This window comes from Arachis ipaensis, chromosome B5 (assembly GCF_059453495.1).
Source record: "Arachis ipaensis isolate K30076 ecotype BB chromosome B5, ASM5945349v1, whole genome shotgun sequence".
NCBI classification, from domain to species: Eukaryota; Viridiplantae; Streptophyta; class Magnoliopsida; order Fabales; family Fabaceae; genus Arachis; species Arachis ipaensis.
The window spans coordinates 138,718,613-138,790,701 of NC_142440.1; the positions used below are offsets into that span (position 1 = coordinate 138,718,613).

The 72,089-nt window shown below is 36.4% G+C and overlaps 2 protein-coding genes, 1 non-coding gene and 3 pseudogenes across 3 annotated transcripts; 2 read left to right on the forward strand and 4 right to left on the reverse strand.

The window, feature by feature from the left end:
• Nucleotides 1–10,900: 10,900 nt before the first annotated feature.
• On the reverse strand, nt 10,901–11,008 carry LOC148565935 (small nucleolar RNA R71). The gene has a single exon (XR_015885537.1). It is a non-coding gene; the product is annotated as a small nucleolar RNA R71 (small nucleolar RNA).
• A 15,777-nt stretch (nt 11,009–26,785) lies between these two features.
• Nucleotides 26,786–32,983, reverse strand: LOC148565936 (uncharacterized; annotated as a pseudogene).
• On the forward strand, nt 27,128–29,673 carry LOC110263008 (serine/threonine-protein phosphatase 7 long form homolog; annotated as a pseudogene).
• Nucleotides 32,984–34,137: 1,154 nt separating the features above from the next.
• Nucleotides 34,138–36,765, reverse strand: LOC148565937 (uncharacterized; annotated as a pseudogene).
• A 1,528-nt stretch (nt 36,766–38,293) lies between these two features.
• On the reverse strand, nt 38,294–42,770 carry LOC107644093 (uncharacterized). Its single transcript, XM_016347887.3, has 7 exons — nt 41,858–42,770; nt 41,225–41,263; nt 41,059–41,129; nt 40,202–40,266; nt 39,721–39,810; nt 39,515–39,607; nt 38,294–39,027 (listed from the first exon to the last, which is right to left on the reverse strand). Exons 1-7 carry the CDS (start codon nt 42,334–42,336, stop codon nt 38,626–38,628), a joined length of 1,239 nt encoding a protein of 412 aa, XP_016203373.1. The 5' UTR covers nt 42,337–42,770; the 3' UTR covers nt 38,294–38,625.
• Nucleotides 42,771–61,915: 19,145 nt separating this feature from the next.
• Nucleotides 61,916–69,178, forward strand: LOC107642072 (annexin D5-like). Its single transcript, XM_016345392.3, has 6 exons — nt 61,916–61,991; nt 62,065–62,210; nt 62,290–62,505; nt 63,153–63,368; nt 68,806–68,895; nt 68,975–69,178. The coding sequence occupies exons 1-6, from the start codon at nt 61,916–61,918 to the stop codon at nt 69,176–69,178; spliced, it is 948 nt and encodes a 315-aa protein (XP_016200878.1).
• The last annotated feature ends 2,911 nt before the right edge of the window (nt 69,179–72,089 follow it).

Sequence of the window (72,089 nt, forward strand, 5' to 3'; positions counted from 1 at the left end):
TAACATCGAATTCGATGACATTGAATCATCCTCAGATTCAGATGTCAAGCAAATTGGTGTTTTATCCAAAGATCAAGATAACATCGAATTCGATGACATTGAATCATCCTCAGATTCAGATGTCAAGCAAATTGGTGTTTTATCCAAAGATCAAGATCTCCTATTTGATGCTATTGAGGCTATTGACAATCCTGAACAAAAGAAAGACTTTCTTTTGAAACTAAAAAAATCTCTACAAAAGGAGAAAAAACCCAAAAATCTGGTCCTTAGCAATAAATATGATGTTAAACCTATTTTCAAAAAATTAGAAAAATAAGTTATTCGTCCCATAACCATTCAGGACCTCCAGTCTGAGGTCAACAATCTCAAAAGAGAAATCCAGGAAATTAGGAGACATCAAGACAATCATCAACTTATTCTCTCCCAATTAATGCAAGTGGGAGAATCTGGTGATGAACTTGATCAAACAGAGTGTTCTAAGGAACAAGAAAATAAAATCTCTGACGACAACGAGGGAAAAGAAATTCTGAGAATAATCAATGTATTCTCTTTTATGAAGCATCGTGTTCATATCCGAATTGTCGTTAAAGATTTTGTTTTTGACACCATTGCACTCTTTGACTCAGGTGCAGATTCAAACTGTATTAAGGAAGGTTTGGTCCCCACAAAATATTTCGAAAAAACTACTGAACGCCTTAGCTCAATAACAGGAGAAAGGCTAAGTGTCAATTTCAAACTAACAGATGTTTTTATTGAAAAGGGTAATATCAGGATTCCCACTGAATTTATTATTGCAAAAGATATCAAAAATGATGTGGTCTTGGGGACACCTTTCATAATCCTTTTGTTTCCTTATCTGGCAGACTTTCCAGGACTTACCTCTTTTGTTCAGGGACAAGTAACCTTCTTTGAGTTCCTGGATTCACCAAAACAAAAATCTTTAAATCTAATTGAATCCAAGACTAGACAGATTTGTTTCTTAAAAGAAGAAATCTCTTTTAAAACCCTTGAATCTCAACTCTCCCAACCAAAGATTCAGGACAAAATTAAAAATCTTTTGAACCAAATTGAGAAGTCTATTTGTTCAGATTTGCCTCATGCTTTCTGGAATAGGAAAGAACACGTCGTTGATCTTCCTTATGAAAAGAATTTCAAAGAATCAAAAATCCCTACAAAAGCCCGCCCAATTCAAATGAATGAGCAGCTTTTGCAGCATTGTCAAAAGGAAATAAAAGATCTTTTGGATAAAGGATTAATTCATCCTAGCAAAAGTCCTTGGTCTTGCTCTGCTTTTTATGTTAATAAGCAAGCTGAAATAGAACGAGGAACCCCTAGGCTTGTCATCAATTACAAACCTCTGAATGAAGCCTTGCAATGGATTCGTTATCCTATCCCAAACAAAAAAGATTTGCTTAGTAGGTTAAATTCTGCAAACATTTTCTCAAAATTTGATATGAAATCCGGTTTTTGGCAGATTCAAATCACCGAATCAGACCGATACAAAACAGCATTTACAGTTCCATTTGGACAATATGAATGGAATGTAATGCCTTTTGGTCTGAAAAATGCCCCTTCTGAATTTCAAAAAATTATGAATGATATTTTCAACCCATATTCAGATTTTGCAATCGTTTACATTGATGATGTTCTAATTTTTTCCCAAACTTTACATGAACATTTCAAGCATGTTAAAACTTTCATGTACATCATCCAAAAAAACGGTCTTGCTGTCTCCAAGTCAAAAATTGTTCTCTTTCAAACAAAAATCCGTTTTCTTGGTCATATAATCTTCCAAGGCACTATAACTCCAATTGAAAGATCAATTTTGTTTGCAGAAAAGTTTCCAGATTATATCCTTAATAAACCTCAGCTCCAGAGGTTCCTAGGTTGTCTCAATTATGTTTCGGATTTCATCCCAAATCTTAACAACCTCATTAAGCCTCTCCATGATAGGCTTAAGAAAAATCCTCCACCTTGGACAGAAAAACATTCTGATATTATCAGGTTCCTTAAAACCAAAGTCCGCAATCTTCCTTGTCTTTACTTACCGGTTCCTCATGCTTTCAAAATAATGGAAACAGATGCATCAGATTTAGGATATGGCGGTATCCTAAAACAAAAACTGCATGATAAAGATTGTATCATTGCATTTACATCCAAACATTGGAATAGTACTCAACAAAAATATTCCACTATCAAAAAAGAAATTTTAGCTATTGTTTTATGCATCACAAAATTTCAATCTGACTTACTCAACCAAAAATTTTTAGTCCGAGTTGATTGTAAATCAGCCAAAGATGTTTTACAAAATGATGTTAAAAATCTTGCTTCAAAACAAGTTTTTGCCAGATGGCAAGCTATTTTAAGCGTCTTTGATTTTGATATTGAGCATATCAAGGGCAACTCAAACTCTCTCCCTGACTTTCTCACACGTGAATATTTGCAGGGAGATAAACAGAAAGAAGATGCCTAAAAAGGCAACCTTAGCCTCAGCAAGAGGCAGAGGCATTCGCCTAGCCCTACCAGGGCCAATCAGAAGATCTGGGTCTAGTACCCCAACAGAGTCATCTACCCAACAACCTACTCAACAATCTGGGTCATTTACCCAACAACTCACCCAAACCCAACAAGCTGGGCCATCTACACAACAAACCACCCAAAAATCTTTTGAACCACAAAACAACCAAGCCAAACAATCCAAAGCAGACTATGCCATCCCAATCGAAACCCTCCTAGCCTTACAGGACCAGGGTCTCACTAAACTCAACAAAAAATCTTGGGCCGACCTTTGCAGTGAGTCCGATGAAGAAATTGACCTATCTCAATTAATATCTCAGGTAGCCAATCGAAGAACAGTCATCCAAATAGGAAAACAAAAGTCTGTCGTCTCGACACCCCAAACATCCTCAACCACTACCAAAACTCAAAAAACCAAAACCAATTACATATCTACAAACAAAACCGCAAATATTATCCACATAGAGCCTGAATTCTGGGATAATTCTCCAAACAAAGTCATCCCAAAGATTTTCCCTACTGGATTCCACTTCAGACCCTTAGCACCTAATAAAACTCGCCATTTCTACGAATTCATCTTAATAGATACTGACTCAGTATCTATTAAACATTACAAGGATAAAACCAATCCCGAATTTATAACCCATTCAACCATTCAAATTCTCAAAATTTTATCCCCAAAGCAATTTGGGAATAACCTAAACAAAATTCAAAAATTTTCTCAAAATTATGACCCAATAGGTTTTAATTATTGGGATTACATGGAAGCCTGGACTAAAGTATTTTGGTTTCAAAATACTCAGTTCAGACATTCATGGTTAATTTATTTTAAAAGAAAAATCAATTATGTTTTTCCAAATTGGTTCTACCAATGGTGGGACTTCTTTGGACCAATCCAAGAAATTTTACCCTCACCAACAGATGAAGGGTATAAACTTTTTCAATCAAACTTTAACAATCAGGAAACATGTGTTCCTGTAATGTTAAAATTTTTCTCAACATTTTCATTGGCATGGGTATTCTCATGGCAATACAAGTATGCAAAACCAAACCACCCCAAATCATTTCCAATCCTTCAAAGGCATGGTTATGTCAAATGGTGGTCTCAATTTGATGCCTCAATGGCCTACCCAGAGAAGGTCAGAGAATGGTTCAAATCCAATCCTGAAAATCAAAAGATTTCAGATCCAGAAACTGCCCTGTTCCTCAATCAAAAAGCCCAAATTGCTGCAGCCCTTGCAGGAGCTCAATCGAAAGAAACTCTAGCAAAACATCTCCAGCAAATCATGCAGATGATTGAAGAAGACAAAAATCACAAAGATGATCCCACTTCCTCAGCAGAATCCTCAAGTAGTTATAATCAGAATGAAGATGACTTCTTTGGAATCGATCTAGGAGAGGATTAGTCTTTAATCTTCAATATCCATGTAATCAAAAAAATCCATTGTTAACCTGTACTGTAGAAATAGTACCGGTAATATGCACCTGTACTGTAGATACAGTAGAATATCCAATTATAAAAGGAAGCCTTGCATTCATTGAGGGGCACCCTTCAGTTTAGATATCATAGAGAGAAGTTAGAGAGAGAGACTCTGAGAGTTCCCTTGTAAGCTCTCCAGCTCTTCTTCTTCCCTCTTCTTTATTTCAATCATTCAATAAAATTTTCAATCAGTTCTTTATTTTCGAGTCTTCATATTTTTACATTTCTGCAGCTGCATATGTGTGCGGACTACCGCCACATCTAACTTCATATATATTTTTCTGCTCTTTGCATCTATCATAAGCATATGCGTGCGGACTACCGCCGCATCTAACTTCATATTTACTCCCCTGTTCTTGCATCTATCATACTGCATCCATACTAACCTTGTCTACTCCCTCTTCCCCTTTCCCTCCTTGATCCACTTCGGGACATCTGGTATATATATATATATATATACTGTCCTTCTCTTACTCTCCTTCATACCTTTATCTGTATATCATTTTCGACTTCACGCTTTATCTTTTAGTTGTCGATGTGTGAGTGATACGACTTCGCGATTTTATTTTTACTCTTTTTAGGCTTCTCGATTAATATTCCTTTTAATTATACTTATAATTATGTATTAAAAATCCCCCTTGAGAGTCGTACCACCTTATTATCATTGACTTATGACTCGAGTATAAGGATTTGAATATTAGGGTGTTACAAGATGGTAGTGGCTGGAACAACCTTCTTCATGTCCGCAATTGTGATAGTGTATCCAACTAATAAGGGGGAGGAAGGGAGTGAGGGAGGGATAGAGACCTTGTTTTTGGAGGATGAAGGTGAACAGTAACAAAGATGAAGAAAAAGAGAAAAGGGAGTTTTTGTTCTTGGAGGAGGAAGGTGTGTGGAGAAAAAAAGAGAAAGATGAGGCTAATGGCATTTGGAAGATTTTAAAAAATATCAAGGATAAAATAGTCTAAAAATATAATTTTATTTGTGTTCTAAGTCTAAATTTTGTGTCTTGATCTTTTGAAGAGACACAAATTACATATATTTTATGGGTATTCATGTGTAATCGTGTCTCTCTTAATTTTATGTTTTAACAACCAAACAGTAAACATGTATACTCGTGTTTATATCTTTGTGTCTTGTTTTCAGAAACAAATACTACCTAAAATACTAGTTAATTACTATAAGTAAAAAATCCTGATAAAAATATAAATTAAATACTATTTCTTTAAACTAAAAAATTATGGGTTGAATGCATTAGAAAAATTAAATTTTTTGTTTAGTACAATTTCTTAAGCAAGATTCTTATTAGAGCACGTTTTAAGTTTTAAAAAAAATTCTAAAAAGATATAATAAATTTGTCTACTACTACTTATCGATAAAAAATTTTCACAATAAAACAAAATCTAATTAACTTTTTAATGTGTGACTTTTAAAATTAGGTTACAAAGATGTGATAAATTTTGAAATAACTTGCAAATAAAACGGCATACATGTCGTGTTCTCTCAACAAGAAAATACATCATAGCTTGTGTTGCGTTCTTCACAACCCGTGTAATGGCCTAGTTTTCAGCGAAACATAATTTTTTGGAGATTCTGCAAAATGGGCATCTCTACCACATAGGCATTTTGCCATCAAGTATCTCGCCATGTCAGTAATAACTAAACTAGCAAAAAATTGTGTTTTGAGCCACTACGGTTAGGTTAGATTTCGTTTAACGAACCGATTTCTAATATGCAGAAAAATAAATAATAATATTTTAATTATAATAATATTTTCAGACAATAATATTTTGTTATCTTGATATAGTATTATATTGATATTTTATTATAATAATATTTTATTAATTAATTTTGATTAATCGCATCTTATAACTTCCACAGCCTTCCCCTGGCAGTCACTTCCTGCTTATTTTCCTTTCCTCGAGTATGATCTTGAGAGCCATCTTCTGTTTCCTTTCTTTTTCTTCGTACGTAACATTGAGAAGAAGAACAAGAGAGAAAAGTTGAAAAATTCATAGTCGGCAAGTTTCTGAGGTTCAACCCTTTGGTTCTAAAACTCCCACAAAAATTGTAAATTGACTAAAGTGTTCGTCTCTTCTTCCTCTTCACAACGATATTAGATTTGTTAAGGTGAGGTATTCTTTTTTGAACTTTGTGATGAGGATTGGTTATTATGTATATCATGGTTTATAAGTTATTTTGATTTAAAACTAGGAAGGAAATGAGCGAGAGATCACCAAGAGGAAATCGGTTTTTGTAAGCTAAAACGAAGAGGTAAGGTTTGGTAAATTTATTATGAATTGAATGTGTTTTAATGCTTGGCTTATGGTTGATTGTCTAAAGTTTAAAACTGAATGTTGCATGATGTTTTTGAGGTACAAAAGTAAAGCAGTAATATACACATGAGGAGAGTCTAATACATATACATATCAAAATATCAAAAGTAAGCCCCAAAATGAAACCACTTCGTTGTAAAACTCCAAACGCCTAGCGAGGTGCCTCTCAACCTGCATCTGAAAAATACAACATAGTATGGGGTGAGAACCGGAGGTTCTCAGCATGGTAAAGGTGCCATGCAGCATGGTAAAGGTGCCACGCATATAAGATATAAGGTCCTGGGAATGCCAGAGGCAATCCTAAAATGCTGACACTCAGATATAAAACTTAAAGAGCTAAACAGAAACCATAAATGGGTGGTCTTCTAAACCTAACTAAACTTATCTTGAACTCTAAACTCTTCCACCTTTCCTCCGTTCCTCCATCTCCGATGAATTCCCACAGACAAACAAGTAAACAAAATAAACACAAGTAATTCACAAGTAATACATATAACATTTATAGCAAATAGCATATTATAATCACGTAGGCAATCCCAAATAATTCACAAGCAAGCAATTCAAACAATATGCATATGATGTATACATGTGCTATGGTTGATGAGTGATGAGCGGATAATTTATACGCTTTTTGGCATTGTTTTTAGTATGTTTTTAGTAGAATCTAGTTACTTTTAGGGATGTTTTTATTATTTTTATGTTAAATTCACATTTCTGGACTTTACTATGATTTTGTGTATTTTTCTGTGATTTCAGGTATTTTCTGGCTGAAATTGAGGGACTTGAGCAAAAATCAGATTCAGAGGTTGAAGAAGGACTGCTGATGCTGTTGGATTCTGACCTCCCTGCACGCAAAGTGGATTTTCTAGAGCTACAGAATTCAAAATGGCGCGCTTTCAATTGCGTTGGAAAGTAGACATCCAAGGCTTTCCAGCAATGTATAATAGTCCATACTTTGACTGAGTTTAGATGACGTAAAAGGGCGTTTAACGCCAGTTCTACGCTGCTGTCTGGAGTTAAACCCCAGAAATACGTCACAAGCCAGAGTTGAACGCCAGAAATACGTTACAAACTGGCATTCAACTCCAAGATTGACCTCTACACGTGTAACATTCAAGCTCAGCCCAAGCACATACCAAGTGGGCCCCGGAAGTGTATTTATGCATCAATTACTTACTTCTGTAAACCCTAGTAACTAGTTTATTATAAATAGGACTTTTTACTATTGTATTAGTCATCTTTGGACGCCTAGTTCTTAGATCATGGGGGCTGGCCATTCGGCCATGCCTGGACCTTTCACTTATGTATTTTCAAACGGTAGAGTTTCTACACCCCATAGATTAAGGTGTGGAGCTCTGCTGTTCCTCAAAGATTAATGCAAAGTACTATTGTTTTTCCATTCAATTCAACTTATTCTGCTTCTAAGATATTCATTCTCACTTCAACCTGTATGTGATGAACGTGACAATCATCATCATTCCCTATGAACGCGTGCCTGACAACCACTTCCGTTCTACCTTAGATTGAATGAGTATCTCTTGGATCTCTTAATCAAAATCTTCGTGGTATAAGCTAGATTGATGGCGGCATTCATGAGAGTCCGGAAAGTCTAAACCTTGTCTGTGGTATTCCGAGTAGGACTCTGGGATTGAATGACTGTGACGAACTTCAAACTTGCGAGTGCTGGGCGTAGTGACAGACGCAAAAGGAGGGTGAATCCTATTCCAGTATGATCGAGAACCTCAGATGATTAGCCATTGACAAGGGTGATGCCTCCAGACGATTAGCCATGCAGTGACAGCGCATCGGACTATTTTCCAGAGAGGATTAAAAGTAGCCATTGACAACAGTGATGTCCTTACATAAAGCCAGCCATAGAAAGGAGTAGGATTGATTGGATGAAGACAGCAGGAAAGCAGAGATTCAGAGGAACGAAAGCATCTCTATGCGCTTATCTGAAATTCTCACCAATAATTTACATAAGTATTTCTATCCTTATTTTATTATTTATTTTCGAAAACTCCATAACTATTTTATATCCGCCTGACTGAGATTTACAAGATGACCATAGCTTGCTTCATACCAACAATCTCCGTGGGATCGACCCTTACTCACATAAGGTTTATTACTTGGACGACCCAGTGCACTTGCTGGTTAGTTGTATCGAAGTTGTGAATGAAAAACAATTTATTAAGACGTGCGTATAGAGTTTCTGGCGCCGTCGCCTGAGATCACAATTTCGTGCACCAAGTTTTTGGCGCCGTTGCCGGGGATTGTTCGAGTTTGGACAACTGACGGTTCATCTTGTTGCTCAGATTAGGTAATTTTCTTTTTGTTTTTATTTTCAAAAATTTTCAAAAAAATTTTCAAAAATCTTTCAAAAATTTTCTCCTTTGTTTTCGAAAAAAAAAATTTAAAATAAAAATATTTTCAAAAATATATTTTTCTTCAGAATTTTTAAGAATGAATTCTAGTGTTTCATGAAGCATGTTGAAGCCTGGCTGGCTGTAAAGCCATGCCTAATTCTTTTGGAATGGGTATGTCAGGCGTGTCATGTCTAAGTTACATACTAAAGCTTGGCTGGCTATTAAGTCATGCCTAACCCTTAGATTGGAGCTTTAGACTAAGAATACAAGATTCCTGGAATTCATATTAAAAATTTTGCAATCCTTATTTTTCTTTTTCAAATTAATTTTCAAAAAAAATACCAAAAAAAATTAGAAAATCATAAAAATAAAAAATATCTTGTGTTTCTTGTTTGAATCTTGAGTCAAGTTGAAAGTTTGGTGTCAATTGCATATTCATCTTGCATTTTTCGAAAATTTCATGCATTCATAGTGTTCTTCATGATCTTCAAGTTGTTCTTGGTAAGTCTTCTTGTTTGATCTTGATGTTTTCATGTTTTGTGTCTTTTCTTGTTTTTCATATGCATTCTTGCATTCATAGTGTATATACATGAAAAATTTTTAAGTTTGGTGTCTTGCATGTTTTCTTTGCATTAAAAATTTTTCAAAAATAAGCTCTTGATGTTCATCGTGACATTCAAAGTGTTCTTGGTGTTCATCTTGACATTCATAGCATTCTTGCATGCATTCATTGTTTTGATCTAAAATCTCCATGCATTGAGCATTTTTAGTGTTTTTCTCTCTCATCATTAAAAATTCAAAAATCAAAGAAATATCTTCTTCTTTTTCTTCTCATAAATTTCGAAAATTAGATTTGACTTTTTCAAAAATTTTTAAAAATCTAGTTATTTTTATGAGTCAAATCAAATTTTCAATTTAAAAATCTTATCTTTTTCAAATTTTTTTTCAAAAATCAAATCTTTCTTTATTTTTCTTAGTTATTTTCGAAAATTTTAAAAATATTTTTCAAAAATATTTTTCTTATCTTTACCTCCTAATTTTCGAAAATAACATCATCAATTAATGTTTTGATTCAAAAATTTCAAGTTTGTTACTTGCTTGCTAAGAAAGATTCAAACTTTAAGTTCTAGAATCATATCTTGTGATTTCTTGTGAATCAAGTCATTAATTGTGATTTTAAAAATCAAATCTTTTTCAAAACTAATTTCAATCATATCTTTTCAAAAATATCTTCTTATCTTATCTTTTTCAAAATTCGATTTTAAAATATCTTTTCTAACTTCTTATCTTCTTATCTTTTCAAAAATTGATTTTCAAATTTGTTTCAACTAACTAACTAACTTTTTGTTTGTTTCTTATCTTTTTCAAAACTACCTAACTAACTCTCTCTCTCTAATTTTCGAAAATATCTTCCCTCTTTTTCAAAATTTCTTTTTAATTAACTAATTATTTTAACTTTTGATTTTAATTTTTGAAAATTACTAACCTTTTTCAAAAACTATTTTCGAAAATCACTAACTCTTTTTCAAAAAAAATTATTTTCGAAAATCCTCTTGCTCTCTCATCTCCTTCTATTTATTTCTTCTTCTACTCACACAGGGGAACCTCCATACTGTGGTAAAAAGGATCCCTATTATTATTATTATTTTTCTGTCCCTCTTTTTCATATGAGCAGGAGCAAGGACAAGAATATTCTTGTTGAAGCAGATCCAGAACCTGAAAGGACTCTGAAGAGGAAACTAAGAGAAGCTAAATTACAACAATCCAGAGATAACCTTACAGAAATTTTCGAACAAGAAGAGGAGATGGCAGCTGAAAATAATAATAATGCAAGGAGGATGCTTGGTGACTTTACTGCACCTAATTCCAATTTACACGGAAGAAGCATCTCCATCCCCACCATTGGAGCAAACAATTTTGAGCTGAAACCTCAGCTAGTTTCTCTGATGCAGCAAAACTGCAAGTTTCATGGACTTCCATCTGAAGATCCCTTTCAGTTCTTAACTGAATTCTTGCATATCTGTGATACTGTTAAGACTAATGGAGTAGATCCTGAAGTCTACAGGCTCATACTTTTCCCTTTTGCTGTGAGAGACAGAGCTAGAGTATGGTTGGACTCTCAACCTAAGGATAGCCTGAACTCTTGGGATAAGATGGTCAAGGCTTTCTTAGCCAAGTTCTTTCCTCCTCAAAAGCTGAGTAAGCTTAGAGTGGATGTTCAGACCTTCAGACAGAAAGAAGGTGAATCCCTCTATGAAGCTTGGGAGAGATACAAAGAACTGACCAAAAAGTGTCCTTCTGACATGCTTTCAGAATGGACCATCCTGGACATATTCTATGATGGTCTGTCTGAATTAGCTAAAATGTCATTGGATACCTCTGCAGGTGGATCCATTCACTTAAAGAAAACGCCTGCAGAAGCTCAAGAACTCATTGACATGGTTGCTAATAACCAGTTCATGTACACTTCTGAGAGGAATCTTGTGAGTAATGGGACGCCTATGAAGAAGGGAGTTCTTGAAATTGATACTCTGAATGCCATATTGGCTCAGAATAAAATATTGACTCAGCAAGTCAATATGATTTCTCAGAGTCTGAATGGAATGCAAGCTGCATCCAACAGTACTCAAGAGGCATCTTCTGAAGAAGAAGCTTATGATCCTGAAAACCCTGCAATAGCAGAGGTGAATTACATGGGTGAACCATATGGAAACACCTATAATCCCTCATGGAGAAATCACCCAAATCTCTCATGGAAGGATCAACAAAAGCCTCAACAAGGCTTTAATAATGGTGGAAGAAATAGGTTTAACAATAGTAAACCTTTTCCACCATCCACTCAGCAACAGACAGAGAACTCTGAACAAAATACCTCTAATTTAGCAAACTTAGTCTCTGATCTATCTAAGGCCACTGTAAGTTTCATGAATGAAACAAGGTCCTCCATTAGAAATTTGGAGGCACAAGTGGGCCAGCTGAGTAAAAGGATCACTGAAATTCCTCCTAGTACTCTCCCAAGCAATATAGAAGAAAATCCAAAAGGAGAGTGCAAGGCCATTGAATTGATCACCATGGCCGAACCTGTAAGGGAAGGAGAGGACGTGAATCCCAGTGAGGAAGACCTCCTGGGACGTCCAGTGATCAATAAGGAGCTTCCCTCTGAGGAACCAAAGGAATCTGAGGCTCACCTAGAGACCATAGAGATTCCATTAAACCTCCTTATGCCATTCATGAGCTCTGATGAGTATTCCTCTTCTGAAGAGAATGAGGATGTTACTAAAGAGCAAGTCACCAAGTACCTTAGTGCAATCATGAAGCTGAATGCCAAATTATTTGGTATTGAGACTTGGGAAGATGAACCTCCCTTGTTCACCAATGAACTAAGTGATCTGGATCAACTATCATTGCCTCAGAAGAAACAGGATCCTGGAAAGTTCGTAATACCTTGTACCATAGGCAACATGATCTTTGAAAAGGCTCTGTGTGACCTTGGGTCAGGGATAAACCTCATGCCCCTCTCTGTAATGGAGAAACTGGAAATCTTTGAGGTACAAGCTGCTAAAATCTCATTAGAGATGGCAGACAACTCAAGAAAAGAGGCTTATGGACAAGTAGAGGACGTATTAGTAAAGGTTGAAGGCCTTTACATCCCTGCTGATTTCATAATCCTAAATACTAGGAAGGATGAGGATGAATCCATCATCCTTGGAAGACCCTTCCTAGCCACAGCAAGAGCTGTGATTGATGTTGACAGAGGTGAATTAGTCTTTCAATTGAATGAGGACTCCCTTGTGTTTACAACTCAAGGTTATCCTTCTGTAAACATGGAAAAGAGGCACAAAAAGCTTCTCTCAAAACAGAGTCAACCAGAGCCCCCACAGTCAAACTCTAAGTTTGGTGTTGGGAGGTCTCAACAATGCTCTGAACATCTGTGAGGCTCCATGAGAGCCCACTGTCAAGCTATTGACATTAAAGAAGCGCTTGTTGGGAGGCAACCCAATTTTTATTTATCTAATTTTATTTTTCTTGTTCTTTCATGTTTTATTAGGTTCATGATCATGTGGAGTCACAAAATAAATATAAAAATTGAAAACGGAATCAAAAATAGCAGAAGAAAAATCACACCCTGGAGGAAGACCTTACTGGCGTTTAAACGCCAGTAAAAAAGCATCTGGCTGGCGTTCAACACCAGAACAGAGCATGGTTCTGGCGCTGAACGCCCAAAATGGGCAGCATCTGGGCGTTTGAACGCCAGAATTGCACCCTGGAGAAGAGCTGGCGTTGAACGCCCAGAACAAGCATGGTTCTGGCGTTCAACGCCAGAAATGGGCAACAAATGGGCGTTCAACGCCCAGAACAAGCACCAATCTGGTGCTGAACGCCCAGAGTTGTGTGCAAGGGCATTTTGCATGCCTAATTTGGTGCAAGGTTGTAAATCCTTGAACACCTCAGGATCTGTAGACCCCACAGGATCACCTCAGGATCTGTGGACCCCACAGGATCCCCACCTACCTCCACTCACTTCTTCTCACCCCTCTTTCACACAATCCTATAAACACTCTTCCCCAAAACTCTTCACCAATCACCTCAATCTCTCTTCCCTATCACCACTTCACCACTCACATCCATCCACTCTTCCCCATAAACCTACCTCATAAACCACACCTACCTTCAAAATTCAAAATCAATTTCCCACCCAAAACCCACCCTTATGGCCGAAACACATCTCTCTCTCCCTCTCCTCCATTTCTTCTTCTTCTTCATCTATTCTTTCTTCTCTTGCTCGAGGGCGAGCAATATTCTAAGTTTGGTGTGGTAAAAGCATAAGCTTTTTGTTTTTCCATTACCATTGATGGCACCCAAGACCGGAGAATCCTCTAGAAAAGGGAAAGGGAAGACAAAAGCTTCCACCTCCGAGTCATGGGAGATGGAAAGATTCATCTCCAAAGCTCATCAAGACCACTTCTATGATGTTGTGGTCAAGAAGAAGGTAATCCCCGAGGTCCCTTTCAAGCTCAAGAAAAATGAGTATCCGGAGATCCGACATGAAATCCAAAGAAGAGGTTGGGAAGTTCTGACAAACCCCATCCAACAAGTCGGTATCCTAATGGTTCAAGAGTTCTATGCCAATACATGGATCACTAGGAACCATGATCAAAGTAAGAACCCGAATCCAAAGAATTATATTACAATGGTTCGGGAGAAATACTTAGATTTTAGTCCAGAGAATGTGAGGTTGGCGTTTAACTTGCCTATGATGCAAGGAGATGCACGCCCCTACACTAGAAGGGTCAACTTTAATCAAAGGTTAGACCAAGTCCTAATGGACATATGTGTGGAAGGAGCTCAATGGAAGATTGACTCCAAAGGCAAGCCGGTTCAATTAAGAAGACTGGACCTCAAGCCTGTAGCTAGAGGATGGTTGGAGTTCATCCAACGCTCCATCATCCCCACTAGCAACCGATCTGAAGTTACTGTGGATCGGGCCATCATGATTCATAGCATCATGAGTGGAGAGGAAGTAGAAGTTCATGAAGTCATCTCCCTTGAACTCTACAAAATGGCCGAAAAACCCTCTCCTGGGGCAAGGCTAGCTTTTCCTCATCTTATTTGCCATCTATGTTACTCAGCTGAAGCTTTCATAGAAGGAGACATTCCCATTGAGGAAGAGAAGCCCATCACTAAGAAAAGGATGGAGCAAGCAAGAGAGCCCATTCATGGAACTCAAGAGGCGCCTGAAGCTCATCACCATGAGATCCCGGAAATGCCTCAAATGCATTTTCCTTCACAAAACTATTGGGAGCAAATCAACACCTCCCTAGGAGAATTAAGTTCCAACATGGGACAACTAAGGGTGGAACATCAAGAGCACTCCATCGTCCTTCATGAAATAAGAGAAGATCAAAAAGCTATGAGGAAGGAGCAACAAAGACAAGGAAGAGACATAGAAGAGCTCAAGGACATCATTGGTTCCTCAAGAAGGAAACGCCACCATCACTAAGGTGGACTCATTCCTTGTTCTTACTTTCTCTATTTTTCGTTTTCTTTATTAAGTGCTTATCTGTGTTTGTGTCTTCATTACATGATCATTAGTAGTTAGTAACTATGTCTTAAAGTTATGAATGTCCTATGAATCCATCACCTCTCTTAAATGAAAAATGTTTTAATTCAAAAGAACAAGAAGTACATGAGCTTCGAATTTATCCTTGAACTTAGTTTAATTATATTGATGTGGTGACAATGCTTCTTGTTTTCTGAATGAATGCTTGAACAGTGCATATGTCTTTTGAAGTTGTTGTTTAAGAATGTTAAATATGTTGGCTCTTGAAAGAATGATGACAAGGAGACATGTTATTTGATAATCTGAAAAATCATAAAAATGATTCTTGAAGCAAGAAAAAGCAGCAAAGAACAAAGCTTGCAGAAAAAAAAATAGCGAAAAAAAAAATAGAAAGAAAAAGAAAAAGCAAGCAGAAAAAGCCAAAAGCTCTTAAAACCAAGAGGCAAGAGCAAAAAGCCAATAACCCTTAAAACCAAAAGGCAAGGGTAATAAAAAAATCCCAAGGCTTTGAGCATCAGTGGATAGGAGGGCCTAAAGGAATAAAATCCTGGCCTAAGCGGCTAAACCAAGCTGTCCCTAACCATGTGCTTGTGGCGTGAAGGTGTCAAGTGAAAACTTGAGACTGAGCGGTTAAAGTCAAGGTCCAAAGCAAAAAAAGAGTGTGCTTAAGAACCCTGGACACCTCTAATTGGGGACTTTAGCAAAGCTGAGTCACAATCTGAAAAGGTTCACCCAATTATGTGTCTGTGGCATTTATGTATCCGGTGGTAATACTGGAAAACAAAGTGCTTAGGGCCACGGCCAAGACTCATAAAATAGCTGTGTTCAAGAATCATCATACTGAACTAGGAGAATCAATAACACTATCTGAACTCTGAGTTCCTATAGATGCCAATTATTCTGAACTTCAATGGATAAAGTGAGATGCCAAAACTATTCAAGAGGCAAAAAGCTACAAGTCCCGCTCATCTGATTGGAGCTATGTTTCATTGATAGTTTGGAATTTATAGTATATTCTCTTCTTTTTATCCTATTTGATTTTCAGTTGCTTGGGGACAAGCAACAATTTAAGTTTGGTGTTGTGATGAGCGGATAATTTGTACGCTTTTTGGCATTGTTTTTAGTATGTTTTTAGTATAATCTAATTACTTTTAGGGATGTTTTCATTAGTTTTTATGTTAAATTCACATTTCTGGACTTTACTATGAGTTTGTGTGTTTTTCTGTGATTTCAGGTATTTTCTGGCTGAAATTGAGGGACTTGAGCAAAAATCAGATTCAGAGGTTGAAGAAGGATTGCTGATGCTGTTGGATTCTGACCTTCCTGCACTCAAAGTGGATTTTCTGGAGCTACAGAACTCGAAATGGCGCGCTTTCAATTGCGTTGGAAAGTAGACATCCAGGGCTTTCCATCAATATATAATAGTCCATATTTTGACTGAGTTTAGATGATGTAAAAGGGCGTTGAACGCCAGTTCTATGCTGCTGTCTGGAGTTAAACGCCAGAAACACGTCACAAGCCAGAGTTGAACGCCAGAAATACGTTACAAACTGGCGTTCAACTCCAAGATTGACCTCTACACGTGTAACATTCAAGCTCAGCCCAAGCACACACCAAGTGGGCCCCGAAAGTGGATTTATGCATCAATTACTTACTTCTGTAAACCCTAGTAACTAGTTTATTATAAATAGGACTTTTTACTATTGTATTAGTCATCTTTGGACGCCTAGTTCTTAGATCATGGGGGCTGGCCATTCGGCCATGCCTGGACCTTTCACTTATGTATTTTCAAACGGTAGAGTTTCTACACTCCATAGATTAAGGTGTGGAGCTCTGCTGTTCCTCAAAGATTAATGCAAAGTACTACTATTTTTCCATTCAATTCAACTTATTCCGCTTCTAAGATATTCATTCGCACTTCAACCTGAATGTGATGAACGTGACAATCATCATCATTCCCTATGAACGCGTGCCTGACAACCACTTCCGTTCTACCTTAGATTGAATGAGTATCTCTTGGATCTCTTAATCAGAATCTTCGTGGTATAAGCTAGATTGATGGCGGCATTCATGAGAGTCCGGAAAGTCTAAACCTTGTCTGTGGTATTCCGAGTAGGACTCTGGGATTGAATGACTGTGACAAACTTCAAACTCGCGGGTGCTGGGCGTAGTGACAGACGCAAAAGGAGGGTGAATCCTATTCCAGTATGATCGAGAACCTCAGATGATTAGCCGTGCTGTGACAGAGCATTTGGACCATTTTCACAAGAGGATGAGATGCAGCCATTGACAAGGGTGATGCCTCCAGACGATTAGCCATGCAGTGACAGCGCATCGGACCATTTTCCAGAGAGGATTAAAAGTAGCCATTGACAACAGTGATGTCCTTAGATAAAGCCAGCCATAGAAAGGAGTAGGATTGATTGGATGAAGACAGCAGGAAAGCAGAGGTTCAGAGGAATGAAAGCATCTCTATGCGCTTATCTGAAATTCTCACCAATGATTTACATAAGTATTTCTATCCTTATTTTATTATTTATTTTCGAAAACTCCATAACTATTTTATATCCGCCTAACTGAGATTTACAAGATGACCATAGCTTGCTTCATACCAACAATCTCCGTGGGATCGACCCTTACTCACGTAAGGTTTATTACTTGGACGACCTAGTGCACTTGCTGGTTAGTTGTATCGAAGTTGTGAATGAAAAATAATTTATTAAGACGTGCGTACAGAGTTTCTGGCGTCGTTGCCTGAGATCACAATTTCGTGCACCAATGAGCTCATCTGTTGGTTATACAGCCAACCCGACATGTCCTACTAGCTAACCATTGGACAGTCCCTCTGTACGCGCATCCCTAAGCTCAAAAATAAACCATGGGACGAAACCCAAGCTGACATGGGGGAGACAACACCCCAAGCTCAATAATATATATATGCATGCCCATGGGGGAACCCGGGATTTTAAAGTGTCCGGTCACATCTTACATACAGGGGGTCAACAAATGTCTCAATCATATTCAATCATAAATTAGGTTACATCATTTATTCATTCATTAACTCATATATGTATCTCCGGCACACTCGCAATATTCTCGCATCTCGTCAACAAATCGTAATCATTTAATAATCAATCATATTTCCTTATTCTCAATATAGCCTGATTCTCTTAACGGCCTCACACATCACTTTCATCATCTTATTAACTCAAGTGCGCTCTTCTAACCACAAGTTATATTTCCTAAATCTTTCTTCAAATCCAAGTTAACTACTTCTCCATAGCTTAACCTTTTCACCATACTTACAACCAAGGTGTAGGGTCTAAAAGAGTAAAAGTAGAGGTTTAGAGGTTCAAAATTAAGCTTTAAAACATAAAAATCTACTTTGCTGAAAATCGGGGTCACGCGTACGCGTGGGCGTACAATTTTGTATGCTCGCATATGCGAGATACCCAATCCGAATAAGTTGGTCGCGTCGCGTGCAGTGGTCACATACGCAAGTTATGCAGAACCGCAAAATGCTGAATGCTACAGAATTTTCAACTTTGCACTCCAAACTTTCGATGCGCATAACTTTTCTGTTTTAAAATATTTTTCATCCGCTCTTCAAACGGCGTAAACTTTACGGACCCAATTTTCATATGAAATAAGTTTGAAACAAGTTAGGGGTCCGGAAGCCAAGTTATGGCCCACCAAAGGTCAGCTAAAAACCATATTTTTCTCAAAAACACCAACCTCTATTTTTACCAAATTTTCATTTTCAAACTAAACCACTATCAATCAAAACACTTCCAAAACACCCATAATCAATTCCAAATGCTTATCAACCTTTTAAGCTATTCAATTCTCAATTCTTCAGCTCAATCAAGATTCTCAAATTAATACACTTCAAGTCAATACTCATCAATAATTATATAACAACATTTTTACATATACCAACTCATACTCATTCAGCCAATTCATGCTCATACCTAACCAATTCTCATTTATTCCATGACCCGTCAATACACAAATTCATGAGTTTCAACCCCAAGAATTCATAATAAACATAATCTCGTACTCAAACATTAAAGTATCATCATTAAATCACCAATCATCAACCCATTTCAAGACAACTCAATATTTTCATTAAGGTTACTAACTCATAACATACATACATGCTTCAACCTATCTTATGGTCATCTAACCTAAGTTTTCACAGAACATTATATATTAAATACGAGAAACCTAAATCATACCTTGGCCGATTTTCCGATAAACTTGGAACACTTCAAGCATTCCCGCACCGCAAGCTCATCAACACAGCCCCTCACCGAGGAACCTAGCTTCCAAAATTGATCTCAAGCTCTCATATCCTCAAATTAATTCCACTTCTCAACCAATTTCCAATCTAACAACATAATTACCACTATAATTAACATAGAATTCTCTACCTCAACATTTCAAAAGGAAATTGAGGAAGCTTACCTTGTCCACATATCAAGTGAGCTAAACCCAACAAAACCCGCAAGCTAACTCGAACCTAAATACCGAAATTAAACAAGATTCAACATGGATACACATTGAATTTTGAAATTGGGAAGGAGAGAATCTGAAACTGGAAAGTGAGTTTCTTACCAAATTTTTGGATGCGTTTTGTAGAGAATTTTGAGACGAATGCGTGGTCACTGACGGCTCGTCAATCGGAGCTCCGGATCAAAAGTTATTGGGATTTGAAGATTGAGCTAGGTTTTGTGCTTGGAAGGGTGTTCTTCCCTTTTGTTGAACCTATTCAGCGTGTTTACAAGAGTGAGGAGGGAGAGATGAGCTGAGCTCGTTAAATTGAGTGAGTTGGTTGGGCCATTGGATTTGGTTTGACCGGTTCGGCCCGTTTGGCTCAATTTTAGGCCAAATTCTCTAAAATTAGTGTCAGAATTCTTATTTTAATTAGCTCTATCTTATTTTACTATAAAATTTATATTTCTAATTTATTTTATTAATATTTAATTTATTAATTAATTATTCGATAATTTCACGGAGTTTACATCCTACCCACCTAATTAGAAATTTTGCCCAAAAAATTCAAATTCAGTTATCTGAGATAGGTGCAGTACTCGTTTCTCCTATTGGGTCCAAGTTCTTAGGTGTGTTCTTCCATCCCTATCTTTAATTCGTCTTATTATTACAATTAGTCTAATACATCTCGGTTGTAATTTCTTAATATTAATTGCTTACTAATCCCAATCTGTTGAAGTAACTGTTGAGTACGCGTAACTTCCTTCTTTGAATGATTTAGGTATTCCCTTCTCTTATCCGCACAACTTTTTAGTTGGCTTCGCGCAGTTAGAGTCTCAACTCAAATTCACTTACTCTTTCCGTTGTTTCGGCTCTCTAGTCTTCTGGGGTCATCTTAACACTAAGGTAATTAGCATACCATATAACCCTACTATTTCCTATTGTACATTAAATCCTCTAACCATTGTTCAGAGTCCTTCCATTAAGGCGTTGTCACGCTGTCATGATGTCGCATCTATTCGCCTCCTAAGCCCTTGGATAGTGCATGTGTAGGATTTTCGGATAGTTCCATTAGGTTTAGGTGTCATGAATTTCGGCACAGAGGCCACTCTTTTCTTTCAAGGAATTGGCATCCTAATGGTTATGCTTAGGAGTTGTACATGATGTTAAACCAAGCTCAAGTTAATTTTTAAAAGATATTAAGCCCAAAGTTGATTGAACTACTCAAATCGTATTCGTTAGAAGATAAAAGGATGTCCTATATGGTGATTGCAGTAAGTCTTAGAGATTAGTAAAAGTACACAAGAAGGGAATTAAGGTGTACCCCAAAGAGAGGATTGAAGTCCAAGCTTTATGGAGAGGGAATGAAGTCCATCAAGTCACATAAATCTTAACTAATGTCAACAGAATGCAAGTTCGCTAAATAGAGCAATTTCACTCGCAGTAAGCCCTAAGATTCAAGGATTTACACGATTACTCCAGGATAGGCTCAAGCTCCTTTCGGGGGAAACAAGATTCACGCAAGTAGGAAAATAGGATTGGAAAGTTGATCAGTTCATTATTCAAGAAGGAATTTAAGATGGACTCCCAATGTAAGTCACCAAAGAAAAAACTAGGTTGACTCACCGAGATATGTTAATGCGCTCCCTCACATATCATTCATCCTGTTGTTATCTTATTTTGCCTCAACATAACTGGTGCTTCATACCGGTAACACTTGATTGAACGGATTTCTTCTTCTATTTCGTACTCCTTCAAGCTCCTAAGTTCTACCGATTCTAATAGTGTTGTCGCACCACTCTTAACACTCCCGATCCCTAACCTATGACTCAAGTTGTATGCTTACTCTTTCAATCCTCTTCTACTACATGACTCTAGTTATTATTCTCCAAGAACCTAGTCACTTCATCTAAGCCAACCTAGTTACTCTAGTTATTATTCTCCAAGAGTTAGAGTATAATCTTTATATAGAGTCATCGTATTTCTGGTTTAATATGAATTCTAGGATTTGATATGGGGGTTGCAGTTTTTGGAATGCCTCTAGCTTCCCGGGACCTTATGTATTATCTATATGGGCACCTTTATCATACTGAGAGCCCCTGGTTCTCATTCTGTACATGTTTTGTTGTTTTTCAGATGCAGGACGTGAGGTACCTCGCTGAACGTGCTGGAGATTCTTTGGCAAGCGAAGATCTAATTTTTGGGGACAATTATGTTTTGTATATATATATATATATATACTCTGGCAGGCCTTCGTTTCGCAGGTCGAATCTGGAGCTTGCTATAAGTATTTTTTGGAACTTTGTATATATATTTATATTATTCTTTCCGTACGCTGTTATCTGTCTCTTTTCTATGCTTAAACGTTTTGAGTGCGATGCGACTTTCGAGTTCTATTTTGTTCAACTTTCTCTTCAAGGCTCCTAGTTAAACTATTCTTTATATATACATAAGTTCTATTTTATTTTTTAGAGGTCATAATATCTCACCATCTCTATTTACGAACTTAAGCGTAAAACTCTGTGTGGTAGGGTATTATATCTTTCCACCTCCAACCCTCTATGCATCCCATATTTTTTGTTCTTATAATCATTTGGTTCAATATTTCTGCCACTAGAATAAATAAGAATGGAAAAATTGGGTCTCCCTAGGATAATCCTCTTTCTATTGAAAACGGTACTCTATTTTTTATTTTTTATTAAAATTCTTTATTTTTATTTGTTCTTCTTCGTCTTCTTCCTTTTTCTTTTAATTTCTTCATTTTACTTTGCTTTCGGCACCTCACATTTCTTTGTTCATCTGCTAATTTTATTCTTTTTAATTTCTATTGACATTACAATTACGATATTGAGATGCCTACATTTTCTTTTAAATATATAACAAAATTTGAGTAAAACAAATTGGCATGTCCATTGAGACATTGTCAATAGATTTTAGTTTTGTAAAAAAAAATTCTACTCGCAGGAAGTTATGTAGTGACAAATTGTTTTTAGATACAAAAAAATTAGCGTCAATTGACATGTCAAAGTTATCTGCACCATCTTCTTCTACTTCCAATGATGAAAGACGAGAGGAAGTTGAAAATATTTCCATACCTTATACCACAAAGGCTACCTTATTGTCGGTGAAGCATGATGGTGTTGACCATGCCCATCATGGGTTAATTGCATCTCATACAAACACTATAAACACTATGGGGTGGCTGCTTAATGGCTTGCCACCGGAGTTTGTCCCCTCCATAGCGACACAAGATTTGATTAATCCTCTTTACTCACCAATTCAAAATCATGTTTGCCATAACTCATGTGTCAATGCTACCATAGAAAAATTTTCAACTTTTGTGTCACAAACTTCACTTGGTATATTACCTACTCCTTCAAACATAAGTACAATAAAAGATTATTATTCTTCTATTTTCCAAAGTATAAATCCAGTTTTTTCTAATATATCAAAAACATTACCATCAGAAAGTTTTATGGTTACTGTTGATACATTGACAAAATTTCATCCATAAGTAAATGAGAATCATTATAATTTGACAAATATATTGACTCATCACACGACAAAAATACTTAATTTTTCATTGAGTCGACAAATACTAAGTATGAACAATTAATCTATAAAGTAAATCAAATTGTTAAAATAGTTAGTATGAAAGAAAATAAAAATGATTTTATTGAAGTACAAGAGATAAATATAGAACAAAATTCTCCTGTACATAATATGCATTTGGGTAGACAAGATCAAAATAATGCTAATGTGATAAAAGATGATACTGGACTACAATAAAATATTAATCAAATTGTTGAACAAATTGATATTAGGGGACAAGGTGTCAATCAAGTAATTGAACAAATTCTGAAAAGATTGGAATTTAATGTTGGATTTATAAATGAACCTCAGTTTATGTCTCCTTTTTCTGAATTTATCCAACAAATTAAATTGCCTGAAGGATGGAAACTTCCTAAGTCATTAACTACATTCTTTGGAGAAGATGAAGAATCGTCAGTAGAGCGCAACACATTGTTTGCTATACTATCGAAATCAACGAGGTGACATCAAATGAATATTTAAAAATGAAATTCTTTCCCTCCTCATTGACAAGAAATGCCTTTAAATGATTTTCTAATCTAAAATCAAATTTCAATTCACTTTTGGATACAATTAGAAAATATTTTCATAAACAATTTTTTTATAGTAAATTAAGAATCGGTTTAAGTGATTTATTCTCTATCAAATGCAATGTAAGAAAATCAATTAATAAGTGTTTGGCTAGATTCAAAACCATGAAAAATAAATACTTTACTCTAGTTTTAGAATTTGAAGTTGTCAAAATAGCCATAAATAGATTAGAATTTGGAATTAGAATAAAGCTTGTAAATTAATAATATCATGACATGACTTAACTTACTGAAAATATTAGACAAATTGAACCGTTGAAAACTGAGAAAGAAGCAAAATATAAAGCGATGATAAAAAAAAAAGATTGAATAATCATCAAATGAATACATCTCATCGAATAAGCCTTGTAGAGGATGGTTGAAAAGAAAATTCTAAAGTACAAGGGAAATGACTTTTCTGCAAATAAGGGGTTATTTTGATAATAAAAAAATGACAAAAAAATGACTCATATTCTTTATTTTCTATCGACTTTCATCTTTTTTTCATTTTTTTTCTCTCTTTTCTATACATCTCTATTTCTTTTCTCTTTCTTATTCATTATAATCTTTTTTTTTTTGTTGTTTTTCTTTCTTGTTCTCTTATTTCTCTATTTCTCTATCTCTTTTCTCTTTCTTGTTTATCCTAATCTTCTTTGCTTTCTCTTTCTCATTTTAATTATCTTTTAAATTTTTTTCTTATCTTTTATTTATATTGTTATGGTTTTTACTTTTTCTAAACAAAAAAAATTATGCGTCAAGTTTAAAATCATGAGCAAAAATAATCTCTCACTCACACTTAGATATGTAGTTCGTAAGTACAAAAGCCTCATTGACTTAAAAATTCTGTTGAGACTATTAGCGCTTGGACTTAAAACTATTAAAATGTCAGTATAAAGATTTCAAAGGCTTAAAAATTTTATCAAATCTAATTGACACTTAGAGTTTAACATATGAAAGAAACGACTTCACGAAGTTAAAATTCTCTGTTATTTCTGGGGTTGAAAAAACTTATGTCAATTAATAATAATTAGAACAATGAAAGAGTATGTGTCAAAAACTCTCAATTGAAATGTCAAAGGTTAAGACAAAGGTCAATTGATACACATTTAATATGCCAAAAATTATAACAGATATCATTTGGCACACTTAAAAATTTTATACAGAAGAATAAATTCCATTGACAGTTAGATATTCAACTATCAATGTAAAAACTTTATAGACTTAGAAGTTCTGTTAAGTCTATTATTAATAGGTATTTAATCTACCAAACAGATATGTGTTCATAGTATTAACTTAAAAGTACTTGACACTTTCAAATTCACACCTCAACTTGTCAGAGATAAGATAAATGTCAATAAACAACTAAATTTTTTTATTTTCAATCATTGTACGTCCTCAAATGAGAAATCTTAGGAACATCTTATTAGACAAAAAATTATTATTACTTAGAAGAAAAAAAATATTTTGAGTAAATAAATATAAAATAATATTATTGTCAATTTATATTATTTAAGGTCAATTTTAATATATTAGAAAAGCTTCCAACTGACACTAGAAACAAAGTAGTTTTAACTAAATTTTGAACTAGACCCGAATTATAGGCCATGATATCTCAAAGATATACTGTCGGTGATAATAATGAAACGTGGAAGTAGAAATTGCGAAAGCAGTTATCAAATCAGCAACAGAGCATCAAGAGGTAACAAGTGCGGAACGATTATTCAAGTTTGAAAACTAACGAAAATATATTGTAGGAGTAACTGTCATTTGATATTAAATTAGTCTATAAATAGAATTTTAGACACACATTTTAATCACTTCAATTCTTCTTAGAGAACACTTAAAAACCCAAAAACATTCTCAGCTCTCCTAGTATCAAAAAATCAAATTGAGAATCTTAAGTAATTATTCTGAAGTCAAAACTCAAATTTGTACTCTATTTTTTATTTTTAATTAAAGTTTTAATTTTTATTTGTTCTTTTTCATCTTCTTCTTCCTTTTTCTTTTAATTTCTATATTTTACTTTGTCTTCAATACTTTATAATTTTTTCTTTTTATCTTTAATTTTATTTTTAAAACTACAATTGAGACTCTGAAACACTCGCAAGAGAAATTGTTTTCGCTCCTTAAATTAACATTGTGAAACAAAACTCAAAAATTATTAATTTATTTGTTATTAAGAATGAAGCAAAAAAATCAAATAAAACAACCTCATTTTAGAAGAAGACAGGACAACATCTCTTTTTTTTTTTTGTAACAACTATACCTTGGATAGATTTTTTACGTGCAAGAACATTTTGCATTCATCGTGGACCGAGGTTATTATCAGCCCACTTTCTTTATTTCCACTAGGGATGTTCATGGTTTGGTTAGTTAACTAAATTGGTTTTATATGATAAAATTGATTATTAATCGGTTAAAAAATTTAAAAATTGATTTTTAATTAGTTATAAAAATAAAAACCAATTTTAAAAATAACAGATTTAAAAAAATCAATTTTTTACATAGAAAAATTGGATTTTTCAAAAAAAATTAAAATTCGGTTTTCAACTGGTTAAAAACCGATTTTTACATAATACAAGAATTGCATAAAATTTGATTTTGATTTTGGTTAACCGGTTAAAAATCGGTTTTTAAAATTTGATTTTAGTTAACCACTTCTTAATAATATGGATATGATTTTTAAAATTATTTTATTAAATTGGTTAACTAAAATGTAGTTATGATTTTTCAACCAGTTAACCACAATTTAATTATTTTCTGAACACCCCTAATTTTCACTTTTTTTTTCAGGACTCTACCTAGAGATGGCAAACATGCCTACACCCGCCGGTCCGGCCCGCGTAACCCGCCAAAAAAGGCGGGTTGGGCTAGAAAATTGGGACCGCCAAAAAGCAAAAGTCCGCCTAACCCGCATCGTTTAAACCGCGGGCTTTGGCGGGCGGGGCGGACTTTCCCGCCGGGCTTTGGTATTTTTTTGGCAAGGGATATTTTTACAATTTTTTTGCCAAAATCCAACTTTCCCCAACCCAACTTACAAGAGAATGAAGATGAAAATTGATTGTTTTGGATTATGATTATTTTGTTTTAGAGACAATATTTATAATTATGTTTTGAATTATGTTTATTTTGCTTTGGAAACAATATTTATAATTATGTTTTGGATGAAAACTTGGTTTATAATTATGTTTATTAGATATTTATAATTACAAAGACTTGAATATTTGTGAATATAAAAATTAGGGCAAAACACCCTAATAAGCCAAGGCAAGATTCAAGTTACGTAAATAAGCCAAAGTCAAAAGCGTTTCAGCAATGAGCTAAACACTATCTTAATGTAATTCGAACCAGCGTGGTTCGAACTACAATCGTTAATAATTCGAACGAGAGTGGTTCGAATTAGGCTGAAAAAAGGTTGCATGTAATTCGAACCATGTAGGCTCGAACTCTATTCCCATATAATTCAAACAGGGCTAGTTCGAATTACACACTCGAAGGCAACCCATGTAATTCGAACCAACCTGGTTCGAATTACCCTTGAAGTGGCTCCTTAGTAATTCGAACCGACCTGGTTCGAATTACTCGTGATTCGGCTATATAAGGAGTTCGAATCAGCCTCATTCGAACCATTATTCATTTCCCCTGCCCCACCAAATCCCAGAGAAAACGACCCAGATTCTCTCCGACGAAGACCTGAACGGAATACTCTGCTGATGGGGGACGATCCGGCAAGGTTATATCGCTTGGATGGAGTTGCTCATATAGATGGGGTCATCAACGACGAGGTTAGTACATAAATAAGTTCGTGCTAGCAGTTTATGTGACTAAGTGGTTTTGCATTTGGTTTTAGTGGTTTATGTTGGTTTTTTTCTGTTGGCGGTTTATGTTAGTTTTTTTATGTTAGTGGTTTGTGTTAGTTGTTTTATTTTAGTGGTTTGTGTTTAGTTGTTTTATGTTAGTGGCTTGTGTTAGTTGTTTTATTTTAGTGGTTTTTGTTAGTGGTTTAATGTTAGTTGTTTTCTTGTTAATGGTTTTAGTGAAGCTGTTTTACGTTAGTGGTTCTAGTTAAGATGTTTTATTTTAGTGGTTTAGGGGGGTGGTATATGGTAGTTGTTTTGCATGTGGTAGTCATTCATGGATATTTATGCGGATCGATTTAGTATGATGTTTTGTTGATGATTTATCGTGTTGGTTATGTTTGTCATTGGTTACGAAGCTGGTTCTAACAAACCGGTGCTTGTGATGCGCAGCCTCAGCGATGCATCAGGAGCATGGGCGGCAGCAGGACATGCGACTGGATGACAGATACGTTCCGTACTTGCAGATGGCCGGACTCTACCATCTTGCAAGGCTGAACGACAGATGGTTCCGGTTAGACGAGGCCCTAGTCAGTGCATTCGTGGAGCGCTGGCGTCCGGAGACGCACACGTTTCATATGCCGTTCGGAGAGTGCACGATCACACTTCAGGACATTGCATACCAGTTGGGTTTGCCGGTGGACGGGTGTTACGTGAGTGGTTGCCTGTCAGAGTTCCAGATATACATCCAGGGTGGCCGTCCAGCCTGGGTGTGGTTTCAGGAGTTGCTTGGAGTGACTCCTCCTCCCAGTCAGGTTCAGAAGTACGCAGTGAACTGTAGCTGGTTCCAGGAGACCTTTGGAGAGTGCCCTGAGGGAGCCGATGACGAGACTGTGCAGAGATATGCCCGTGCGTACATCATGATGTTGTTGGGTACGTAGCTGTTTGCGGACAAGTCGGGCAACCGCGTTCACATCAGATGGCTTCCCTACGTTGCTAGGCTGGAGGAGATGGGTACCTATAGCTGGAGTTCTGCGGCACTGGCATGGCTGTACCGGTGCATGTGCCGAGTGGCAAACAGACATGTGGTCAAGTTAGCGGGCCCACTTCAGCTACTTCAGTCTTGGATCTTCTGGCGATTTCCTCTGTTTAGGCCTGCAGGGTATGAGACATTCAGCTAGCCGTTGGCCTCGAGGTACTATACTCAGCCTTCTCTATTTAAATTTAATTTGCATAACTCCATGTTGATTAATAATGTATTACATACCCAAAACACACATTTAAGTTGCCATAAGACACATGTATGATGCAGGTGGTCAGGTTACAACCCTTCCAGTAGCGAGAAGGGTCCGAGAGTGCAGATGTGGAGGCTGAGGATAGACCGGTTACAGGACAGGGAGGTGAGTATGCAACTTAAACAGTTTCATTATTTAATCACACATTTAATGAGTTGTGTCCATGACTTGTCCTGACAATGGAGGGTTCTCCGTGCAGTTTATCTGGATGCCGTACAGCAGCCGACGTACTTCAGGTTGTGCATCCAGAGGCACTGGAGCCTCGGCATATGGCGTTGTGGCGGTCTGTGACGTCGCTGATCTACTTTGCCGTCATAGAGTGGCATCAGATAGATAGGGTGCTTCCGCAGTTCGGAGGAGTGCAGCCCCGTCCGGGTCCCGCCCTGAACATCGACTTTCTGATGTCGAAGGATGGCAGAGGTGGTGATAGATGGTTCCCGTACCATCTGCAGAAGTGGCATCTCTATTGGGAGTCCCGTGCGGAGACCGTGCTGAGGTTCGATGTTGTTGCCGACCCTGGACCATCGCATGAGTTCCTCGAGTGGTGGCTTCAGCATGGAAAGAGGTTCTTGTCTCCGGATATGCACTTGGGGGATCCGAGAGCGGTTCCTATTCCAGTTGAGGCCTCACAGCGGGGTGTTGGAGTAGTTCCTGACATGGATCGACCTGAGGACGTGCCAGACAGGCGGCGGGTTGAGAGGAGAGCTCGTGTCGGGACACGACGGAGCCAGCGTGACTGAAACTGGCTTGAGCATGCTATGGACGATGATGACGATGCGGGTCCTGCTGGAGGCAGACAACGAGGCCAGGGAGGGAGGCGGAGAGGGCGTGATGCCGCGGACCACCCTTGTTGTGACCATGACGAAGACGACGACGATCAGCATGGGCCCGAGGGCGGGGATAGTGCAGGGGCTGTTGCTGTTGCTGGTGTTAGTACCCACGACGGCGGACATGGAGGTGAGTGGCATGGGTCAGGTATGGGTGACGGGGCTGACCCTGGTGACACTGGACTCGGGTCGGGGCCTCTTGGAGATTACTTTATTGGTGTACCCACCCATGACCAGCCTCAGCAGGAGGGTACCCCATGGGTTATTCCGGGATCATAGTGGTCAGACTTCCTTGCCTCAGATACGCTAGATGCGGACTTCGGAGGTCAGCAGTTTCTAGAGGAGATTACCGCCATCATGCAGGAGGACGTGCATTCTCGGAGACGAGGTCAGACCTCTGGGACGCAGGCACCCTTAGATGTTGATCTGAACGAGCCTCCTACGGCATCTGTTGGAGACCATTTTGTTTTGGGAGGTACACCACCATCAGCCTACACTGCTGCATCAGAGTCCGTTGCCGGGCCGTCTGCGGCAGCCATCCATGTTACGCCACCTGCACAGCCTGCCCCGCATGAGGATGCGGATGAGATAGAGGATGAGGAGCCATTTATCCGCAGAGGTCAGAGGGCATGGGTACCCCGTCGTTGTGGTACGGGGTCGCATCTGTTTAGATGAGTCACGTTTCATGTATTTTGTTCTTTAGGGTTCATTCATGTATGATAGCCATGTGTACTTTTGTTGTTATTTTAGAGCTGTTTTCCTTTGTTGTTTGTTCATCGTATTGTACTATGAAAACTAGTGTTTACCGGATTTATCATTGACTCTTTATAATCATGGAATCATCTAACATTTTAATGGGACTTGTATTAAATTTTGCATTTTTGGGAAGCATAACATATTCATTACTAAGCGCAGCATGCACGATACAAAGTAGAAAGATCAACAAGTTACATAACTGCTCAAACATAACATCTAAAAGAAGAAGTTAAATATACTAAGTACTAACACTAACAACACAGCTACTAATGGCCCCCTGTGTGAGACGATCCTCTAAGCTGTGGGCAACTCCGACGTGTGTGTCCGGGTTGGCGACAGAGGCCACACCTCTTTGGCCGGTTCGGATCTGCCTCGTCCATATTCGTCCGTATCCTAGTGGATCTCGGACGACCCTCTCTCGCACGCCTTTTGTCAGGGTCCGGAATCACCGTTGGACCGTCATAAGGTGGCCAGAAGCCCTCCGGGATCGGAGGTGTGAATCCCATCCGATACACACTGAATACCGAACTAATCTGATACACGATGTGAACATAAGAGGTCCAGGTAACCCGTGAGTAGGCACAGCATGCAAGTGCGTGCTGGCACGGGAAATAAAGCGCCTGGAAGTACCCGCAGTCACATGTCCGAGAGGCAAGCGATACTCTATAGCTACCCAACGAGAAAGAACCAGTCGGAGTGGTCTCTGCTACGGTGAACTCGGAGTTATCCCGGTCATACAAAGTCACCGTGAAGCACCTGGCCGTCTTCAAGTTGGCCTCAATACACTTCACCAAGTGCTGACTGAATTGTTGTCCGGTTCTCATCTGGGCCTCAGCCTCTCTCCCCTTGCGAACAAAGAGTTCCGCAAGCCTTCCATACGTTGCCTTCACCAGGGAGGATACAGGGAGATTTCTGACACCCTTGAGGATTGAGTTCACACACTCGGAGATATTCGTCGTCATGTGACCAAATCTCCGCCCCTCATCACGATGCTGAGTCCACAAGGAATAATCAATCCGGTTCGCCCACTCACACATCGCCGGGTCCTCAGACCGCAGAATATCAAACCAGTAATCAAACTCAACCTCTGTCTTTGCATACGCCGCATTAACTAGAAGCCTCCGTGCGTCCTTGCCCTTGAAGGTAAGGGCAAAATTAGCCGCTACGTGTCGAATGCAGAATGCACGGTAGGCAGATGGAGGTAACCAACCTCCGTCAGGAGCCTCAAGCACAGCCTTGATGCCGTTATGCCTGTCCGATATAACCAGCAGACCCGGCTGTGGTGTCACGTGCTGTCGAAGGTGGGAGAGAAATAATGTCCAAGACTCCGCATTCTCACCCTCTACTAGTGCGAATGCAACAGGTAGAATGTTGGAGTTCCCGTCCTGTGCAATCGCGATGAGCAAAGTTCCTCCGTACTTGCCATACAGATGTGTGCCGTCAATGCTGACTAGGGGCTTGCAATGACGGAATGCCTCGATGCACGGTGGAAAAGTCCAGAAAATTCTGTGAAAATATGCTTGAGACTCGTCTACCTGTCCTCCAACTCGAACGGGGCTCATCCTTAGGACTGCAACAGTACCAAGCATCGTCAGCTGGACTCCCAACACCCACCTAGGCAGCTCGTTGTATGACTCATCCCAGTCACCATAGATGAGGGCAATAGCCTTCTGCTTCGCTATCCAGACCCTCCTGTAAGTCGGCCTAAACCCAAAGTGTGCTGCCGTGGCATTCAGGAGCACCTTTATGCTGACGGATGCATCAGCCCTAACCATTGGCATAATGAACGCCGAAATCACATGATAATCCAAACTCCTATGGTCACTCGAGATGGATGTGGCCAGACAAGTGTGAGGTCCATTGTACAATTTGACCTCCCAAATGCCCTTGCGCTGCCGGAGACTCAGTCGAATCAACCATGTGCACCCATTCCCAAACTCAGAACACTTGCCCATATACCGGCGATAATCGGACTCCACTACCTTGTACTGTACCCCTCGCCGGATGTTGTAAGTCTTCACACTTAACAGGGCCTCATCCTTATCCTGAAATTGCTGACCAACCTGGAACTCTGTCAGACCAGCAGTCCCTTCCGCATCTCTAGCTCCGAATCCAACAGAGTGCCTTGAAACCCCCTCCTGCCTCATGGCATCCAGGTCCAAAGAGGAAAAATGTGGTGGATACTGCTGTGTGCCAGAACTAGAACCACCGACCTCCAATGCAGGCTCAGTCGCTCCAACCTCGTCGCCGCTGTCATCCTCATCAATCATATCCGGCTCGACGTCGTCCTCCTCTGCATCACCCAACAATCCGACTCCGACGCCAACCGGTGGAACGCCCTGTAAAGCGTTCGGCAGAATATCAAATGATCCTACCTCGTCGCCTACGCCGTCATTGAGATCAACAGCAAAAGACGGGGAGGCGACAGGTTGGACCGCTGGCTCGTACACAGGGACGGAGGAAGAAGCAACGGCAGGCCTGGAACTGGAACCGGCTGCCATGGCTACAGTGTTGGTATTCCAGTTCGAACCCCCTGAGCTGGATACCACATCAACCAGCTTTGCCAATAATTTTGGTGTCCTCACCTCCGGAAACTGCCTCCGACAAAGAAACATGACTTGCAGGTCCTCATCACTACCAATGGTGAAACAATCATACTTCACGGTATCCTGCAGGACCGTGATTGGAATGCGGTAGAAAAACTTCTTAACCCGCTTCGCACCTTCCAGACCAAGTTTCATCAGCACAGATCTAACAAGGTCATCATAGCTCGTCGTTGGACTCACGACAATACAGAGAGGATCCTTATCTGTGAACTTCACACCCGAACGAGTTTTCCTCTTAATGGATCCTCTGTGGTGAACCAAAACAACAAAACTCTCCTCACTAGCCATCTTAAACCCTCTAATGAGAGCAACTCACGTTTACAACCATATATATACTGCTCTGTCTACCACTAATTCGAACCAGCCTGGTTCGAATTAGGGATAGTGTAATTCGAACCAGGGTGGTTCGAATTACTTGATGCAGCTTCTCTCTCTATAATTCGAACCAGCTTGGTTCGAATTACTAACAATGCTAATTCGAACCACCCTGGTTCGATTTACTTGAACCAATTTCTCTCTCTGTAATTCGAACTGCCTTGGTTCGAATTACTCATGAATGCAGTTCGAACCAACCTGGTTCGAATTATATTAATATATAGTTTGGCTCATTACTGAAACGATTTTGGTTTTGGCTTATTTACGTAATTTCGGCCTGACATTGGCTTATTATGGTTTTTTGTCCTAAAAATTATAATTTGTTTATACTTTTAGAAATTATAATAGTTAAAAGTGAAAAACAGAAGAAATTTTTTTTATGTCTTTATATATATTATTTAATAGTTAAAAGTAAAAAAAAAAAGATATTTGGCGGGCTTAGCCCGCCGACCCGCCAGCCCGCCGTTAGGCGGGGCGGGGTGGACTTCTGGCGAGGTGGGCTTCCCCGCTTGCCACCCCTAACTCTACCCATGATCGACAAGCAAACTCTTCCACTGCCAACTCCGGCTGAGTTGTTAGCCATAGTCACTGTACTACAGATCTAAAATCAGAGGATGACCGAGCAAATACCCAATTCCAGAAGGGTCGGTAGAATGATAATGTTGACTCAAAACATCACAAGAAAGCAATCTAAACGATAATCACACCTCGAAAACTAACACTAAGGAAGCAGCTCTCCCAAAGAACAGTCCAACCCTTTCTCCGATAACATCATGAGCTTTTAGTTGCATGCTAACTTCACTCTCCCGACAACCCTCAAGTCATATGAGGAACTAGGTGATTCGAATCTACGTTTTACAAAATTTCACTCTATGATGCTATTGTCTATTGAACAGTACTTCTACTATACCTTTACTTCCTTTCCTAGTTTTTAGATGGTGATGTTACTTTGGTTTTTTTTCCCTTCCTCTTGTAGGTTCTATTTCCACTTCTCATAATCTTGCTCAAACATAACATCTAAAAGAAGAAGTTAAATATACTAAGTACTAACACTAACAACACGGCTACTAATGGCCCCCTGTGTGAGACGATCCTCCAAGCTGTGGGCAACTCCGACGTGTGTGTCCGGGTTGGCGACAGAGGCCACACCTCTTTGGCCGGTTCGCATCTGCCTCGTCCATATTCGTCCGTATCCTAGTGGATCTCGGACGACCCTCTCTCGCACGCCTTTTGTCAGGGTCCGGAATCACCGTTGGACCCTCGTAAGGTGGCCAGAAGCCCTCCGGGATCGGAGGTGTGAATCCCATCCGATACACACTGAATACCGAACTAATCTGATACACGATGTGAACAGAAGAGGTCCAGGTAACCCGTGAGTAGGCACAGCATGCAAGTGCATGCTGGCACGGGAAATGAAGCGCCTGGAAGTACCCGCAGTCACATGTCCGAGAGGCAAGCGATACTCTGTAGCTACCCAACGAGAAAGAACTAGTCGGAGTGGTCTCTGCTACGGTGAACTCGGAATTATCCCGGTCATACAAAGTCACCGTGAAGCACCTGGCCGTCTTCAAGTTGGCCTCAATACACTTCACCAAGTGCTGACTGAATTGTTGTCCGGTTCCCATCTGGGCCTCAGCCTCTCTCCCCTTGCGAACAAAGAGTTCCGCAAGCCTTCCATACGTTGCCTTCACCAGGGAGGATACAGGGAGATTTCTGACACCCTTGAGGATTGAGTTCACACACTCGGAGATATTCGTCGTCATGTGACCAAATCTCCGCCCCTCATCACGATGCTGAGTCCACAAGGAATAATCAATCCGGTTCGCCCACTCACACATCGCCGGGTCCTCAGACCGCAGAATATCAAACCAGTAATCAAACTCAACCTCTGTCTTTGCATACGCCGCATTAACTAGAAGCCTCTGTGCGTCCTTGCCCTTGAAGGTAAGGGCAAAATTAGCCGCTACGTGTCGAATGCAGAATGCACGGTAGGCAGATGGAGGTAACCAACCTCCGTCAGGAGCCTCAAGCGCAGCCTTGATGCCGTTATGCCTGTCCGATATAACCAGCAGACCCGGCTGTGGTGTCACGTGCTGTCGAAGGTGGGAGAGAAAGAATGTCCAGGACTCCGCATTCTCACCCTCTACTAGTGCGAATGCAACAGGTAGAATGTTGGAGTTCCCGTCCTGTGCAATCGCGATGAGCAAAGTTCTTCCGTACTTGCCATACAGATGTGTGCCGTCAATGCTGACTAGGGGCTTGCAATGACGGAATGCCTCGATGCACGGTGGAAAAGTCCAGAAAAGTCTGTGAAAATATGCTTGAGACTCGTCTACCTGTCCTCCAACTCGAACGGGGCTCATCCTTAGGACTGCAACAGTACCAAGCATCGTCAGCTGGACTCCCAACACCCACCTAGGCAGCTCATTGTATGACTCATCCCAGTCACCGTAGATGAGGGCAATAGCCTTCTGCTTCGCCATCCAGACCCTCCTGTAAGTCGGCCTAAACCCAAAGTGTGCTGCCGTGGCATTCAGGAGCACCTTTATGCTGACGGATGCATCAGCCCTAACCATTGGCATAATGAACGCCGAAATCACATGATAATCCAAACTCCTGTGGTCACTCGAGATGGATGTGGCCAGACGAGTGTGAGGTCCATTATACCGTTTGACCTCCCAAATGCCCTTGCGCTGCCGGAGACTCAGTCGAATCAACCATGTGCACCCATTCCCAAACTCAGAACACTTGCCCACATACCGGCGATAATCGGACTCCACTACCTTGTACTGTACCCCTCGCCGGATGTTGTAAGTCTTCACACTTAACAGGGCCTCATCTTTATCCTGAAATTGCTGACCAACCTGAAACTCTGTCAGACCAGCAGTCCCTTCCACATCTCTAGCTCCGAATCCAACAGAGTGCCCTGAAACCCCCTCCTGCCTCATGGCATCCAGGTCCAAAGAGGAAAAATGTGGTGGATACTGCTGTGTGCCAGAACTAGAACCACCGAACGCCAATGCAGGCTCAGTCGCTCCAACCTCGTCGCCGCTGTCATCCTCATCAATCATATCCGGCTCGACGTCGTCCTCCTCTGCATCACCCAACAATCCGTCTCCGACGCCAACCGGTGGAACACCCTGTAAAGCGTTCGGCAGAATATCAAATGATCCTACCTCGTCGCCTACGCCGTCATTGAGATCAACAGCAAAAGACGGGGAGGCGACAGGTTAGACCGCTGGCTCGTACACAGGGACGGAGGAAGAAGCAACGGCAGGCCTGGAACTGGAACCGGCTGCCGTGGCTACAGTGGTGGTATTCCGGTTCGAACCCCCTGAGCTGGATACCACATCAACCAGCTTTGCCAACAATTTTGGTGTCCTCACCTCCGGAAACTGCCTCCGACAAAGAAACATGACTTGCAGGTCCTCATCACTACCAATGGTGAAACAATCATACTTCACGGTATCCTGCAGGACCGTGATTGGAATGCGGTAGAAAAACTTCTTAACCCGCTTCGCACCTTCCAGACCAAGTTTCATCAGCACAGATCTAACAAGGTCATCATAGCTCGTCGTTGGACTCACGACAATACAGAGAGGATCCTTATCTGTGAACTTCACACCCGAACGAGTTTTCCTCTTAATGGATCCTCTGTGGTGAACCAAAACAACAAAACTCTCCTCACTAGCCATCTTAAACCCTCTAATGAGAGCAACTCACGTTTACAACCTTATATATACTGCTCTGTCTACCACTAATTCGAACCAACCTGGTTCGAATTAGGGATAGTGTAATTCGAACCAGATGCAGCTTCTCTCTCTATAATTCGAACCAGCTTGGTTCGAATTACTGACAATGCTAATTCAAACCACCTTGGTTCAATTTACTTGAACCAATTTCTCTATCTGTAATTCGAACTGCCTTGGTTCGAATTACTCATGAATGCAGTTCGAACCAACCTGGTTCGAATTATATTAATATATGGTTTGGCTCATTACTGAAACGATTTTGGTTTTGACTTATTTACGTAATTTCGGCCTGACATTGGCTTATTATGGTTTTTTGCCCTAAAAATTATAATTTGTTTATACTTTTAGAAATTATAATAGTTAAAAGTGAAAAACAGAAGAAATTTTTTTTATGTCTTTATATATATTATTTAATAGTTAAAAGTAAAAAAAAAAAAAAAAAAAAAAAGATATTTGGCGGGCTTAGCCCGCCAGCCCGCCGTTAGGCGGGGCGGGGTGGACTTCTGGCGAGGTGGGTTTCCCCGCTTGCCACCCCTAACTCTACCCATGATCGACAAGCAAACTCTTCCACTGCCAACTCCGGCTGAGTTGTTAGCCATAGTCACTGTACTACAGATCTAAAATCAGAGGATGACCGAGCAAATATCCAATTCCAGAAGGGTCGGTAGAATGATAATGTTGACTCAAAACATCACAAGAAAGCAATCTAAACGATAATCACACCTCGAAAACTAACACTAAGGAAGCAGCTCTCCCAAAGAGCAGTCCAACCCTTTCTCCGATAACATCATGAGCTTTTAGTTGCATGCTAACTTCACTCTCCCGACAACCCTCAAGTCATATGAGGAACTAGGTGATTCGAATCTACGTTTTACAAAATTTCATTCTATGATGCTATTGTCTATTGAACAGTACTTCTACTATACCTTTACTTCCTTTCCTAGTTTTTAGATGGTGATGTTACTTTGGTTTTTTTTCCCTTCCTCTTGTAGGTTCTATTTCCACTTCTCATAATCTTGTCGACCTCTTTACCAACAATTTTGCTGCATCTAAAATCTACGTCCATGACTTCAATTACCTCAACACAATCAAACAAAATTAACATGAAAGTCTCCGAAACTACATGACAAAATTCAGCAAAATAGCATACAAATTTCCGACTTCAATTCTAATGTCTCCAATCTCCATACTTGCAAAAGAGGTCTCTGACCTAATAAGTTTCAAGAGACCATTGATGGAGCCAAGTTGAAGACTAGCGAAAATTCGTGAAAAGACAGTTAGACAGATGGAAATAGAAGAACTCGGACAAACTCAGAAAAACAACAACAATGTTCAAAGTTCTAACCAAGAAGATAATAAGCATAATAAGTCTCGAAAAAGATTCAATATCATCGTGAGCGTGCGTTAGATATGTATACGTTAACTGCAGAGTAAAAGAGACCAAAATTTTGCCATCCACCACCACAGCTAATTGCTATAAAGAAAACATTATACATTCCATATAAAAATAAACGAGGCATTGCACCTTCACGCATCCACATAACTTTTTCACTCTTTTACATCACATGAAATATCACAAAGGATAATCTCCAGAATAATGACAACCGAGAACAATAAATTCAATTCAATTGCCTAACTAGAGATCTTTTTTCCCCCTCCTTCACTCCAAGGGCCTTAACAGCAATCACTCGAAAAAACAACATAATTGCTGCTTATTCAAATTCTCTCCTAGATTAAAATTTTCTAGGAATTTTTTTTTCTTTTTTTGGTTGTTTTTCTCCCTTAGCGTTGTTCTACCTAACTTCACACTCTTCTATTCAGCCATTGAATAATACATTCTATGATTTCATCTCTTTCAGGCTCAAAGAGAAGATCATGCACAAATCCTTCATATAACTTTATGGTTTTGTCAGATGATGAAGCTTCTTCATAAAACCTCAGAGAAGCACCAGGGTCAGTTACAGAGTCAGCAGTTCCATGCAGAACAATGAATGGAACTCTTATTCTTCTCAGGTTCTGCTGCAAGTAGCTTGTGATCCGGACAATCTCGTAGCCAGTCCTCGCTCTAAGGGGACCCGTGCATACTAACGGATCAGAGTATTTAGCCAGCAGAGCCTCGGGATCTCGAGTTACCGGCATCCCTTTCTTGTATGCAGCACGACATTGGTATCTTGGCAGCAGAAATGAAACTAGAGGAGCAATTACCTGTGTACACCACAAAAAAAATGGACATTAAAAATTTATCTACCTATTCCTTCATCCATTATGTCATAAACCCATGTGTTTCAAAAATTTAAGCTGATAAGAACACACACGGATGATTATATCTCTAACGAGTCCATGAATGGCTTGTATAGTCCTTCTTTCTCTTTTTATTTGTCTTATATTGAAGCAGCTTTTTTTTAGAAGTTAACAAAGATCGAATTCTAATTGTTTTAGTCATAAAAATTCTGATACCACATTATTAAAACTAATTTTTCCCAAAAGCTTAAACTAATAAGAATACACACATGAATGGTTATATCTCTAACACGTCATAACAAGAATAAGTGGTAAGAGTGCTATTATGAAGAATGGATTAAGTTGAATTATATATAATATGCCGATAAACATGCTGTCTTAAAATTTTAGGTACTTAATCTATTCGTTTAAATCAATTATACACAAAGAAAAGGGTACTATGCTTAATTACCAACAAAAGAGGATTAGAAGGCTCAACCCCAACGGCAGGTGCTGTGAAAACAGCTCCAGTGATGCAGGCTTCAACCTTTGGATCAAGTAGTGCCTACAACAACATAGATATCACTATCGGCGAAAGCATGAATCAGTTTTTGTACTCATTATTAGGTTCTTAACCCTTGTTTGCCGCTAAGTTAAGTTCATGAGCATAAAGCATACCTTAAGAGTAATGGCTGCACCTGTTGAGTGTCCATAGCAGAAACATGGTAGACCCGGATTTTCAGTTACAACCTTCTCAATAAATATTTTCTGTATATCAGAAAATATAGAAAGGGTTCTTATATCAGAACAAAGTTCAAAAGAGCAATTGAGTTGGAAACACTACTATTTAATGAATAAGGTTGTGTTTGATAAGTGTCTTCTGATAGAAGATACAGATACTTGGAGACGAAGACAAATAAAAAAGTTTGGTTTATGTTCTTGTCTCTCATGTTCCTTGTTTTCTTATTGGACAATCAATCATTGATTGACAAAAAATCGTCAATTCTTTTTGTCTCTACAGAGACACATTTTGCCTATAATCATATCTATAACTGTCCCAACATTTCTGTATTTCTATCCTGCGACTATTACCAAACAGCACCAAATTGAATTTATACAGTATTCCTCAAGATTGTTATCAATGGATAGCAAGACATACCAAATCGGAAACTGCATAATCAAGAGAGTGAACATATGCATGTAGTCCATCACTTCCACCATGACCTAAACAAGAACACAAAAATCAAAGTTGAGAAAATGCTAAGCTTACAAGTTTTCAGGACAGATTTAACAGCAGGACAATGATATCTATTAGTTAAACTATACCAAGGTTCATTTGCTAAACTAAAATCCATTTTTTTTCCTTTTCAAATTTAACAGACACAATCTATGAGCTATGATTGTGAATCTTATTTTACCTAGCTTATTATGTGCTACAAGTAACAATAATCTTACTTATAAATAGGAGCTTCACATGTTTACTTTATCGCACAAATGGGCATCCATAATAACTTAGCCCTGCAACATCCAAATATAGATGCATGTTGAACAATTGTAATAACTAAACTAGGAAAAAAGGACAAAATATTAAGAAGAAAAAAAAATTATCATTGCCTCCTACAAACTACAATATGTTCAAAGGATGACATGAAATTTTGAACTTCACAAACATATATGTATCGATCCTGCTACGTCTATGCCCTTTATAATAAATACTGTTTGACACTAGTATTTTCTTAACAACCAAGCACGCGGTTTTTTGTTTTGTTAATTAAAAAACAATTAAAACACACAATTAATTAATAACAATCTACTTTTATACGAGTGTCAAGTGTTTGGTATATACACAATATTTTTCATTTATTATTCAATGCTGGCTTACTACATATATAAGTATGATATAATCATATTTCACCATGTTAGGATCAAAATTTTATAAAGATAATTACTTTTTTTAAAATTTGTAATACATATTAGGGTGGAATTAACATTTAACACAATTTGATTGTGACTTACCAACCCAATCCATGGCATAAACCTTGTAGCCACTAGCATTCAGCTGCTTTGCAAAATGACCATATCTGCCACTGTCAAAGAACAATATGCAAAATGGGTTCAGCAACATAATATTATGAGAATTGCTAAATGATAATGGCTTCTCAAACTGACAGAATTCACGAACCTGTGTTCATTAAGTCCATGCATCAGAATAACTAGTCCCCTGCACATAGTAGCAACGAATTAATTTGCAACTACAAATTCAAACCCCCAATTTAAGAGAAAATACAGCCCGATACACATGCATCCCACATTAAAGAGGAGTACACGCCACACCCGAAGGGTGTAATTCGGGTGCACTATAAGCGACCTAACTTGATAATTACATCTGTTTTCACGACTTGAACCCGTAACCTTCAGGTCAGGTCACACGGAAAGCTCCAAGACTCCCTTCAAACCCCAATGTAAAATTATGAGATTGTTTTATTTCTTTTTGTTTAATTACCTGCACCAATTTTTTTAGTGGGATACCTATACAATTAAGCCAATCACTACCAAGAGGAACCTAATTCAAAAAAAAATTGGTGCCAGAACCCAACTAAAAGAAAAAAAAAATATAGGGACCAATTAAACTTTTCTTTTTTGCCGAAAATCACAAGCTAAAGTATCTTCAATTTAGGGTATAAAAATTCAATTCAGACTAGGGGAAATGAAAGACCTAACGCTAACCCAGATCCATAGCCAAGCAACAATAACAACCATGTGTTAACAGAAAAATCCAATTCCCATAAGAAATCAAAAATCATAAATATAATACCTGATCTGAACAGAAACTGGGGTCCAAGATTGTGTGAAAATGCTGTCACCTCTTTTTGTCCCTAAAAGCCAATAATCCCTAACACAATTTTTATCATCATTATCCTCCATTACTCTCTTTATGGCCAATTCCCTCCTTGCACCTTCATCCACCGCCTTCAACGCCGCCTTCATCGCCGCCGCAGCACCACTGCTACCACCGCACCCACTCCTCCACGGCACCATTTTAGCTGCCGGAACCCTCACCACCGCCCCTTTCCGGGGGTGGTGGTGGTGGTGGTGGTAGCAATCATCATACTTCATCATCGTCATCTTGTCTTCCTTGGAATTTCTCTCAGCCGGAGAACCTCTTTTCCTTCCTCTGAAGGGAAACAAAAGAAGCATAACAACCGCATTGATCAACATGAAGAGACTCTTCACCGCTCTTAGAGATATCAACAACGCACTGCTTCCTTTCAAAATGAATGCCTCTGTCGCCATTCCTTTTTCTTCTTGTTCTTTTTTTTTTTTTTCTCTTCCTTCGAAACTCCAAAACCAATAAATACCTTCCCTCCTCCTTCTTCTTAAGAACGAAAAAAAAGGAAATGGAAATGGAGACAGTTTATTATATACGCGTGTTACAGAGAATTTTGCACAAGTTCGCACGCAAAAATAGGTGTGTTACCAAATATAGGAAGAATCCTAAAAAAAGGGGAAAGGGAGAAGAAGAAAAACAACAACAACATGCAATAATGCAAGAAGAACAAGCACAAAGTTAATTAAGCTTGAACTAACTGCGTTGGTGTATTTATTATAGTAGATAGTAGAATTAGAATGCTGATAATGAAGATAAGAATGATGGAAGCTTTTCTGTTTGTTTCTTATTTTTGAGAGTATAAATTTCTGGTTGCATTTTAAGGAAGAGACGTGAAGAGGTGAAGTGGTAACATGTGAAGGACACGTGGTATTTTGAGGCGGTTCGAGAATGTTTTATTTTTTGTTGGGAAGTGAAAGTGAGATGAAGATACTAGAAGAAGAGAGTCAAAAATTCAAAATTATTGAACAATTCATCCTCAGAAGTTGCGCCAATCGATCTCAAATAGATTTCATCAAAGGAAGTGGGATTTCATGTGGGGCTGTTTGGTCTTGTCATTTTCTCTGTTCTTTATTCCTGATAAAAAAATTCTTGTAAGAATTGCTACAATATTATAAGTGTCTTTAATGTGGACAATGACATAATTCGTCATAAAATATATTTCATTTAATGGATAAATTAGAAATTAGAGTAAAGTACTAAATTAATTTCTTATATTTAAACATGATTTTGTTTTGGTCTTTAAATTTTAAATTGTTTTATTTAAATTTAAAAAAATTTCATTTGGTTTTAATATAGTTTTAGTACAAGATCAATATATTTATTTATTATTCTCTTCAGTTCTATAAAAATGTTTTATTTAAATTGTACAAAAAATAATAAATAAATCTATTAATATATTTATGATTGATTTTGTGCTTCTAAAACTTGTATTGTTCTTCAAATTTCGATCTTGTTCTTGAACTGCTGTTGTGTAAGATATTCCATTAATTATTTAATTTTAACCTCATGGTGATGGGACTATATTAAAACTAAATAAAACTTCTTTAAATTTAAATAAGATATTTTAAATCTTAAGAACCAAAATAAAATTACGTCCAAACATAAAAAACCAACTTAATACTTTATCCTAGAAATTAATATTGATTTAGCAATTAACACCAAACTAAACTGATAAATTGTCCGTCGCTAAGGAGTTGGTTTCGAAATCAATTGCTAATTATTAATTAATAATATTATTAACAATCAATTTAAAGACCTACACAAAAATAAAGTTATAAAATAATTAGCAGCTAAATTGATAACTAATAATAATTGATTTAGTAACCATAATAAATAAAAATAAAAATGTGTTAGTTGCTAAATCGGTATTGCTGACCGATTTAATAACAAAAAAATAAAATTATAAAACAATTAGTTATTAAATTTGCCACTAAATTAATTTTTTATTTTTTTTTCTGTTAAGTAACAAGTACATTTTTTTTCTATTAAACTAGGGGTGAAGAAATAAATGCAAGAGAGGAGGATGACGGTGAGCAATCTCTGGAAAATGATAATTATGTATTTATAGTAGCATGATAGACTAGTTAATAATCAAAACATTTGGATAATTAAATCAATAGTTTTGTAAGCATTACTTTTGTTTATTTTTTTATTGGGTAGGGGGTCAACGGCCCGGACATAGGCATAGCCAAAATTAACAAACAATTATTTTGGGAAAGTTAGCCATCAAAATTTTAGCAACCATCCAAATTCATCACTAGATTTGTCGCTAAACTAAGGGTCTAACAGGCAAGTTTTAAAAATAAAATCAGTTATTAAATTAATTATTTTTTCAATAATTTTTTATAATAATAGAAAATAGTGAAAATATATTATTTAAAATTAAATTTTTTATAGATATCTTTTTTTCATTTATTTTAGATGATTTTAGATATAATTCAATTAATTTTAAATAGAATAAAATAATTGAATTAACTATCTTATATAAAGATTGAAAGTAAAAAAAAATTAATAAAATTTAGAGAGAATTAATCAATTTTCTCTTCATATATCCAATTTATTTAAAATAAGATCTAACAATTTTTTTTCAACAATAATAAATACTATTATGTTGAATTTGAAAAATTTGAATTATTATGATGATCAAACATTATTAAAAATATTAATTAAAAAATTGTTATTTCAATAGTTGCTTCTAATTGTTTGGTTAATGTGTAGATTTTGATTATTGGGCCAAAGACATTTTAAGTTCAATTTGTTATTTAAAGTTAATTAAGCCTTGTGCTAAATTACTTCATACTATGTGGCTGAATTGTTTAAAGGGATAACAAAGCTAATTGGGCCAAGAAACATGGACACAGCCCAAAACAATTCTCTTATTAGACCAACAAAAGTAGGGGTGTCCGCGGATCGGATCGGATCGGATATGGCCAAAAATTCAATCCGATCTGCACAATTTTCATCGGATCGGATCGGATATAATATCCGCACTTTTTAGTGCCGGATCCGATCCGATCCAATCCGCAATTTGCGGATCGGATCAGATCGGATATCGGATATATCCGTATAATTAAACCTTCTCTTTTTAATCATATTTCTTTGTAAAAGAATTCGATAAAAATATTTTTTTTCATACTTTTAAACTTATTTATTCCTAAAATATTTTTAATCAAACTCTCTTTAAATAACAAAAATAAAATAATACAATATATGAATAATAATTACTAACTAAAACATACAAACAAGTAAATATAATACCAAACATATATATATTTATTTATTTTTTAATTATTATAGTGCGGATCTGCGGATCCGCAAATCGTATACGCGGATGTAGAGCAAATATCCGTGATCCGATCCGCAAAGGGTGCAGATCGGATGCGGATATTTATCGCGGATCTGCGGATACGATCCGATCCATGGACACCCCTAAACAAAAGCCATGGTCCGAAATGGAAGAAGAGAAAAGGACTCCAAGCAAGCCACGCTTATCCACTCTCTTTAGTGGAATTCAAATTTCAATTAAATTGAATACACACATGGGTAACCGAAACTCACAATTCAATTTCATTTAATTGTGCATTGAATATTTTGTATCTTCTCTCTCCTCTCTCTTCTTTGCTATTCGGTCACTTCAATCAGAAGAAGAAAAGAAAAGCAAGTTATCAAAGAAAGTAAGAGTGAAGCTATGGAAGAAGAAAAGGCTAGGATGAAGAAAGCCTATGAAGAAGGAAGATCTGAAGCAAGCCATGGCTAGATTTTTGCCACTGAAGGCAAGATTTCAGGAAGAGCTTCAAGATCTTCCATGCCAAGAAAAAAAAAGATCCGCCTCGGTCAGAGAAGATCTCTGTTGCAAAAGCTCATTTCTGCTTTTATTCATCAAAGAAAGAAGATAGCTTCTGAAGCTACAAGATAGGAAGAAGGAAAAATGGAAAGCATGGAGCTGTCAAGGATCAGAAGTTCATCAAGGGTCAGAGTTCTTTCTTGGAGCCAAAGTCAAGATCAAGGGCTCGGAGTGAAGGAACTTGATGAGAAGGGTTGAGAGAGGTACACGCATGTTGGTTTTGTTTCGGTTTTTCCTCTCTCTTCTCTCTGTCCGAACTGCTGCTGTCTCTGGGTTGGAGAAAAAGTTGCTTGGTTGAACCGATTTCAACCTTGGAAGCTTCCCCTTCTATATTAAGGGTAAATGGCCAAGGGTTGAGATAAGGAGAGAAAGCACAGAGTTCTCATAGCTACCATAAGCTAACAGAGTTCTTCTCCTTCAATGGGTTTCATTTTGTTTTCTTTTCTTTAGTTTTGTTTGTCTGAATCTCATGGTAAAAGGCAAATATGGTGAGATTTGTAAGAAAAAGTCAGTGAGAGGAAAAAGATAGTGAGCAAAAATAAACAAAAAGCCATAGATGTCTCAGAGTTTTTTTGTACATATGTATGTTGTGTTTCATGATTCTGTGGGGATTCCCTTGCAAGTTAGGTTAGCACTTTGCGGTTGAAAGCTTGGTCGGAGTCCAAGTCAAGTTCAGATTTGGGGATAGAATCTGGATTTGTCCCAGATAGTATTGGGTAGATCCTAGGAAAGTATTGGTGTATGTATTCTGATGATTATAGTGAAATTCCATCACTATTGTGATGGAGACTGGATGTAGGCTGCATTGTACTTAGCAGCTAAACCAGGATACATCTGGGTGTGATTCTCTCTTTCTCTTCTACTCCTATTCTGTTTCTGTTGCGTTGAAGACAAAAATGAAAAATATCTCCTAACCCGTCACGAGACAAAAAGAAAATGTCTCTTGACTTGTTATGAGACAAAAACAGAAATATCTCCTGAAGTTTCTTTGAAAAAGTAGCAATTAATATTCAGCAAAAAGAGGCTAAGATTCAACCACACTTCTCTTAGCCACTGATTACCATCAATCGGTATCAGAGCTTGGTCTCAAAGAGATCAAGCTTTGCAGCTTGGAGAAAAGATCCTGATGGCGGTTAACAGTGGCTCAAATCTGGTGGCCTATACTATGACTGAAGGGCAGTCAAGCAACAGACCCCCATTCTTCAATGGGAAGAACTACAGCTACTAGAAAGAAAGAATGAAGATTTTTGTTCAGTCTGTAGATTATAGGCTTTGGAAGATAATCCTGGAAGGTCCACAATTTCCAACCACTACAGGAGTTGATGGTGTGGTTGCTCTCAAAGCTGAAGCTGATTGGAATGATGATGACAGAAAGAAAGTAGAGCTCAACGCCAAAGTAGTCAACTTGCTCAACTGTGCGGTCAGCTTCGAGAATACCGATGGGAATCATAATGCACAATAACAAAGGAAATCTGGGACAAACTTCAAGTTACTCATGAAGGAACAACCCAAGTCAAAAGATCCAGAATAGACATGCTGAACAGAGACTACGAAATGTTCTCAATGAAGGAAGAAAAAACTATTGATGAAATGTTTGAAAGATTCAACATTATCATCACTGGCTTGGATGCTATGGAAATTAGACATCTTGAAGCTGTGCTTGTGAGGAGAATATTGAGATGTCTCAATAAAGAGTGAGAAATCAAGGCTATAATAATAGCTGAGAGTAGTGGTATTGATGAAATGACATATGATGATCTGAGAGAAAACTTACTTGCTTTTAAAAACACTTATTTAAAGAGAGATGCAAAAAAGAAAGGAGTTGCTCTCAAATCAGTCACTGAAACTCTGGATGATGAATCCAGTGATAATTTATCTGACGATGACTTTGTTTTGTTTGCTAAGAAATTCAGAAAAATGATGAAGCTAAAGGAACGGAATAAAGAAGGCAGTTTAAGAAAACCAAAGAGGGACCTTAGCAAGGTGATTTGCTACAACTGTAAGAAAACTAGACACTTCAAGTCTAATTGTCCAAAACTGAAGAAGGAGGACAAACCGAAAAGAGAGAAAAGGAAAGGAATCATGGCTTCATGGGAAGACTTGGAAAATGACACTGATGAAAACGAAGAATCAGAAACCAAATCTCAAACTTGTCTTATGGCCGATCACATAGAGCAGGTAGTATTTCTTGATCCTTCCACTAAAGACCTTCATCTTATGATTGATCATATTTTTGAAAAGATTAAATGTTTCTTAAATGAAAACCAAGATCTTGAGTCTCAAATAGAAATACTAAAAGCTGAAAATGGTTTTCTTAAAGATAAATTAAGGGAAGTCGAAACTGCTGTTGATCTTGTTGAAGAAAACAAGCGGTTAAAAGCTGAACTTAAGAGCTGTGAATACCATCATTCTGTGACTGCAAATCTAAACTATTTTGAGAAAAATGAGTGGCTGCATAAAGAGGTAAAAAGACTTAATGAGGACTTAGCCAGCTTTACTCAAAGCTTTGAAAATTTAAATCAACTCTTGGCTAGCCAAAAACCTCTTTATGATAAAGCTGGTTTGGGTTTTCACAAATCTAAAAAATTTATAGAAAAATCTTCTTTACCCAACATGGCATCCTCCTCGGATGACATAAGATTTCAAAACCCAACAAGCTTTAGAAAAATAGCAACTCAAAAATTTTGTAGATTATGCAATCGAAATAGACATTTTCCTATTCAGTGTTTCATAAGTGAAAAAATCCAGAACAAAGCTGTCTACCGAAACTCGTAAAGGCAAAAACTTTCCTCAAAGGCCACGTGAATGGAAATTTTTGAAGGGTTACCCTCATGAATTCATTATTGGTGACCCTTCACAAGGCATAACCACTAGATCCTCAAGCAAGAAGCAAGTGGAACCAAGCAATGTTGCTTTCTTGTCCCAATTGGAACCTCTCAATGTGAAGCAAGCTCTTGAAGACCCCTCATGGGTTAAAGTCATGGAAGAAGAGCTATCACAATTTAATAAGAATGAGGTTTGGACCCTTGTACCAAATCCCAATGGTAAAAAGGTAACCGGTACAAAATAGATTTTCAAAAATAAATTGGGTGAGGATGGTAGTGTTGTTCGTAACAAGGCTAGACTAGTGGCCCAAGGTTACGATCAAGAGGAATGTATAGATTTTGATGAGTCATTTGCCCCGGTAGCAAGAATGGAAGCAATTAGGTTGCTTCTTTCCTATGCTGCCCACAAGGGTTTTAAAATTTTTCAAATGAATGTCAAATGTGCTTTTCTTAATGGATTTATAGATAGAAAAGTATTTGTGGCTCAACCCCTCGATTTTGAAAGCAGAGAGTTTCCAAATCATGTTTTTAAGCTCTCAAAGGCTCTTTATGGCCTTAGGCAAGCTATAAGAGCTTGGTATGAAAGGTTTAGTGCCTTTTTGTTGGAAAATAATTTTCAAAGGGGTACCACCGATACTACTTTGTTTATAAAAGAATCTAATGATGATATTTTGCTTGATCAAGTTTATATGGATGACATTGTGTTTGGATCGGCCAATCAATCCTTGTGTGAAGAGTTTGGAAAACTAATGACTAGTGAGTTTGAAATGAGTTTGATGGGAGAATTAACTTTCTTTCTTGGTCTTCAAATCAAACAAACTCCTAGTGGTACTTTTATTCACCAAGGAAAATATGCCAAAGAGTTACTTAAGAAATTTGGCCTAGAAAACTCCAAACCAATGGGAACTCCTATGCATCCAAACACTAAACTTGACAAAGATGAAAAATGCAAAGATGTGGAGGAAACAAAGTATAGAGGAATGATAGGATCTCTTATGTATCTTACATCCTCTAGGCCGGATATTGTTCAAAATGTGGGTGTATGTTCTAGATTTCAATCTCACCCAAAAGAATCCCATTTTTCGGCCGTCAAAAGAATTATTAGATACATTAAGGGCACATGTGATCTTGGCTTGTGGTATCCTAAATCTAATAAATTTTGTGTAGTAGGGTTTTGTGATGCAGATTATGCCAGAGACCGTGTGGATAGAAGAAGCACTTCCAGAATATGTTGCTTCCTTGGAAGCTCACTAAACATGTGGTCAAGCAAGAAGCAAGCCACTGTTGCTTTATCCACGACTAAAGCCGAATATATATCCGCAGCTGCTTGTTGCTCTCAACTTATATGGCTTAAAACTCAATTGGAAGATTACAAATTGAAAATCAATAGTATACCTCTATTTTGTGATAACATGAGTGCAATAAACATTTCAAAAAATCCTGTACTACACTCTAGAACCAAGCACATTGAGGTTCGATATCACTTTATTAGAGAATATGTGCAAAATGGTACTATTGATATCCAATTTGTAAAATCTAAAAAGTAACTTGCTGACATTTTCACTAAACCACTGTGTGAAGATAGATTTTGTTCATTAAGAAACAGTTTGGGGATGATGGATTTAAGTTTTGTTGAAAAAATGTGATTTTCATGCCTCTATTTGTTTTTGTCTCGTAGGCAGCAGAGAGACAAATCTGGACAAATGATGAACAAGTCATTAAACAGAGAAAGACTGAAACCTAGTACTTTGGACTCAAACCCGTTCAACCACCTTTAAGTCCATTCCATTATTCTGGCTCATTATTTTTTGGCATCATATTTTTTGATAAATTATTTTTAAATAATTTATTTTTTGAAAATGGTTTCACATCATATCTTTCAAAAGGGAGTTTTTGTCAAATCAAATCTTTTTCCTATATCTTCTCCCACTTTTCAAGGAAAGGTCTGTCTTTTTAGTTACTCCTTTTTTTATTTTTAAATTCCTTATTGAAAACCGTTTTTCATTAATGCTGATTGCTTTAAATAAGATTTTTCCACTAAACATTTATGATAGTGTAACCTCTCTCCACCTTCCATTCTCTTTGGCACTCTCTTCAACTTCTCCATCTCCACTCCTTTTCCTTCATCATGAGGAAGAAACTTGCCACTCGCTGAAGCACTCAAACCCCATACCCAAAAATCCTCCATCATCCAAAGGTCCACAATCTCATACTCACATACACATTCATTTTATTCGCCCTCTTCACCCTCTTCTCATTCCACTGACTCCATGGCAAGAAAAGGAATCCATGCGAGGGCTTCAACAAGGCAGGAAGCATCATCATCAAAGAAAAGTTCAAAAGGAAAGGAGCCAATACCCGAAGAAGAAGAAAACTCACCACCTCCATCTCCACGTCCGTCTCCACCACCACGACGTTCTACCCCTCATCCTTCAAGTCGCTCAGCCCTCACTCAACGTACAAAGAAGCCTATCCTTCATGACACCCAAGAACCATCAAACCTTGATTCATTGGACTTCAAAAATAAATATGGTAAAAACCACTCTCACTTTGACCCTTACCGCTTTATATCTTGTGCGGCTTTTGAGTTTCACTCCCAAGTGTTAGTAAACCGTCATCTCTGTACCTCTTATGTGGTTAATCTTGAAAATCTTTCTGAAAAAGGCATTGATTTCACAACATATTTTCATGATCTGAAATGGACTCCTATTTTCAAAATTCGAAAACCAGTTTACTCAAACTTGGTACGTGAATTTTATGCAAACATGATTTTTCATGATGGTGCATTGCATTCTTATGTCAAAAGAGTTCATCTTTCTTTGAATCGTGAAACCATAAGTACTGCTCTAGGGTATCAAGATGAAGGGGCCAGGGCATATATGTCTGGAAAATGGGATAACCATACTGGTGTTTCCCTTCAAGTCGCTCTGACTCGGGTGTGTGAAAATTTTTCTTCTCTTGATGGCACAAATCTAACCCATAAGGCTCTCAGTCCTGTGCGAGCCTTGTTACACCGAATCATCGTTCATGTTTTGATGCCACAAAGTGGTTCTTACCGAAGGGTTACTGTTTATGATACCCTTGTGCTGTTTGCAATTCTAAATTCTGCTTCTATTTCATTTGCTTGTCTTATGATTAGACACATGTGGGACTGTATTCGTAGTGACAAGAAATCCAATCTACCATATGGTATGTTCCTGACATGCATTTTTGAGCATTTTAATGTGAATCTCAGTAATGAGCCAATTGAGAATAGGGCCTCTACAATCAAAGGTGGAGGAGTTTCCGAATCTGCAAAAGGAAAAAAGGCTAAGAGTTCAAAGGCATCATTATTCTCTGAAAGTGAAGATGAAAGTCTTCCTCCTGATTCTTCTGACAAGTCTCGGTTCTCAGAAATCATAAAAGATGTCCTCATGAAGTTCTTTAATATATCCATCATGATGGTCAGGTCCTATAAAGAGGCTCGAAAGTAAGCTTATGAGAATGAAAAAGTCTGGACCAAATATTGTGAAAGGGTAAATTTGCTTATTAAGAGTTTGGAGACTACTGACAAGGACACAGCTCATTCTAATGAAGAAAAATATCTTCTTGATTCTAATGACAATATCTCTGATGCCTAGAAATTTGATCTCTACTGCCTGTGCCCCTGGACACAATTTATTTGGATTTAGTTTCATTTGAACTATTTTATTTTGGAATGATTGTGCTTAATCACTTTGATACTTTGTTTATGTTTTAATATTTATGTTTTGAACTGCATTGCTTTTCTTTTCATCTATTGTGTTTGCAGGTTCCCTCCTTGATGACAAAAGGGAGAGGAAAAGATTAAAAAAAGGGGGGCTAACTTGAAAATAGAATTGGGGTTGCCAGTTGCTCTAATTCTTGTGCTCTATTTTTGAGCCCTCTATTTATGATCTAATCAGATTTTATGCTCTGTTTAATTATTGTTTCATGCTCTGTTTTGGCTATTGGATGCATTAGTTTGTGCTCTGTTATAGTGGCTGGTTGCACTGATATATTTTTCTTGTTTTGAATATACTATTTTGTGCAGCTTGTTAAGTGGATTTATAAACTTGAGCCCTGATTCATTTTGATTAAAGTACTTGCTCAAGTACAAACTTTTTTGATAAAATGGCTCTGTTTTCTTAAGTTCCATGTTTTGAAAATATGAATTTTTCTGAAACTGTTTGAGCATGCATACAGGTATTGCTTCCATAAAAATTGATAGATAATTAGGCACACATTAAGGGGGAGCAATTCGATCAATTGAAAGAGGAAGGATTTGGCCAAATCATCAAGGGAGTTTTCTAATCCTAATCCTTCTCAATTCATTTTTAATAATGTTTGTCAACAAGGAGGAGATTGTTGAGTTTGGAAAACTTAAATTATTATGATGATCAAACATTATTAAAAATATTAATTAGAAAATTGTTATTTCAATAGTTTCTTCCAATTGTTTGGTTAATGTGTTGGCTAGTGTGCAGATTTTGATTATTGGGCCAAAGATATTTTAAGCCCAACTTGTTATTTAAAGTTAATTAAGTCTTGTGCTAAATTACTTTATACTATGTGGCTGAATTGCTTAAAGGGATAGCAAAGCTAATTGGGCCAAGAAACATGGGCCTAACCCAAAATAATTCTCTTCTTAGACCAACAAAAGCCTTGGTCCGAAATAGAAGAAGAGAAAAGGACTCCAAGCAAGCCACGGTTATCCACTCTCTTTAGTGGAATTCAAATTTTAATTAAATTGAATACACACATGGGTAACTGAAACTCACAATTCAATTTTATTTAATTGTGCATTGAATGTTTTGTATCTTCTCTCTCCTCTCTCTTCTTTGCTATTCAGTCACTTCAATCAGAAGAAGAAAAGAAAAGCAAGTTATCAGAGAAAGTAATAGTGAAGCTATGGAAGAAGAAAAGGCTAGGATGAAGAAAGCCTATGAAAATGGAAGATCCGAAGCAAGCCATGGCTAGATTTTTGCCATTGAATGCAAGATTTCAAGAAGAGCTTTAAGATCTTTCATGCCAAGAAAAGAAAAGATCCGCCTCGGTCAGAGAAGAAGATCTCAGTTGCAAAAGCTCATTTCCATTTTTGTTCATCAAAGAAAGAAGATAGCTTCTGAAGCTACAAGATAGGAAGAAGCAAAAATGAAAAGCATGGAGATGTCAAGGATCAGAAGTTCATCAAGGGTCAGAGTTCTTTCTTGGAGTCAAAGTCAAGATCAAGGGCTCAGAGTAAAGGAACTTGATGAGAAGGGTTGAAAGAGGTATATGCATGTTGGTTTTGTTTTGATTTTTCCTCTTTCTTCTCTCTGTCCGAACCGCTGCTGTCTCTGGGTTGGAGAAGAAGTTGCTTGGTTGAAACGATTTCAACCTTGGAAGTTTTCCCTTCTATATTAAGGGTGAATGGCTAAGGGTTGAGATAAGGAGAGAAAGCACAAAGTTCTCATAGCCACCTTAAGCTAACAGAGTTCTTCTCCTTCAATGGGTTTCATTTTGTTTTCTTTTCTTTAGTTTTGTCTGTCTGAGTCTCATGATAAAAGGCAAACATGGTGAGGTTTATAAGAAAAAGCCAGTGAAAGGAAAAAGGTAGAGAGCAAAATTAAAGAAAAAGCCATAGATGTCTCAGAGTTTCTTTGTACATCTGTATGTTGTGTTTCATGATTCTGTGGGGATTCCCTTACAAGTTGGGTTAGCACTTTGCGGTTGAAAGCTTGATAGGAGTCCAAGTCAAGTTCAGATTTGGGGATAGAATCTAGATTTGTCCCAGATAGGATTGGGTAGATCCTAGGAAAGCATTGGTGTATGTAATCTGATGATTATAGTGAAATTCCGTCACTGTTGTGATAGAGACTGGATGTAGGCTGCATTGCACTTAGCAGCTGAACCAAGATACATCTGGGTGTGATTCTCTCTTTCTCTTCTACTCCTATTCTGTTTCTGTTGCGTTGAAGACAAAAATAAAAAATATCTCCTAACCCGTCACGAGACAAAAAGAAAATATCTCTTGATTTGTTATGAGATAAAAGCAGAAATATCTCCTGAAGTTTCTTTGAAAAAGCAGCAATTAATATTCAGCAAAAAGGGGTTGAGATTCAACCCTCCCTCCCTTCTCTTAGCCACTGATTACCATCATATTCAAACTTTCTTTCTCGTTTCTTCATTTTTTATTCTATTTAATATAAACATTTGACTGTTTATCCATCAAAGCATCCTCATTCATTTTAAAAATTTCCGAGCACATTAAACTTACTTTCAAGTATATTCTTCTTTGCTATCCAATATTTTATTCCATACAATATAATTGATCTAATATTAAAATAATAAAATTTATTTTTAAATTTTAAAAATATTTTTTTAAATATAAAACTTCAAAACACTCTACCATTTTGACGGGTAATTAACATAAATAAACCAACCTCCACCCAATATTACGCAATTCACTCAATATGAATAATGTTACGTGAATCACTCCGAACAGATTTCTATATAAATCGAAACAGGTGAATAAGATTTACATTACCACATAAATTGAAACAGGGGTATTCAATTTATTCACTTTTGCATGATCTCCTAGTAAATCTAATGAGTGTGTTTCGATTTATATGTGAATGGAATATATCCTAGTAAATCTATTTAGGCTGTTTCGATCTATGCACATTGAAAGGCCAATATAATTCGAAACAGCTTGTTTCGATTTATACTACTACATAAATCGAATCGGCTTGTATTCTAGTACTAGTGCAAGTGAGGATAGTATTCTAGTACTAGTGCACTATAGAGGGTCGATTTAGAAAAAAATATGTTCTGGAATTAAGTTTACTGATAAGGATCCTCTTAGTGTTTTTTTGAAACCTTCAACGACTTTCGCTGAGTTCCTGAATTCTATAATAAAAAAACTCGGGTTGCAAGGAGTGAAATGGGTTGACAAATTATTCTATAGAATTCTGATCTAAGTTTTGCGGGATGACGTGAAGTACAATTCGTTCGTCATAGGGAGTGATGAAGATTTGGAAGTTCTATTCCATTGTCATGGGCAGTTTCCTGACGTGAGGACCCGTGAGCTGTTGACCAAGCTTGTAGATGTGGTCTCCAACTCAGGCGATTCGAACCGGAATCTCTAAGCACCAGTGATGGCAGCATGTTCTAGTTTGAGGCCTGGCGGTCTCTCCTCATCCATGCCGGTGATTACGCCTGAGGCAGTGTACGTTGCCTCTCCGTCCTTCGCAACTGATCTATATCATAGTGGTGACAGAGTTGTAGGTATTACTGATACGACATCGGTTTCATCACAGGGTAGAGCACCAGATGGTACAGACGATATTCTGCCGGATGATGATTAAAACTTGCTCGGTCAAACCTCTATATATTATTAAGCCACTAATCTAACTACTCTATCTAGTTTAATAGTTGTAATAACGACTATGATTAATATAGACAAAAAACATTAACATAAAACATTTAATACTAATCTTAGAAAAAAAATGTTTACACTAACCTCTTTATTGATGACACCAGCAATATGAACAACTCCATCCAAGCGATAAAGACGGTCTGGATTATCCCTCGTCACTTTTTTTCTCAACTTTTTGACGTTTTTGGCTGAGGATTTGGTGGGACAGCCGAATGATTTGTGTTATTCGAATGAGTCCAATTCGAACTCTATTTATAGGGATCCTCCTAGTAAATCTAATTGGTCCATTTCGAATTACTATGGGTACCTAACTATGGGTAAGTCGAAATAGGGGGAGCCGAATTACTATGGGCTATACATGGCTATAAATCGAAACATGATGTTTCGAATTACTAGGAGTAACGTGCAAGCCTAAATCAAAACAGCTCGTTTAGATTTAGTTAGATAGGTTCATGCAGCCATAAATCGAAACACACTCATTAAATTTACTAGGAGATCATGCAAAAATGAATAAATCGAATACCCCTATTTCAATTTATGTGGTAATGTAAATCTTATTCACCTGTTTCAATTTATATAAAAATCTGCTCAGGGTGATTCACATAATGTTATTTACATTAGGTGAATTACGTAATATTAGGTAGAAATTAATTTATTTATGTAAATTATCCCATTTTAACAAACCTATTTGAATTTTATGATTTAAGTCATACTCTATTTCTTCGTCATGTTGATAACACTATCAAGTTACTTAAATCTCTTAAAAATTAATGCTATAATTTTTTCTCCAATTTTCACTTATACGTCGGTGTTTCCCCTTCTGATTCTAAATTTACAATCCTATACTCCATCTTAATTCAACCTGTGTACAAAGTCAGTAGTGGATCTTGAAAAAAAAATTAGGGGCCTATTATATATTCAAGTATTAAATTATGTAAAAGTATTTATATTCAAATTAAATATATCAATTTTTATTTTTCAATCATTATAAATTTTAATTATAGGATTGTGAAGGACTTATGAGAAGAATGAGCATTAATTCAACAACTTTATATATTTGAAACAAGTAAAAATTATTTTTTTATAAAATTTTTGGGACCATGAATTGTCCTACCTAAATTTCGTCCTTAATATAAATAATAATATTAAATATATAATTATTCATGTTGTTTTTTCTTATTAATTTAAATTTAAAAAAAAAATGATATCGTAACATATATACCTTTCCAAAATTTATTTCTATAAATCCAACTTTTCATTTAAATTTTTCTACGATTCTCTCATAAAGAGATGTCATGACAAAAAACATACACCCTAATAGGAGTTGTAGTATATATATACTCAATAAGAACTTTCTAATGGGTGTCAAAAGATAGATATCGGTTTAGAGGTGAGTTGTGGTGTAATCTTATAGCAAGAGAAATTCCTTTGTCACACATTCTTAGGTTCTTACAAATAAGCTAATATTGCTCTTGGTACCTGGTCATATGTCTTTGTTATTTTGACGTGCCTCTAACATTCTCCACAAGTATATAACTTCTATGGTCGATCTAACCAGCATAATATAAAGCCAACTGAATGTTCTCTGAAACTTAATTCTCTTGTTTTAATTTCAGATTTATCCTCTTTTTCACATATCTAAATTTTAGAAATAACAAGAAGAATCAATCATACTATATAAATAAAAAAATAAACTATTAATATCAATCATAATATAAGAATATATTTTTAGTATTTATGAAAAAGTTTATTTATATTGCTATAACAATATTTGATAATTATGCTATACTAGATTAATTATTCTATTGTAAGAAGTTCAATTATTCTAATGGTTGAATATTTGTTAGAAAAATATGTAAAAACATACGTATAAATATACAAAAATATGTCGTACTAGTTGTTTTTGTATTTATAGAGTTTTTAAAATATAAAATTATGGATAATATAGAAAATGAAAAAAAAAAAAAGGATTACCAAAATTTTATAAAGTTACTTTATATATTAAATACAGTAGTAAAATATTTTTTATATTTATTATATACGTTTATAATCCTTTGTTTTACACGCGTAAAACACGGTGTCTGATTCTAACTATTTGTTATTTGAAACGCACTTTTACCATTTTTGTTTCTAAGATTTATGTGGCAATTGGTAGATCTGTGAAGAAAGGAAAGATGAGTAAAGTCAGTGATTGTTAAATTTTGATCCCAGGTAACTTGAACATATAAGTACCTATTTAATTTATTTCAGTTTTAATATTCTAGATAATATGTTTTTTTTTTTCGCCATCAGCAAGTATATACGTGAGGGTCATTAAGAATAATAATCACCGATTAGGAGCTTAAGGTACTCTTCAATTTTTGGTTTCTGAGAAGCTAATTTCAATAGAAGAAAATTATTATTAGATTTCATTAATGATCCATCCGATGAAGATTTCAAACGGTGTGATGAGATTCCTTCCTTTTAGATTTATTTGCGGTTTGAATTCTGGATTTTTGTTTTTTCCTCACTCCACAAAGAAATATAATGTGTTTTTATTAATTATATTTCTTTTCATTTAGGTTGTCACACTTAACTAGTGGAGAGTTCATGATTTTGTATTATTAATTCAGATATATATTTCTTTTCTGTTATGCCTTTTCCATTTTTGATAGAAATTGAAATACAATTTGGAAACCACATTTAATTAATCTCATCGATGATTTTTTTAGACAAACCATGTGCTATATTACCAAGAAAGATGTTAATGGAATCGGTGGATCAAGTAGGTAGGCTCATAAGAGAAAGGAAATAGTGATTAATATAGATTTTGTATCAATAAAGGTTCTTGTGAAGATAAAATATGTGATAAATGAATTTATTTTTAAAATTTCTGAAATTTAATTAAGGAGGACAAGTTGAACTGATCTACTACACTTTTTCTTTTGTTGAATTTTTTTAAGGGTTGATTGGATTTTAGAGTGAATTTGCATAAAACCCACTTGTTATCGGTGGGATCATAATAAGAAAAAGGGAATAGTGATGAATATGGATTTTGTATTTTTAATTCAAGCTCGTATAAATATTAAACATGTGATAAATGAGTCTATTTCTAAAATTCTTTAAATTGAATTAAGAATGGCAATTCAGACCGGCTTACTTCGCTTTTTCTGTTTTGGTTGGATTTTTCAAGGGTTAACAAAATTTAGAGTGAATTTGGATAAAATCTACTTGTTCTAATTTGGATATAAAGCGAATATGGATAATGGTCGCCGGTTTCATAACCCGCCTCACTCTAAATCTAAACATGTGTGTAGGAATTCTAATTTATTTTCTAACACCCTAATTAAATAATTCTAATTCTATGTTATAGATGTTTCTAAATAAAAAAAAAATTGTTGTAATGAAAATTAAGATATTTATGAGTAATGAAGTGAGAAGTAGGACGATTATTTGTGGGTGTTCAAAATAATTTAATAATGATCTTTTTAATAACTATTTAGTGAGAACTACTGTTGTTTATTTTAGTTTTAATTTTCTTTGTGTTTTTAAGATTTATTTGGATGTTTTAATTACTTAGTTATTTCAAAATCTGATTGATTATTATCACTTTAACTTGCCTTGGTTACTGTTTTATTTGGTTTTGATGTGGTTACTACTTTCGTATTTTAGCATAGTTATTTATTTGTTTTTTTTTTATCATCTTTATTTTGAACAGTTATAAGAACTCAAGTCTGCAGAAAAAATCTTGACTTTGTTGAATACCCTACACACCATCTAATAATAAGTGAGTACATCTATATCTTTGGGCAAACAATATTTCCGTAATGTTTATTTTGCTCTTTGTATGTATCTTTAATTTGTTTGATCATTAGTAATAAATTGGCTTTAGGATTGACAATAAATAGAGAAAAATATTTGTGAAAGCTACCTCTTTGAGGGAAAACCAAATATAGATATATAGATATGAATCCAAAAATTTTGGATCTTTTTATAGATGGATATATAGCTTGGAAAATGATAGTAGCGGATACTTAGTGGAAATAAAAAAGATTGATAAGTATCAGTTCAAATACAAATCAAATATTAAAAAAAATGTTAACTACCTAACTTTTTTTCATAATGAATTAGACATCAATAAATTAAAAGATAACTAATTGTGAAAAACTAAAGTTGAATTAATATAATTTGAAATGAATAATTTTTTGTCATTATCAAATAAAATTTTAAGAATAGATGACTATTTAAGATTAAAAACTGTAAAAATTATGTTATATCCATCTTCCACTAATTATTGATATTATTACACTAATGTTAGTAGCATTTTGTTTTAAACGTACTTCATATCCATTGTTACCTCCATACATACATAATAGAAGTCTGTTAGTGCTTGACATTAACTTATTAGTTCAATGGTTTAACAGATGGAAATTATAATGATATTTAAATTATTTTTTATTTTTTATATGTTTTTATAAAAAATAAAATTTTTATTTTTATTAAGAATTTAATTTTAATGCATAAACAATATAAAATATTTTATATAATTATTTAATAATTATATTTGTTATTTTTTAAGTCAATGTAAAAAATAATTAATTTTACTGATGTGTGCATTATGATTTAATGTACTATTTATATTGATGGCACATTAAAATTAAATTCTTTTAGAATAAATTACCATTATATCCATAAAAGATATAGATACTAACAAATGTATCCATATAAAAATAAAACGATAATTATAACCACGGAAGATGGCTTCTGTGTGCCAAGAGTACCCGAACTTTGGTTACACAATTGGTCCGTTAGGGTATTCTTGACACACAGAAGCTATCTTTCGTAGGTACAATTATCGTTTTATTCTTATATGGATACATTTGTCAGCATTTGTATCTTTCATGAATACAAACAGTAATTTATTCAATTCTTTTATTAATCACTTTTTACATAATAAAAAAAATATTAACTACCAAAAATGCCCCCGAATTATTCAAACGCTGACAAAAATGTATCTGAATTTTATTATCGACAAAAATACTTTTAAATAATTTAAAAACACAACAACAATACCCAACAGTAAATATATATTTTCAAAAAATGTCTTAAAGATTGAATTTTGATGTAATTTTTTACAAGCATAATTAAAAAAATGAGATATTATTATTCATAAAATTTGGTAATTTTTTTCTAAGTATATATTTTTTTGTGATTTTTTAAAAGTATTATTAGTTGTTAACAAAAAAATTACAAAAAAATATATACTTAACAAAAAATCACCAAATTTTAAGGATAATAATATCCTATTTTTTTAATCATGCTTGCAAACAATTACATCAAAAATCAATCTCTAATATATTTTTTGAGAAATACATATTTAATGTTAGATAATCTTGCAAAAAAACTAACATTAAATACGTATTTCTCAAAAAATACATTAGAGATTGAATTTTGAAGTAAATTTTTACAAACATGATTATAAAAATGAGATATTATTATTCTTAAAATTTAGTGATTTTTTGTTATGTATATATTATTTTGTGATTTTTTAAAAGTATTATTGATTGTTAACAAAAAAAAATTATAAAAAAAATATATACTTACCAAAAAATTACTAATTTTTATGTCTAATAATATCTTATTTTTATAATCATACTTGTAAAAAATTACATCAAAATTTAATCTCTAAGACATTTTTTGAAAATATATATTTACTGTTGGGTATTGTTGTTGTGTTTTTAAATTATTTGAAGGTATTTTTGTCGATAGTAAAATTCAAGTGCATTTTTGTCAGCGTTGGAATAATTCGAGAGCGTTTTTAGTGGTTAACCCATAAAAAAATTATAAACAAAAATAATGCCGGTATTGTCCTTCTTTTGTTACCCCTTTTTTTTAAATGTGTTTTGAGATAGAAGAAGATGGCTACCTTGGTTGTACCCCCAATTCCTCCTTGCCCAAGAGATGATGCTATGCATCTTCACCATGCTTTAAAAGGTACCCCCTCTCTCTCTCACACACACACACATTCATATATAAATAAATGATGCTTTAATTTACATGCATGCAGGACTTAAGTGTGATACCGATGCTGTTGTGAATCTCCTTGCTCATAGAGATGCCACACAACGAGCCAATATAGTACAAGAATTCAGAGCTATATATTCCGAGGAACTTTCTGAATGCCTAGAGAAGGAGCTTCATGGAAAGTTAGAGGTATTAATTAAATATTATTTTATTTAGCAGCAAATTAAAAAAGATGAAAAGTATTTGACTAGCCTATTATTTTTTGAAGAGTGCAATTCTTCTGTGGATGCATGATCCTGTAGTGCGCGACGCAGTAATCATTAGGCAGTGTCTAGCTGTGGACTCAAGCTTCCACGGTGCCACCGAAATAATATGTTCACGCACTCATTCGCAAATGCAATCCATAAAAGAAGTCTATCTTTCCAAGTTTGGTGCTTCTGTTGACCATGATGTTGAAGCACACACCTCCGCCGACCATAAAAAGGTGATCATGATGATGATCATCATTCATTATCTGTTAATAAATTAAAAGTAAAAATTTTATTGTAGTTATTTTCCTATAAAGTTTTATGGTATTCTAAAAAGATTTGATATGTTTGACTAAATTATTATTTAATATTTTTTAAATAACATATTCACATAATATAGACAACTATATATAAGTTTGGAAAAATTTTAAGTATATCGAGAACATCGAGGTGTTCTCGGTGTTTTAACTTTTAACATTGATTTTAATTAATATATATTATATATATTTTTTATAATTTAAATCAACGGTTAAAATAATTAAAATATCAGTATTCTCAGTACACTTAAAACTCTTCCTATAAATTTTTATTAGTATATTATAGTAGAAATTCAGACACATAATTATTTTTATATAAAATTGACATTAAAAATAATTAAATAATTTAACATATTTAATTAAATTATTATTCAATCAAAGATAATTATATGTAAATTTTTATTTTAATATGTTGGTGAAAATTCATATACAATTATCTTTGCAAAAATTATTGAATAATTATTTAATAATTGTTAACTGATAACTTTGTATGAAAATAATTGTGTGCCGAAATTTCTACCATGTATTAATTCAATGTTGAATCATGCATGTATGGTGTGACACAGATCTTGCTTGCATATTTGAATAACCCTCGTGATGAAAGCGACGAGGTTGACATGGAACAAGCTGGGAAAGATGCAAAGGCTTTGTACAAAGCAGGGGAAAAGAGACTTGGAACAGATGAGGACACTTTTATCAAAATTTTCAGCGAACGGAGTGCACCACATTTGGTTGCTGTCAACTCTTACTACAACCATGTGCATGGTCACTCACTCAAGAAGGTATACGTATCATCATACCCTTAAACTCAATCAATATAAGAATTTATTAGTTGTCTATAACATACACATCTCTTCTTGTTCCCAAAGTTTAAAAAAAAAAATAGTGTAAGTCTATAAGATATTAAACTTTATAAATAATATAATCAAAATTGATTTACATTTATAGAGAAATTAGATTTATATTTATAGTCAAATTACGAATAAAAGTAAAAAAATAGTACTGATTTATTTTTAGTATTTACAAAAAGTTTGATTATTTTAATAGTTGATTATTATATTAAAAAACATGTATAAAATACATATAATTAATTTAATGATGTATTTCTAATATTCATAATATTTTTGTAACAATTATATTATATGTATATTAAAATTAGCTACTAAAAGTAGTCATAAGTGTAAAATACATATTAAAATATAAAATACTACACATTAAAAATGAGTTAAATTACACATATATTATACATAAATACATAGTATCTAATTTTAGTGTACAAATAATATTTTTATTTTTATTTTTCTTACATATGTAGTTTGGGATATAACTGAGAAGATAAAATAGTTTGAGGATGAGATAAAAAAGGTAGATGATATGGTTAGCAGTGGGGTTTGTGATGGTATACAGTAAAGGCAAGGAGAAAGTTGTTAGTTAGATGTTGTGAGAAGTTGTATGTTAAACAGGATATTCACTTGAAGTAGTAAATATTTAAATCTCAGCATGTTAAAGAGATGGATAGGTATACAAGATACTTTCACAACATTGCATCAGCGGAATTTATGGAGGCAAAGGAGATAAAAGACCTAAAACCTATTAGCATGATTTGATGTGTTTATAAGGTTATCTCTAAAGTGTTAACGAGAAAGATAAGGAGTGTAATGCCACATTTAGTTAGAGAATCACAAAGTGCTTTTTTTAAGGGAAGAAAAATACATGATGGAGCTTTAATTGCATGTGAAACTGTGCAATGATTGAAAATGAGGAAGAAGGAGTTCGGTTGAAAATGGAGGACATGGATCAAGGAGTGTATTAGGTCTACATCTATCTCTATTTTAGCTAATGGGTTGGTTACTTTCAAAACCATTCAAGATGGAGAGAGGGCTACATCAAGGTGATCCACTGTATTGTCTCCATTTTGTTTGTTCTTGTGGTGGATGTGTTGAATAAGATAATTAGAGAGGCGATAAGGAATAGGAGAATATCTCCACTGTTAGTGGATAGGGATAATATAGAATGATCATATCTACAATTTGTATATGACACTATATTATTTTATCCATCGAAAAAAGAGACAATTAGAAAATATAAGAGGCTTCTAATGTGTTTTGAAATGATATTTGGTTTGTTCATTAATTTTGAGAAGTATAGTTTGACAGTACTAAATTGTAGTCAAGAGTTGGCTGGATGGATGTATCGACTACTAGGCTATCAAGCGGCAGCTCTATTGGCGAAGTGCCTTGGAATAAACTTGGGAGCAAATCCAAGGCTAGTAAAAACATGAGAGTCGGTAATAGATAAGGTGGAGGAGAAACTTAGCTTGTGAAAAGTAAAGGTCCTAAGTAAAGCTAAAAAGATGGTACTCATTAAGTCAGTTATAAACACTTTATCTATTTACTATCTGAGTCTGTATAAGATGTCAAATCTAGTTGTGCAAAGAATAATTGCATTACAGAGGAGGTGCTTTTGCACTACAAGAAATTCGTTTATTACCGTCGGATTTATTGTCAAATTTTCATGGGACGTTACCGGCGTCTTTACCGTTAGATTTTACATGGGATTTTCATTATATTTTGTTTGGCCAAAAGTTACCGTTGAATTTGGCAATCTGTCCCAAAATCCTACATTAAGTTTTGGCGCGCATGAGGAATTTAATGGCGCTAATATTACTGTCAGATGTACCCACAGAAAAATTCGACGGTAATGCAAAACTCATGACTTTTCAATTTTGCGAGTCACCCAGGTATCTAATAGAGAGGGAGAGTATTAGTAAATGTAAGTTGAAGAGGATTGGTAAATGGCAGACCACGGAAATCTCTCAAGCGCATCTATGATGGATCCTGATGTCGTGTGGCGCCAGACCGCATCTGAGCCACATAAGAATCACATCTTCTGAATCAGGTCATTCTTTGCCACTGGCCCTGCAAATCCACAAGACGCCGTGAATTTGCGTGAGCAGACCCATAGCCTGATCCAAAGCCTACAGGATTAGGGTTAGCAGCTCCATTTGATTGACAAGAGATACGAAGAGTTGCTTGCATGCATGGCAACGAAGGATTCTCAAGACACAGAGACAGAGTTCTTGAAACAGGAGCTCAGACTAGAGATAGAGCACATACAGCACATGTGGCAGCAGGTGGACATCTACTATGAGCAGATGCATACAAGGGACAGCGGTGCTGGAAGCGCTCCTCCTCATTTGCACTTGCACTAACCCAGAGACCAGCACCGCCGCATCAGGACCAACAGTGACACTATCAGGAGGACGACAACGATGACTATGAGGTAGTGTTTTATTTTGTACGGTCACACATCGCTATCTGTTATTTCATTAACGAGATTACTTTATTATATTATAATTTTTTATTTTAATAAAACATATAGTTTTCATTAATTTTTATCTAGTTTTAATCAGGTCACACTTATGATCATCACAGTTAAAAAAATTAAATATAAATGATTTTTTATTAAAAAAATATTACCGTCAGATTTTGCGAGGCATAAATTTGACAACATATTTTGTTTTTTAAAAAAATATTACCGTCGAAATTTTTAAGAAATTTTTCAACAGTAATTATGGCGAGAAATATTTAAAAAGGCGCCAACTTTTTTGTCGTAAAAAGTCCGACGGTAAAAGTATATCAAATTGGCCATTCTGAACATATTTACCGTCATAAATTTTTTACAGTAATTAGTGTCGGAAGATTAAAATCCGCTAGTAAAGCATTATGGCGATGTTCATACTGTTAGATTCTGTCCATCCATAAACCCGATGATAATTTTATTATTGTCGAATTTTTTTGTCAATTCTGCCAGTAATTCTGACGGTTTTTGACTTTTTTTGTAGTGTTGGAGAAAGAAAAATGAACAGCCTGGCTTGGTTCTTGTAAGGTGAAAGATGATATAGACACCGAAGAAGCTAAGAGGCTTATGAGTGGGAGATGTGATGGTTCGTAATACTACTTTACTGTTTAAATGGTGATTAAAATTCTCTAAGGAGGATTATCCATTATGAAAAAACGTTGTGTGCTCATGCAATAATTTGAACCCTAATTAGTTGTTGTCAACTCAAACATTGCCAGTAAAAGAAAGTATATATATATATATATATATATATATATATATATATATATATGTCAACTGCAAATAAAGGAGCAATATATTAGAGAGAAGATGATTGATGGACTAGTTATGGAACCAAATTCTAGGACGATACATGGTTACAAGCTGGAAAGCTAAAGGATTCCTTTTTCCAAGGCTCTTCTTGATTTCAAATAAAAAAAAAAATCCATAATTGGGGATTGTGAATTTTGAGATGGGTTGGAGTGGGTTTGGAACTTCCAATGGAGGAGGGACTAAGGGATGGCAAAACTTCCCGAGACGCGGGGATCCTTGTGGGAACTGCCTCGAATGAGGATCCGACTGTGGAAAATTTTCCTGTGGGATGGGGATGGAGGACAAAATTCTCCCGAGACAGGCGCGAGGACCCGAGCGGGGATCCCTGCCCTATCCCCGCTATTCCCCGAAATTTATAAATTTACTGAATTATCCTTAATAGTTTATTTCTCATATATGTTTTTTTTTTGTCATTTCACACACACACACATATATAGAAACCCAAAACTCCTAATCTTCATTTGCATAACCCTTCTTCAATTCAAAGATTCCTAACGATGTCCATACTCCATCCAACATCTCTGCATCCACCTCCTCGCCACTCTCCCTTCTCACCGCATCGTCACACCTCACCGTGCCATCATCCTCACTGCGTCGTGCTTTCTATTTGCGGCGTTCCTTTTCGTAACTCTGCCGTCGTGTCCATTCTCTTCTCTGTTGTCGCGTCTCCCACCTCGTCCACTACTTTGTCCTCTGGCTCGTCGTTGCGTCCCCCGCTCCGTCATTTCGAAAGAAGTAACCATAGTGTCATTTAGACTTTTTGTATAAAATCTTACTATTTTTGTATAGGATGGATACTTGCAGCTCTATTCATATAGAAATTAAGAATTAGTTAGAACTATCAGATAGATGGAGAACGAGGTCCCCGCGGGGAGTGAGGCCCTGTGGAAATGGGGATGGAGAGCAATATTTCCCTACGACGGGAAATGGGGACGGGGACAGGGACGGGGAGCAAATCTAAGGGCGGGGATGGGGATCAGGGAGGCATCCCCCGTCCCTACCCGGTCCCGTTGACATCTGGACTTTGCCAATGGGAGGCAAAAATCCTAAATCAGATGCTTGACATCTTGCAATCTATTATAGCAAATGTATATAGTGTAAAAATTTGACAAAGAATGCGTTTATTCTACTAACTCATTTATGCAAGTATTATAGGAAGGGACTTTGGTAAATTATATAATTAGCTACATATTCACCAATGAAAATTGGAAAAGACTAGTTCTGCCTCGAGTTGAGCTATTTACCTAGTTTGTTCTAGTAAGTTGGGTCAATACTAAGGACCGGTTGAGTAGATTGGGCATCGTTAAACAGAGTGATAATATATGCATTATGTATAAGAAGGATGTTAAAACTGCACAGCACTTGTTTGTTACTTGTGAGTTTTTTTTGGCATATGTGGTGCGCATGAATTTTTTATGTTGGGTCTGATTGGACGATCCCAGGTGCCATAAAAAAATACTTTGAAAGTTGGAGGACCTTGCCATTGAAAAGAGACATGCGTAAAAAGTAGTTAGTTGGATTCTTCTTTGTTATATGGAATATTTGGCTACGAAAGACTAATGTCATATTTCAGATCAAGACAACAGATGAGGTAGACTGTGTTATTAGATCATTTTGTTGCTCTAAAGAATGATGTGGTAATGAACTTAATGTTGTTAATGACTATGTCAAAGACGTCATCGAAATTATTTTTGGCTTTATGTTATTGTCGTGGTTTGTCTTTTGCCGGTTGTACTTAGTATGTTTGAGCTTTTTCTTTAATTTAAAAAACAAATTATATTATGAAAAAGCCTATTAGATCAAATTTTCATAAATTATAGTAAATCTAACTACAACTATGTTACATACGTATACACAAAAAATTCATTATTAAATTAATTATTTTTTATATATAAAATACATTAAAATAATACGTATATTTATACATACACATATAAAAATTAATTTAATATTTAATTTTTGTGTATATAAATAACATTTTTATGGATTTATTGAAATTTTCAACCAGATATTTTACTCTAATACTAAAACCTTACCTAAATGCAGGCGGTAAAGAATGAAACATCAGGACATTTCCGTCATGCACTTTTAACAATAGTCCAATGCGCCGAAAATCCTGCAAAATATTTTGCAAAGGTATCCATTTCCTTAAACTTCGAACTCATATATATAAGTTGTCTTAATAATGTAGGGATGCATGTTACTTTGCGTGCAGGTGTTGTATAAGTCAATGAAAGGGTTGGGAACTGATGATATTACACTTACAAGGATAATTGTAACGAGGACTGAGATCGACATGCACTATATCAAAATCGAATATTTTAAGAAATACCACAAGACATTAAACGATGCAGTTCACTCAGATACACTTGGCCACTATAGGGATTTTCTTCTTCAGCTTTTGGGTCCCAATGTGTAGTGTAGTACTCAACAGTCAACATGCATCTTCAATCTTGCATTTAATAACAATATAATAAGCTACAATAAACACTTATAAAAATATTATTTATATATTAAAATTAGTCATTAATATATTTATGTATGAATATATATATATATAAATTTATTTTTAATATATTTATATTAATAATTAATTTTAATAATTAATTTTAGTGTACGGTATCTATGAGATGAGATGCACCCCAAAAACAAAGAGTTATGCAAATTTCAGGATTAATATAAGTTATAATACAACCCTCAAATATATAGACTCAACAATGAAACACCCAATAATTTTGATGTGGTCCCCTCACTATATATACTCCCACGAGCTCCCTTCATCTTGGAATTTTTTCATGGTCCTAAGTTCTAACCATATTGATGACTTTCATTTCTTTAATGCTTTGTGTAAAACAACATCTGTAATTAGGAATGTCAATGGGGCAGGGCGGGGGTGGGGGATGTCTCTCTACTTTCCATTCCTGTCCTCAGATTTGCTCCCTATCTTCGCTCTCATTTTTCGTCGTGGGGAATATTGCTTCCCATCCCCATTCTTCACGGGGCCCCATTTCCTGCGGAGACCCCATTCCCCATCTACATAATAGTTCTAATTAATTATTAATTTTCATATGAATAGAGTTACAAGTATCTATCTTATACAAAAACTGCAAGATTTTATACAAAAAGTCTAAATGACACGATGGTGACTTCTTTCGAAATAACGCAATGGGGGAACACAACGACGAGCCAAAGGAAAAATCAGTGGACGAGGAAGGAGACGCGGCAACAGAGAGGAGAATAGACACGACGGCAAAGTTACGAAAAGGAACACCGCAAATAGAAATTACGACGCGGTAAGGTTGATGGCACGGTGAGGTGTGACGATGCGATGAGACGGGTGACGAGGGGGTGACTGCAGAGAGGTTGGATGGAATATGGACAGCCTTAAGGATCTCTGAATTGAAGAGGAGTTATGCAAATAAAGATTAGGAGTTTTGTGTTTCTATATATATGTGCGTGTGAGAAATGACTAAAAAATATGTATGAGAAATAAACTATTAAGGATAATTCAAGGAATTTATAAATTTCGGGGAATAGAGGGGATGGGGGGGGGATCCCCGTGCCTGCTTCGGGGGAATTTTGTCCCCCATCCCCATCCCCGCGGAGAAAATTCCCCACAATTGGATCCCCATTCAGGGCAATCTCCGCGGGGATCCCCGCGGGGATCCCCGCGTCTCGGAGAATTTTGCCATCCCTATCTGTATTATAGTGTGCACCATATTAAAATAAAAAAGTAAAGTACTGTTTTAATTTTGAAAAATGCTATTTGTACATTATTTTTCAGCTATTAACTTAGCCACTCTCATTAAAATACAGTAAAAAATATAGTTACGTATAAGGAAGCTAATACAAGGCTCTAGGAGTTTTTTCATCGTGCCAAAATCTCTCGCGATTTCTTCTCTTCTCGCAGAGAGGGTTCCATTGCATCCACCTCACTTCTCTTCTCTTCTCTTCGATCGCGCCAACCTCACTCCTTACTTCCACTACAAGAAAAAAGCCTATTGGCACACTTTTTTCTTGCTACGCTTTTAAAGCGTGGCCAAAAGTGGTCAATAGGCACGCTTTTATGAGGGTGGCAGCCAATTTGTGATTTAGCCACATTTTTTTTGCCACGCTTTTTAGAGAGAAACCGGCACGCTTTTACGAGGGTGGCTACTAATTTGTGCCTTGGTCACGCTTTTTTCTTGCCACGCTTTAAAAGCGTGGCTATAGAGAGAAACCGGTACGCTTTAAAAACGTGGCTAATTTGTCTTCTAACGGTGACATTTTTAAAACGTGCCGATATGCTGTGTTTAATTAGGCACCCTGCAAAAGCATACCGATAGAGTTAACCCCAAAATTTGATTTCCCACCCTTTTTTTTTCTAAGTTAACTTTTAACCTAGCTAGAAGTGATCTGATAACAGCTCATACACTTCACTGTTATTCCCAAATTCACTTTTAACCTAGAAGCAAGCTGCCGTCACACCCTGGAAGCTTCCGTTGCATCAAGCTGATCACGATGACCCTCACACCCAGCATGCTCGCCTTCATGTTCATCTAATCCTCACACCCAACCCTTCATCTAACCCTCACACCCAACCCTCTCTCTGTCGCACCCAAACCCTAAATCACTTTCTCATTCACCACTCTCATCACTACTCCGCGATTAACTGCGCCTGGAGCTTCGCCGTCTTTATTTCACCGTGCCTCGAGCTCCGCAGTGCACGATTCACTACGCCTCAAGCTCCGTTGTCTCTCTGTCTTGAGCATCACCGCCTTCGTCTGACCAGCGTCGCAGCCGAGCCGCCGTCCTCTTCTCTAACCTTCCCAGGCATCGGCGTTCCCTCCTACTCCCTCAGTGGTCTCTGTCTCGCAAACCCTCGTTGGATTTGGAACCTTCTGTCTCTGTCTTAATCGGCACCGTAAGCACTGGTAAGTCTTTCTTCCCTGATTCTCTGTTTCTCTGTGTCTCTATTTTGGACTAATTAACAGAAAGAGAAGTCTTTCCCCAATTAGGCACTCCTGCCTGAAGTTCTTTGTAGTAGCAGATAATTCGCTAAAAGTGAACATTTGTGCAGCAATGTTATTGCTCCTTGTGTCTTTGTTTCCTTCTTTTTTTAATATTTTAGGTTCTGTTTGTTGGCCTCCCCTTGACTTATTCTGATAATTATTATTTAGTTAGTTAAATCCATGTTTTAATTTTGCAGAATCTAACCCTGGAGCACTATACAAACTACAAAGCCTCAGAGCTTGAAACTATTGTTCTTGCACTTGTAGATTTGTAACTTAACACCAAAGCCAGTTCCCTGAATACTATACGTAAAAAGTATAAACAACATAAGGTAAAAA

Bases quoted from the DNA above. Each gene is read 5' to 3' on its own strand.
- LOC107644093 (XM_016347887.3), bottom strand. From the start codon at position 42,336: ATGGCGACAGAGGCATTCATTTTGAAAGGAAGCAGTGCGTTGTTGATA. The intron at 41,264-41,857 runs GTATTATATTTA...TACTATGTGCAG, and splicing joins CCAGTTTCTGTTCAGATCAG to GGGACTAGTTATTCTGATGC. The intron at 41,130-41,224 runs GTTCGTGAATTC...GTTCTTTGACAG, and splicing joins CATGGACTTAATGAACACAG to TGGCAGATATGGTCATTTTG.
- LOC107642072 (XM_016345392.3), top strand. From the start codon at position 61,916: ATGGCTACCTTGGTTGTACCCCCAATTCCTCCTTGCCCAAGAGATGAT. The intron at 61,992-62,064 runs GTACCCCCTCTC...ACATGCATGCAG, and splicing joins TCTTCACCATGCTTTAAAAG to GACTTAAGTGTGATACCGAT. The intron at 63,369-68,805 runs GTATACGTATCA...ACCTAAATGCAG, and splicing joins ATGGTCACTCACTCAAGAAG to GCGGTAAAGAATGAAACATC.